This window comes from Mus musculus, chromosome 9 (assembly GCF_000001635.26).
Source record: "Mus musculus strain C57BL/6J chromosome 9, GRCm38.p6 C57BL/6J".
Taxonomy (NCBI): Eukaryota; Metazoa; Chordata; class Mammalia; order Rodentia; family Muridae; genus Mus; species Mus musculus.
In genome coordinates this window covers 80,958,170-81,030,258 of record NC_000075.6, presented here as the reverse complement: position 1 = coordinate 81,030,258, position 72,089 = coordinate 80,958,170, and the positions used below count along the sequence as shown (strand labels likewise).

Genomic DNA, 72,089 nt, shown 5'->3' with positions numbered 1-72,089 from the left:
ATAAAGATCTTTTCTCAATCTGTTGGTAGCCATTTGGTCTGATTGACAGTGTCCTTTGCCTTATAGAAGCTTTGCAATTTTATGAGGTTCCATTTGTCAATTCTTGATCTTAGAGCATAAGCCATTGGTATTCTGTTCAGGAAATGTTTCCTTTTGCCCAAGTGGTCAAGAAATTTCCCTACTTTCTCTTCTATTAGATTCAGCATGTCTGGTTTTATATAAAGGTCCTTGATCCACTTGGACTTAAGCTTTGTACAGGGAGATAAGAATGGATCAATTTGCATTCTTCTACATGTTGACATCCAGTTAAATCAGCACTATTTGTTGAAAATGTTGTCTTTTTTCCCAGATGGTTTTAGCTCCTTTGTCAAAGATCAAGTGAACATAAGCATGTAGGTTCATTTCTAGGTCTTCAATTCTGTTTCATTGATCTACCTGTCTGTCACTGTACAATACCATGCAGTTTTTATCACTATTGTACAGCTTGAGGTCCAAGATGCTGATTTCCCCAAAAGTTCTTTTATTGTTGAGAATAGTTTTTACTACCCTGGTTTTTTTTTTTTTTTTTTTTTTTGTTATTCCAGATGAATTTGAGAATTGCTCTATCTCTATGAAGAATTGAGTTGGAATTTTGATGGAAATTGCATTGAGACTGTATATTGCTCTTGGCAAGATGGCCATTTTTACTATGTTAATCCTGCCAAACCATGAGCATGGGAGATCTCTCCATCTTCTGAGGTCTTCTTTGATTTCTTTCTTCAGAGACTTAAAGTTCTTCTCATACAGATCTTTCAATTATTTCCTTATAGTCACACCAAGATACTTTATATAATTTGTAGCTATTGTGAAGGGTGTTGTTTCCCTAATTTCTTTCTCAGCCTGTTTATCCTTTGAGTAGAGGAAAGCTACTGATTTGTTTGAGTTAATTTTATATGCGACCACTTTGCTGAAGTTCTTTATCAGATATAGGAGTTATCTGGTGGAGTTTTGGGGGTCACTTAAATTATACTATCATATCACCTTAAATATACTATCATATCATCTGCAAACAGTAATGTTTTGACTTCTTCCTTTTCTAATTTGTATCCCTTTGACATCCTTTTCTTATCGAATTTCTCTAGCTAGAACTTCAAGTACTATATTGAATAGATAGGGAGAAAAAGGGCAGCCATGTCTAGTCCTTGATTTTTTGCCGGATTTTTCTAGTTTCTCTCCATTTAGTTGGATGTTGGCTACTGGTTTGCTGTATATTGCTTTCACTATGATTAGGTATGAGCCTTGAATTTCTTATTTTTCCAAGACATTTAACATGACAGAATGTTGAATTTTGTCAAATGCTTTTTCAGCATCTAATGAAATGATCATGTGGTGTTTTTTTCTTTGAGATTGTTTATATACGGGATTGAATTGATTTCTATATATTGAACCATTCCTGCATCCCTGGGATGCAGCCTACTTGATTATGATGACTGATTATTTTGATGTGTTCTTCAGTTGGCAAGAATTTTATTGAGTATTTTTGTATCCATAATCATAAGGGAAATTGGTCCGAAGTTCTCTTTCTTTGTTAGATCTTTATGTGGTTTTGGTATCAGCGAAATTGTGGCTTCATGGAATGAATTGGGTAGTGTTCCTTCTGCTTCTATTTTGTGGAATAGTTTGCAAAGTATTGGTGTTATGTCTTTTTTTTTTTTTTTAAGATCTGATAGAATTCTGCACTAAACCCCTCTGATCCTGGGATTTTTTTTTTTTTTTTTTTTTTTTTTTTTTTTAGTTTGGAGACTTTGGATGAATGCTTCTATTTCTTTAGGGGTTATGGTACAGTTTAGATGGTTTATCTGATCCTGATTTAACTTTGTTACTGGTATCTGTCTAGAAAATTGTACATTTCATCCAGATTTTCCAGTTGTGTTGAGTATAGGCTATTGTAGTAGGATCTGATGATCTTTTTAATTTCCTCAGTTTCTGTTGTTATGTCTCCCTTTTCATTTCTGATTTTGTTAATTTGGATACTGTCCCTGTGCCCTCTGGTTAATCTGGCTAAGGGTTTATCTCTCTTATTGATTTTCTAAAAGAATCAGCTCCTAGTTTTGTTGATTCTTTGTATAGTTCTTTTTGTTTCTATTTTGTTGATTTCAGCCCTGAGTTTGATTATTTCCTGCTGTCTATTCCTCTTGGGTATATTTGCTTCTTTTTGTTCTAGAGCTTTCAGGTGTGCTGCTAAGCTGCTAGTGTATGCTCTCTCCAGTTTCTTTTTTCATTTTTTCTTTTTTTTTTTTTTTTGAGGCACTCAGAACTATGAGTTTTCCTCTTAGCACTGCTTTCATTGTGTGCCAAACGTTTGGGTATGTTGTACCTTCATTTTCATTAAATGCCAAAAAGTCTTTAATTTCTTTCTTTCTTTTTTCCTTGACCAAGTTAACTTTGAGTAGTTCATCTTCAATGTGTATGTGGGCTTTCTGTTGTCTTTGTTGTTCTTGAAGATCAGCCTTAATCTGTAGAGACCTGATAGGAGGTATGGGATTATTTCAATCTTCTTTTGTCTGTTGAGGTCTGATTTGTGACCGATTATATGGTCAGTTTTGGAGAAGGTACTATGAGGTGCTGAGAAGAAGGTATATTCTTTTGATTTAGGATGAAATATTCTATAGATATCTGTTAAATCCATTTAGTCCATAACTTCTGTTAGTTTCACTGTGTCTCTGTTTGATTTGTGTTTCTGTCCATTGATGAGAGTTTTGTGTTAATGTCCCCCACTATTATTGTGTGAGCTTTAGTAAATTTTCTTTTATGAATATGGATGGCCTTGCATTTGGAGAATAGATGTTCAGAATTGAGAGTTCTTCTTGGTTGATTTTTCCTTTGTTGATAATGAAGCATCCTTCCATATCTTTTTTTAATGACTTTTGGTTGAAAGTCGATTTTATCCAATATTAGAGTGGCTACTCCAGCTTGTTTCTTGGGACCATTTCCTTGGAAAATTGTTTTCCAGCTCTTTACTCTGAGTGTTTGTCTTTGACACTGAGGTATGCATGTCATCTATGCAGCAAAATTCAGGGTCCTGTTTAAGTATCCCATCTGTTAGACTGTGTCTTTTTATTGGGGAATTGAGTCCATTGATGTTAAGAGATATTAAGGAAAAGTGATTGTTACTTTCTGTTATTTTTGATGTTATTTTTATGTTTGTGTGGCTATATTCTTTTGGGTGTTTTGAAAGATTACTTTCTTACTTACTTGCTTTTTCTAGGGTATAGTTTCCTTCCTTGTGTTGGCATTTCTCATCTATTATAATTTATAGGGCTGGATTTGTAGAAGATCTTATGCAAATTTGGGTTTTGTCATGGAATATCTTGTTTTTATCTTGTTTGTTCCATCTATGGTAATTGAGAGTGTTGCTGGGTATAGTAGTCAGGACTGGCATTTGTGTTCTCTTAGGGTCTATATGACATCTCCCCAGGATCTTCTAGTTTTCATTGTCTCTGATGGAAAGTCTGATGTAATTCTGATAGGTCTGCCTTTATATGTTACTTGAACTTTTTCCCTTACTACTTTTAATATTCTTTCTTAGTTTTGTGCACTTGGTGTTTTGATTATTATGTGATTGGAGGAATTTTTTTTTGGTCCAATCTATTTGGAGTTCTGTAGGCTTCTTGTATGTTCATGGGCATCTCTTTCTTTAGGTTAGGGAACTTTTATTCGATACTTTTGTTGAAGATATTTATTGGCCCTTTATGTTATGAATCTTTACTTTCTTCTATACCTATTATCCTTAGGTTTGATCTTCTCATTGTGTCCTGGATTTTCTGGATGTTTTGGGTTAGGGAGTTTTTGCTTTTGCATTTTCTTTAACGGTTGTGTCAATGTTTTCTCTGGTATCTACACCTGGGATTCTCTCTTCTATCCCTTGTATTCTGTTGGTGATGCTTGCATCTATGTCTCCTGGTCTCTTTCCTAGGTTTTCTATCTCCAGTGGTGTCTTCCTTTGTCATTTCTATAGTGTTCCTATTTCCATTTTTTTGATCCTGAATGGTTTTGTTCAGTTCCTTCACCTGGTTGGTTGTGTTTTCCTATAATTTTAAGGGACGTTTTGTGTTTCCTCTTTAATGTCTTCTACCTGTATATCTGTGTTCTCTTGTATTTCTTTAAGGGAGTTATTTATGTCCTTCTTAAAATCCTCTATCACCATCATGAGATGTGATTTTAAATCTGAGTCTTGCTTTTCTGGTGTTTTGATGTAACCAGGGCTTGCTGTTGTGGGAGTACTGGATTGTGAATGTGCTAAGTAACCTTGTTTTCTGTTGCTTGTGTTCTTGCCCTTACTTTTCTCCATCATGTTATCTCTGGTGTTATCTGTCCTTGCAGTTTCTGACTGCTAAGTCCCTCCTGCAATGTGTCAGTGTCTTTGGAGACCAGTTCTCTTCAGGAGGAATTTAGGTTTGGAGAGCCATGGCACAAGGTCAACTCTGGGGTGCAGACAGAAACCAGAATGCTCCTGTCCCAGGCTGCTCCTCAGTTCCTGTGTCCTGAGGGTTCCTCCAAACATCAGTGGTGGTCTTACCTGTGCTTACAGGCTTTTCTGCATTCTTAGGAAACTAGCTCTCTCCTGGAGGTATTTGTGTATGTAGATCTGTAGCACAGAATCAGCTCCAGGTATGTCTCATGGTATTCTTCATGGTCTTTTCTAGTCTTCCTATTCTCTGTGTCAAGCATTTTATTCATGACATTCAAATCTGGCAATTATACAGAAAGAGATAATTTTCAAATACTATTTCTGAAAAGACTTAATATTTTTCCTACTTGTGTTTATTTTATTCATTATTTCAATAAAGTTGGGAATATAAATAGAGTCAAAATTTATTAGTGTTTCATCTTTGTATTATTTGCTTTGTGTGGTACCGCAGACACATGACTTCAGCTGGTAGAGACTGATTCCTATGTTTAAACTAGGAGTGTCAACACCTCACTCATTACTTTTCAAGGAAGATCAGTTAAAACTCACTGTGATTGTAACCTACTGATAATAACAATAACTGGTACTTATTTATCCCAGCTTTCCCATAACTTAACATTTGGGCAGTTATAAATGCTGACATGTTTCCCTGGAAGGCTAATGTGAAGTGACTCAGCCATCTCAAGCCAGTGGTCTCATTTATGAACACCTGTGTGCTGGTACACAAGGCTTGTTATTCTCCCTCTGAAGGAAACTGTCGTTGTAAATTTACTCTCAATACTAAGAAGTGCTATTTCTCCCAAGCTGTAATTCCACAGTGCTCAGATAAGGAAAGCAAGCCCTTTAAAACTATCCTCCTAGTCCTGGAGCCCAATACCAAGGGTGTGCAGCTGCTTGTGGAAAGAGGTGCTCCTGAGGTAGTTTAACCTGAGGAGAAGGGTTAGAGACCTACAGGAAGATTAGAATATAGATCACAAGGAACAAGCTCACTCAAATGTTAAACTCTGCCTCTTTCCTTTGAAGCCACCAAGAATGCTTTCAGACAAAGTTCCAAGTGAGCAGAGCAGCATGGCAGAAGCTTTTTATGTACTGCTCCACCACGCAGAGAGATTTGCTTCAGATCACAGCCTGTGTGTTCGTATGCACTTCCTGAGTCCCGTTCCTGTGTCAGTAAGTCACTGGTGAAAATGCTGGCTGAGTTCATCTCTGACACAATACAGTCATGGCGGGGGGGGGCAGATTTTGCAGTAAGTGCACACATAGAAACAAGTGACACACACCTGCACCAACTCAGCAAAATCATTGGGCCCTGCCTATCCAAATCCAAATCCAAATCCAGACTGAACACTATCTGCACACGAGTGAGGCCACGGAATCATGGACACCAGGACTTCGTGATGATAGCTTGCAGAAAGCTCTGGCACAAAGTCCCCAGGCAGATAAAGAAGCAGGTTGCCTCAGGAAAATTTGGGCCAATATGCTATGTGCCTCCCAAAGTGTAAGAGGTGATTGTCTCCAGGCATCAACTGGGAAGCTTGCTATGTGCCTCCCAAAGTGTAAGAGGTGATTGTCCCCAGGCATCAACTGGGAAGCTTACAATAGTACAGCTGCAAAGAGCTATGCAAAGCAGCAAGGGGGTAAGGTGCAGCAGCAGCAGCCAATTGATGCACTCACCAGCTTCACAGCCCCATGAGAGCCTGATGTGATTGAGAGCACTTGGGGGTAATTTAGGAATGCTATGAGTGAGGAAACCATGCTTCAGGAATATGTCCGCGCGGTATGTCAGGTCCCATGGAACTAAAACATTCCTTGGGGTCCTGTCAGGAGGCAGGGCAGGGAGGAGGAGGCACACATGAGACTGTGGGAAAAAACAGATTTTCACATGCTAGAAAAACTGGAACTTGAAAGTTCTCTCCTCAGTTTATAGAATCAGGAAACAACTCTGACAGGTGTTGGGGCCTATACTATGGATTTTCAGGTCAGAATAGTTACTCTAACAGGACATCACTCATTCTAAGGTCTGGGTCCCTGATGCAGGATCTCTCTTAACACATTTTCAAGTTTACCTATACCATGAAAACTGTTGGTGTTTCACTATGTTTGAGTGATATTATATTGTATGAATACATATAAGAATAGAGCATATTTTCATTGGTGCATGGGCATGTACAAATTTCCCAGTGAATGATTGTTATGTATAATTAATTTATAAGTAAGCATTCATGAATAGTTGTATATAGACATATGTTCATCTCTCTACTGTTAACGTTATTCACGTCTTTCTTGGGTCCACTTAGTCTCACTACAGGTTGTTTTTTTGTTTGTTTGTTTGTTTGTTTTTTTTAGATCCATTCCAACACTTCTGACATCTTGAAACATTTGAAATAGTATCTCACTGTGGCTTTTGAGTTGAGTTGTGATTAATGGTACTGAACATCCTTTAAAGTTTGTATTTATTTCTTGGAGATGTATGTATAGAAATTCTTTCCCTACTCTTAACATGTTGTTTACATTCATAGTGTTGAATTCTGAAAATTCTTTATACTGTGGAAGCTAGACCTTTACTAGTTTGTATTTTTGTTGGATTCTGTGGCCAATCTGATCATTCTCTGCAGACTACACAGTGAAGTACAGAGGCTTTTAAGTTTCTAAAAACCAACTCAGCTTTGACAGTCCTGATGCTGTAGCTAAGAACTCATTGTCAATATTCTTGCTTGTATAATTTTAGTTGGGATGTTAAAGCCCCCTCTAATACATCTTGAATTAACTTTTAGGTGTGGAATGAGGTATGGCCACTGAAGTCTCTGCTCTGCTAGTATATTGATCAGCTAGTACTTGGCTATAGGTTTCCTCAAGTGTCTTCAAGGCCAGTAATATTACAGCTCTGCCTGAGTCTGCTTTTGGCTTTCTCACTTAAATAAATGTTCAACAGTAACCAAGTGAAAACATAGGACTGTCTCAATTCTTTTCAGAGCAACCACTCAACCGTGATCCTGCAGAGAGCTGTGTACCTATGTATGCCTTTCTAGAATTTAGGAAAAGTCTTATCTCTTTCAGTAACCATGTAAGCATCTTATGGTCAAGGTTTTATATTTTTATTTTATTTAAATTATTTATTTACATTTTAAATGTTAATCCCTTTCCCAATTTCCCCTCTGCAAACCCCCATCCCATCCCTCCTTACCCTGCTTCTATGAGGGTGCTTCATGACCCACCTACCCACTCCAGCCTCACCACCATAGCATTCCTCTACACTGAGGCATCAAGCCTTCACAGGACCAAGGGCTCCCTTACCGTTGATGCTAGGTAAGGCCCCTTCAGCTTCTTCAGTCCTTCCCCTAACTCCTCAATTGGGGTCCCTGTGCTCAGTTCAATGGTTGGCTGCAAACCTATACATATCTCTTGGCCAGGATCTGGCAGAGCCTCTCATGAGACAGCTGTATCAGGCTCCTCTCAGCAAGCACTTCTTGGCATTAGTAACAGTGTCTGGGTTTGGTAACTGTATATGGGATGAACCACAGGTGGGGCAGTTTCTGGATGACCTTTCCTTCAATCGCTGCTCCAGTCTTTGTACTTGTATTTCCTTTAGACAGGAGCAATTGCTCCTCCATTGGGGGTCCCGTGTTCGATCCAATAGCTGACTGTGAGCATCCCCTTCTGTGTTTGCCAGGCACTGGCATCGCCTCACAAGAGACAGCTATATCAGGGTCCTTTCAGCAAAATCTTGCTGGCATATGCGATGGTGTCTGCGATTAGAGGCTGATTATGGGATGGATCCCTGGGTGCGGCAGTCTCTAGATGGTCCATCCTTTCCTCTCAGCTCCAAACTTTGTCTCTGTAACTCCTTCCATGGGTGTTTTGTTCCTAATTCTAAGATGGGGTGACATGCCCACACTTCGGTCTTCGTTTTCCTTGAGTTTCATGTGTTTTGCAAATAGTATCTTGGGTATTCTAAGTTTCTGGGTTAATTACTGCTTATCAGTGAGTACATATCATGTGAGTTCTTTTGTGTGGTTACCTCACTCAGTATGATACCCTCCAGATCCATCCATTTGCCTAGGAATTTCATGAATTCATTCTTTTTAATAGCTGAGTAGTATTCCATTGTGTAAATGTACCACATATTTTGTATCCATTCCTCTGTTGAGGGACACTTGGGTTCTTTCCAGCTTCTGGCTATTATAAATAAGGCTTCTATGAACATACTGGCGCATGTGTCCTTATTACCGGTTGGAACATCTTCTGGATATATGCCCAGGAGAGGTATTGCAGGATCCTCTGGTTGTACTATGTCCAATTTTCTGAGGAACCACCAGACTGATTTCCAGAGTGGTTGTACAAGCTTGCAATCCCACCAACAATGGAGGAGTGTTCCTCTTTCTCCACATCCTCACCAGCATCTGCTGTCACCTGAATTTTTGATCTTAGGCATTCTGACTGGTGTGAGGTGGAATCTCAGGGTTGTTTTGATTTGCATTTCCCTGATGATTAAGGATGCTGAACATTTTTTCAGGTGCTGCTTCTCTTCTATTTCTTTAGGGAATATGAGACTGTGTAGATGGTTTATCTGTTAAATCCATTTGGTCCATAACTTCTGTTAGTTTCACTGTGTCCCTGTTTAGTTTCTGTTTCCATGATCTGTCCATTGTCAGACAAGACTATCTTGTTATCTTTGTAATGAATATTAACAAACTGGTACCTTTTCCACAGACTGTCTGATTTCTTAATTGAAATGGGATATTACTAGTAAACATTTTACATGCTTATTTATTTTTCTTTATCCTTCTAAAACTATTTTATACAGGAATTGTAACTGATTTATGTTGGTATCTACATGTGCCTAGAAATTGGACAGATATATAAAATTAATTCAATAGGATAGTAATCTAAATAAAAGTTTCAAGTAGAGTTGTGGAAATTATTATTGAATTTAAGCTTATAACAATTTCTATAGTTGGGAGATTTTAGATAAAAAAGTAATAGTTATATTTGCAAACTATTCATATTCTTTTTGAGATACTTTTTAAATTATTTTCGTGGAGATCTAGCTTAGGTCTTCACAATAATTTAAATATTTACAATGACCCACATCTCAATTGACAACCACCTTATAGTTACTATGTTTATGCTGCCATCAGTGTCATTATAGTATACTAAGCAGCAGACCAATGGTATATTTGTGAAATGCCTTTGTTTTAAAAACTGTTTGATTTTATTGACACATGCTAGACTTTGAAGAATTTACATTGATAAGAAAAACTACTTAATGTGAGAGGATATTTATCACTTATAAAAGATAGTTGCTATGAAGAGGAATGAAGAAATTACCCTAAGAATTAGTCTCTCATTAGGGAACCATAGAAGACAAACCATAGTACACTAGATGCATTTGTGAACACACACTCATATGCACACACAGGCATACACACATACACACACACACACACACACACACACACACACCTCACTGAAGCAATGGTTGAATTTTCTCCTCTACTCAGATATATCACTTATATTCCTAGGAAGGCTGCAGTTCCTGAGCCTCAATGAATTTTTAAAATATTCATGGCAGAACAGCTGTGTCTTTTCTAATGTAAACCTGAAGAATGGGAGTGACTATATTTAACTTAACAATACCTTTTCTTGTTTTTCTTCAAATACATGTTTGGATTTTGCTAAAAGGTAACAGAATAAACTAGATTCTCTTTTCTTTCTTCATTTCTTCTCTTCCTTATTTATGTTAGCAGGCACAAAAGACAATAAGCTCGGCCTATGTTTACTCAGAGACTAGAAGAGACTCTAAGTAGGCAACTCCTCAATTGTACTACTGCACCAAATTAAAAATACATGCTTCCTCTGCCTGCATTCCTCCTCTTAAGGACTACCATTTCCTCACACAAAGAACCAGTTTCCCCTCTCTTGTGATTGAAGAGATCTGAGTGATCAGGCAAGGCTGGAGAAACAGCTGAGCTGTTAAAGGCTAGGCTCACAACCAAAAATAGAAGTGATCAGACATAATATAACCCTGACACAATCAGGAGGCTTTTGTTTTTTTCCCCCCTCAGAAAACTCTCCACAGCAGGACAGGAAAAAAGAACTTTGGAAATAATAGGTTGAAATAAAGACCAGAAATGACTTCCGCAACAAAATGCTTGAGCACCTGTTAATTCCCAGACATAGTCAGATTTTAAGTCAACACTTAAAGATAAATGTCTTCTCAATGACTCCTTCAACTTTGTAGCAACTGGAATCAACACTTCTAATGCCTTGCAGAGGGAGTCAGTCACAAACAAGTCATCATTATGGGGTTAAAAAATGTTAGCTTTTACATTTGAAAACCAATGAAAGATCTTTATCAATGTCTAAAAATTTCTTGTGCATAAGAAAATTTTATTTTCTGTTTTCAAGCACTGAGATAAAAATCTGACTAAATATTGCTCTGATATAAAAAGAATCAACATTTACAACCAGTTCTCTGGGAGGCAGCTGATATATGCTTTCATGCTTTTCATAGTAGAGAACTTGCCAATTAATCTGAAGATCAATCTAAAGAGACAAAATCCACATTATACATTTTCCACTCCTTACACTTCGAAGTTTGAACAGCACCTTGAGGTCCTCAGTATTAGATTTGAGGCTACTCTAATTGTTTCTGTTATAGCTTTAGCTTTGCCATGTTTTTAATGTAGAAAATATTAAAACACTTCCAAATGAGAGATTTGGGGTGCTGCTGTCCTTTTGTTAACTCTCTCAGATTCTAGTCCATATTTAGTGTTGTGTGGTTTTTTAGTAACTCTGCATTTTCCATCTCTCTACTGTCTGGCCTCCTACTCCAAACTCCCTGGAAATTGAGTTTTTGTTGCAGTTTTCCTTCTGCAGAGATGACAGTATTCCTAGAGAAGGAAAGTTGCCAGTGGATGCTCAAGTACAAATGTGGTCATCTTATGTGAGAGGTACTTCTTCACTCTCCTTAGATTCAATGTAGCTTTCTCCAGTATGTGTCTTTCAGTCTCACAACATGTTCTAGAAATTCTTTCTTAGATGCTATGGTCTAGCGCACGTTTCTATCTTTCCTATAATATGAATGCCAATTTTAAATTAATTTCACTTTCATGTTAAAAGTGTACCATGAGCTAAGAACTGTGGCACATGCCTGTAATTCCAGTATTATAGGAGCTTGAGACAAGAGGGTTGCTGAGTCCCAGGCCAGCATGGGATATATAGGAACAAAGAAGGAAGAAAAGGAAGGCCAGGGAAAGAGGGGGTTGGAAGGAAGGAAGGAAGGAAGGAAGGAAGGAAGGAAGGAAGGAAGGAAGGAAGGAAGGAAGGAAGGAAGGGAGGGAGGGAGGGAGGGAGGGAGGAGAGAGAGAGAGAGAGAGAGAGGGAGAGGGAAAGAGAGAGAGAGAACAACCTCATAGCAGACATCTTGTTCTTTTGCTTTTAAAATGTTTCCATCCCCTCCTGGATTTTATTTTTAACATTGGGTATAGGTTTGAAATTATAGGGACATCAACAGGAGCTGAGTACCCATAGTCATCTGTGACCTGCATTTTGACCAGTTGTGATTTGTTCTAATGGTATCTTTTGAAAACCTAAGATTCTTTCATGAAGAGTGAGACCTACACTTACCTTAAATGTAAGGATAAGTACTTAAAGTAAAGTTACAAATTTCATGGGTTTAGGAAAATGGCAGTTAAAGTTTCTTCCTATTGAATGCTTCTTGGGTTCCACTAGAGAGTTTGTGGTTACCCCCAAGATATAAGTGTCACTGTTGCCCTTTTGTGATATATCTTGCTCTGCTGGTCATTGATTTGGTTCATAGGCATCATCAATGAGTATGGATATTGATTGTCTTTCTCTAAGTAACTTGCATAAGATATTCTAGTACTAGGAGAACTAGTCCTCATGGAGAAAGCTTCTTGGTTAAAGGCAGCTTGATTCCTTAAAGTTCTTTGTCTAAATTGAGTGCTGTCTTCACCAATATGAACTTGACTTAAAGTTCTGGGAAATAACCAAAAGAAATGGCAATAAGCCATACTGCTTTTGGGTTCTGTTAGAATCCCTTGATCAACAACTCAAAAAAGGTATTTCTTATTCCTAATACTGACTCTTCTAGGTAAGCATGAAATCTCAGAAACACAATAAAGGAAACAAAATCTGAACAATGAAAACACTAATTGTCATGCCAAAGTAGATGGGAGAAACCTCACAAGGCCTGCTTCTAGTAGATGAAAAGTCACAGGCAATTAATGAGAGCTGAGAGAGGGAGAATCAATATTCCCCAAATATTAGTCCCATAATTGGATATTAAAGATCACATGGACATCCCTAAAAATATACACATGTGTGCAATACTATACAGACTCATATGGTCACACTTACATATCTACATGTATGCATACATACAATAATAATAAAAATAAAGGGAATTATTGAGATAACAGATGAAAGCAGAAGAAGAGCTCATGAAGGAAAGGGAATCAAGGGGGTTGGGAGCAGAACATAACAGAGATTGAAGGTGATGAAAATGTATACATGTATGAAATGCTATGATGAACTCAGTTGTTTTATTCAATCAATAAGTTAATAAGTGATGATAAAAAGATTTACAGAAAGAAAGGAGGAGGGAAAAGATAGAAGGGGAGGGAAGGAAGGGAAAGAAAGAAAAGAGGGAAAAGAAACGGAGAAGAGGAGGGTGAAGGGACAGGAAGAGAGGGACAGAGGGAGAGACAGAAGGATGGAGGGTAAAAATTATATATGACAATTGAAAACTCAGTCAATTGGATGGGTCAGGCAGAGCCTCCTCTCTTCACCCTCCTGCCTGAGGATCTCCTATGCAGAGCTGCAACAATGCCCCCCAAAAAAGGCTGAGGGTGATGTAGCCAGGCGCCAAATAGAAGATCAGCCTGACTGTCTGCTATGCCTGTATCCTGTACACTGGACTTGAAACCTAAAAGAGCATCAACTTCAAGGAAAATGAAGACCATAAATGTTGTAGACGAAAACAAAGATGCAAGTACCACCGTAACAATTCCTGAAACTAACCCAGAAGACATTAAAGAATGCAGCATGGGAAACGCTGAAAATGGAGAAACCAAAATTATTGAGGCACCCATTCCTAAAATGGAAGCCGAGGAAGTAAAGGGACAGATAAAAGGGAAGTTGGAGGAGAAAAGAAAGAGGCAATGGCAGCAGAAGGCAAAGATGATGAGCTAGAATCAAACATTCAAGATGTAGAGAAAAATGAAGATGGAAAAGAACACAAAAATACAGGTGAGGAGGCAGAAGACGAAAGGGGAAGAAGAAAGCTTAAATGAGAAACCAGGTGCAGCCAAAAGTGAAAATGCAAAGAAGCCAAAGATGATGAAGAGAAAGGAGACAATGAAAAAAACAAAAGGATGGCAAAGAAGAAGGTGATGGAAAGAAGGAAGAAAAGAAAGATGACAAAGAGGGGGAGCTGAAACAGAGGAAGAAGTTAAAGAACAGAACAAGGAAATCAAGGAGGATGATGGGAAATGCAAAGAGGAGGAAAACAAGGAAGATGGAAAGGAAGGTTAGAGTGAGGAAGATGGAAAGGAGAAGAATGATGGAAAAGCGGAGGGTAGAAAGGAGGAAGAAGGGCAAGAGGATGCTGCAGGTGATGGGAATGATGAAAACACAGGGGAGGCAGAAGAAGAAGCTGAAAATAAAGAATTCAAACAAGATGGAGAGAAAGAGGAGCCTCTGAGTATTGTCTGAAACTACCCTCTATGAGATCATAATTTGGTAACATGTACCTTCCTGTTACAATGTTAATAGAAATAAATATTTTTGTAAGATATTTTTAAATATTTTTATTAGGTATTTTCCTCATTTACATTTCCAATGCTATCCCAAAAGTCCCCCATACCCTCCCCCCCCCCCCAATCCCCTACCCACCCACTCCCACTTTTTGGCCCTGGCATTCCCCTGTATTGGGGCATATAAAGTTTGCAAGTCCAATGGGCCTCTCTTTCCAGTGATGGCCGACTAGGCCATCTTTTGATACATATGCAGCTAGAGTCAAGAGCTCCGGGATACTGGTTAGTTCATAATGTTGTTCCACCTATAGGGTTGCAGATCCCTTTAGCTCCTTGGGTACTTTCTCTAGCTCCTCTATTGGGGACCCTGTGATCCATCCAATAGCTGACTGTGAACATCCACTTCTGTGTTTGCTAGGCCCCGGCATAGTCTCACAAGAGAGAGCTATATCTGGGTTCTTTCAGCAAAACCTTGCTAGTGTGTGCAATGGTGTCAGCATTTGGAAGCTGATTATGGGATGGATCGCTGGATATGGCAGTCTCTAGATGGTCCATCCTTTTGTCACAGCTCCAAACTTTGTCTCTGTAACTCCTTCCATGGGTGTTTTGTTCCCAATTCTAAGAAGGGGCAAAGTGTCCACACTTTGGTCTTCGTTCTTCTTGAGTTTCATGCGTTTAGCAAATTGTATCTTATATCTTGGGTATCCTAATTTTTTGGGCTAATATCCACTTATCAGTGAGTACATATTGTGTGAGTTCCTTTGTGAATGTGTTACCTCACTCAGGATGATGCCCTCCAGGTCCATCCATTTGGCTAGGAATTTCATAAATTCATTCTTTTTAATAGCTGAGTAGTACTCCGTTGTGTAAATGTACCACATTTTCTGTATCCATTCCTCTGTTGAGGGGCATCTGGGTTCTTTCCAGCTTCTGGCTATTATAAATAAGGCTGCTATGAACATACTGGCGCATCTGTCCTTCTTACCGGTTGGGACATCTTCTGGATATATGCCCAGGAGAGGTATTGCAGGATCCTCTGGTAGTACTATGTCCAATTTTCTGAGGAACCGCCAGACGGATTTCCAGAGTGGTTGATATTTTATAAGCAGTGCTTTTCTTTAGCATCATTCAATCTTGATTCATCATCACACAAGTTATTAGTTGCAAAATACGCATGACACTTTTATACATTTTGTGATTACAGTAGTGCAAAATGTAAGATGAATACTTGCAACTTTGTGAATTTCACTGTCTATAAGTTATGTATTAAATCTTTGAGTTTCAATTTTATTCTTATAAGTGGCAATTTTGTAGAGTAGGAGAATTCCAAAAGAAAGATTTGGCGCAGTGTTGTCGTAGTTCTCTTGATTGCTTTTATAAAGAAGGCCAACTATGTTCAGGTAATGCTAAGAGTTAGAATTGCCATCATCAAATATAAATGCATTAGTAACTTGAAAAGATTATAAAATTTTAATTTTATTTTTGAAGAAATTTGAATATTTATTTCAGGAAGGCAGTTTTGATTATATATGTATGGACAAACTTTTGCTAGATATATCATAATAAAAGAGTTTCACAAAAAATGATTCATGACACGGTGTGTAAAATATAAAGTTTGTTGAAAGCTTGGAGGACATTTACTTGACAAGGAGTGGTGCCATTCAAATTTACAATATCATTTTATCAACAGTGTTTTTGTTGGAAAAGTCAACAAATTAGTATTTGAATCAAAGCCTATATTGAACTGTTCTCCACACTGAAATAGAAGCAAGATTTTCATTCAAAGTTCTATTAAAATCTGTTGAGAGTAGGTGGGTAGAGGACTGGGGGGGTGCATGGGGGACTTTTGGGATAGCATTGGAAATGTAAATGAATAAAATACCTAATATAAATAAATGAATAAATAAATGAAAAAAAAAGAATGAGTTTTAACAATCTGTGTTGTATTTACTGAGAGAGAGGAATATTTCAGAGTGTGGAAGCCTCATTCAGTTCTGGAAACCATCTTTAAACACCATGACCCTCTGAGGCTTGCTTATACTGTCTATGGTATGAGATTTAAAACATCTCAAATCTCCCTACAGTGAATAGCCAATTGAAATTTCCATATTCTGTGATTAAGATTAACACTTCTGTTCAGACTACAGGAAGCAATGGCTTAAAGTCTGAAGAGTAAAAGCAAGAATAGGCACTGAAGCCAGCAAGAAAAGAGATCCATATTTTTTTAGCCCTTTCATCCCTGTCTTGGCTAATTGTTTGAGCTGTCTCCATTGAACCCTGGCTCTTCAATTCTAGTCTCACCAGCTCTTGTGGAAGGGTGGACACCTTTGCTCACCTTTTATATTCTTAATATCTATGAAGTATATTCACTAACTACCATCTGTCTAATTAATTACTTAATATACTTAGATCATGTGCAGGCATATTTAAATCACATTCCCACTTGTCCCTCCAACAATTCCCAAACCTCCTTTCATATCTACCTACCACATACATCTCTTCTTTTTCCATTTTTGTTTCTTAATGTAGACTTTCTTACTGTTTCAAGGTAATTGTTGGGTTTAAAAAGCTACTATGGTATAATTAGAAATAGAATCTTTAAATGTTTATGTTAATTAAGTGTATACAAATTTGTCTGTGTGGAGAAATAAATGCAGGTGCAGTTGAAAGCCAGACATGGCATGGGCTCCCCTGGAGCTGGAGTTACAGGCAGTTGTAAATCACCTCCCATGGTTCCTGAGAAACTAACTCAGATCATCTACAAGAGAAACAAGGGCTCTTAACCAGTGAACCATCTCTCCAGCCCCAGCAGATAGATAGAATTCTTGATAACATCTTTTGTTTTAAGAGCTGTTAATGGGGCTGGCATGGATAGTTACCACATTTGTAAAATGCTCCCTGCTCAAGCACAAGAAACTGAGTCCGATCTCCCAGACTACATTTTAAAAAGATGGGTGTGATGGCATGAATTTGTTCTCTGAAGGCAGTGATAGGTGGATTCTTAGAGCTTGCTTTCCAATCAGACGGTCCTAGATGCGGTTCTCCGAGTCAGTAAAAGTCACTGTCTTGAAAAAAAAAAAAAAAAAAAAAAAAAAAAAAAAAAAAAAAAAAAAAGGCAGATAGAAGCAAGGAACAGCACCCAGGTTAGTTCTCTGTCCTCCACTTACACAGGCACACAGGAATGTACACACACTTGCACACATCTAAACACATGTAGAGTGCACTCACACATTCACAGTTACAGCTTACATAACTCCTTAAGAACATTATTGGTATCAATGATGCTGAAGAAGTACATGGTTCCCATAATTTTGTCTTCACTTTCTCCTAATCTCAGTGGTCTGACATACATAGCTAGTACCAAACTTTCTATCATGTAACCAGTATACATTTCTGTTTTTTGTTTGTTTGTTTGTTTGTTTTAAAAATAAATGTCTCCGTGGAAAGGTCCTTAACCTTCATTGTTAGAGTATAAGTGTGCTGAAAGAATTTGGTCAGAGGTAGCTTTGTGAACACACACAAATTATCTTCAAGAAAGTTTTCCATTTGTTAAAATAATTAGAAGCAATTAAGTCTACATTCATTATATACTGTCTGGAGAATGTAGGTCAATATTGAGTTACAGACTTTTCAAATTCAATTTAATTTGATGTAGGAATCAATATACTTTGTAAATAAATTTAAATGTGAAATTTCATGAAACATGAAATATGATAAAATACATTTTCACATAAGCCAAATGAAATAATAAATTTAACTAACCTAATAATAGTCTGCAAAGGATAAGGGGCAGTTGTTGCATGTAGCACATTTTTCCCAGAAAACTTTATTCTTTCTGTGGTAACATTTTGTATCTGATATAATTTTTAAATTAAATAGGCAACATTTTTAAACCCCCAAACTTTATCTATGTCAAATTCTCTCTAGGGTCTGTGGCCACAAGGAAGACAAGTGTTCTTCAGTGCTGGCTGTTTGTAATGTGACTCTGCTATCTGAGTTGACACTGACATTAAAATGTATCCTTAAGCTACTTGCATCTCCAAAATTCACCTTCTGAAGAATATGTCACTCTAATTTATTAATTTTAACTTACATAAACAAAACAAAGGCAGGGACGGGTAATTTGGCAAGGTACAAGGAAAATTCTACTCAATGACTTTTTTATGCTACTGTTTTATTAAGGGAGAGTGCTTCAGTCACACGGGGTGCTACATATTTTAGTAGATAGCCCTCAGCTATCTACTGAATCTTGAGTCATGTTTTAACCCCTGGAGTTCTTTCTGCTTCATATAAGGAGTGGTGTCACTTCACTGACTAATAAAGCAAACTATCATCCACTATCCAAGAGAAATATAATAAGTGAATCTCCACCCTTCTTGGGCATGTGTACCACATCATAGGTGATGGTTCTCAGACAAACATCTTACATGTCACTGCAATAAAGGATGCCTCAGCAAGAGGGACCAAAGCTTCATCTCAGGTAAGCTGATCTTTTGTCTGTTCTTTAGCCCAGACTTGTCACATACTTGTCCAGCTCCCAAATGTTTTTCAGTTCATTGCCATCAAATTTATGTGACTTATAACAAGTCTCCTATGTCAGTTATCATCCTACCACACAGCAATGCATCATGGGAAACAGTCAGAGAATTGCTATCATGTATGAGAATTTTTCAAAGTACAGAACTAAAAGAGCAACTATTAGACAGCAATTCTTCTAATAGAAACTGCAGTGCTATTACAATCTTCCTCTGACTAACAGAGGGAAAAAAATGAAATAAAAAGCTACCTAACACTTCTAATGGTTCCAATGCAGTAGTACAGTCTTATATACTCAGGGAGTTATCCATTTCTTGATGTCCTTTATAACCTATAAAATCTGTCTTTTCCTTTTTCATGCAATATTCCTTTCTGTATTTATCTGAATAGTTAGTAGAGATTTTCCTGTACACCAAAATTTGAGATTATTATGGCCACAGCAAGTCAAAAATGGCGTTTGTGGACACAGGCTTGATGGCTATCTAGCATGTCTAGAGCCCCATTCTGTGAAAATGCTTGATCAAATAATTTTTTTAAAAAATTGAAATCTTAGTGATTAAAACTAAGTTTCTTATACTTAACATATGTTATAATAACACAAAATGATAGTTTATGATTATTCTGTAGAGTTTGATGAAAATGTAAACAAAGGATTATTATTTTTATTTTTCAGCAATTTTGTTCCCTCCCTCAAAAATGTTATCATTGCGAATGTGTGAACGCGTGCGTGCGTGCGTGTGTGTGTGTGTGTGTGTGTGTGTGTGTGTGTGTGAATCCTACAATTTCTGTATATAGTTTTTCTGGTTTACTATAAATTTATTCTTCCCATTTTTAAGTATTGAGAAATTTTTATTCAGTGTTTACTTTTAAATGGCCGTCAATTTTACGTTAGTATGGATATATTTTAAGTGATCGTGTTTATTATTACTTGTATAATTTTGGCTTTTATTTCTATTCTAACATTTATCGATTGTATAAATTAATATGACTCAGTGTGATCTTTCCAAGCTTGTGTACTGTATGCATCAATCACATGCATTCCCCCCTTTTCATTTGAGAAGCCCTCACTAGAGCATCCTTCACGGTCCCTAGTGGCTTGTGCTCATGTTAAGTTTTCTGCATCTTCCCCTTTTCCTTTCTCCTCATCTCTAGTTTCCACTATTCCATTCCTTCCAAGCTTGACTTATTGTTTACATATGTGGATGAGGCATGTATGACTTTCATGTGGATTGTTTCACTCCAAATGTTTCTGAGTTCTCTCCATTCTCTTGCAAATCACGGGATTGGTTATTCATACTTATTTATTTATTTATTTATTTATTTTCTGAGTAATATTCCATTTTGCAAAAGACATTGCATTTGCCTTATCTGTTGGTGGTTATCTGGCTCAGCTTTGTGTTTGGCTATTAGGAATAACTGTTAATAAATAGCTGGGCATAAATATCTATTGTATGTTAGTATATTTGCTAGATTTTATGCTATTTTCTGTTTTTATTTTTCTTTTAAAGAACTCCATTCAGTTTTCCATAATTCCTATATTACTTTAAATTTCCACAAGATTGTATGAGTCCCTATTTTGGTTTTCAAAATTTATTTATTTTTATTTTATGAGTATTTGTGTATGCCTATATTTGATATTTGCCACATGTATTCTGATGCCTGAGGAGACTCAAAGACAATGCTGGATCCCAGAAGTTGTCATGTATAAGCTGGAAACTGAACCAAAGAGCCATCTCTCTGGTCCAAAGCTCTCAGTTCTCTGCATCTTTCCAGTGGTGTGCATTTTTGATGGTTGCTGCTATTGTTACTCTGTCTGTTGTTTGTTTAGCTTTTGTTTTTTGGGTTATTTTATAATAGCAATTCTTTTTTTTTATTACATATTTCCTCAATTACATTTCCAATGCTATACCCAAAGTCCCCATACCCCCCCCCTACTTCCCTACCCACCCACTCCCTTTTTTTTTTTTTTTTTTTTTTTTTTTGGCCCTGGCTTTCCCCTGTACTGGGGCATATAAAGTTTGCAAGTCCAATGGGCCTCTCTTTCCAGTGATGGCCGACTAGGCCATCTTTTGATACATATGCAGCTAGAGTCAAGAGTTCCAGGGTACTGGTTAGTTCAGAATGTTGTTCCACCTATAGGGTTGCAGATCCCTTTAGCTCCTTGGGTACTGTCTCTAGCTCCTCCATTGGGAGCCCTGTGATCCATCCACTAGCTGACTGTGAGCATCCACTTCTGTGTTTGCTAGGCCCCGGCATAGTCTCACAAGAGACAGCTACATCTGGGTCCTTTCGATAAAATCTTGCTACTGTATGCAATGGTGTCAGCGTTTGGAAGCTGATTATGGGGTGGATCCCTGCATATGGCAGTCTCTAGATGGTCCATCCTTTCGTCACAGCTCCAAACTTTGTCTCTGTAACTCCTTCCATGGTCATAGCAGCCTTATTTATAATAGCCAGAAGCTGGAAAGAACCCAGATGCCCCTCAACAGAGCAATGGATACAGAAAATGTGGTACATTTACACAATGGAGTACTACTCAGCTATTAAAAAGAATGAATTTATGAAATTCCTCACTCAGTTGTGGTCTGATGCTCATGTATGTTGTCACAAGCTTGGTTTGTAATATATTTTCCTTTTATTTTTAATATTCCTGCTTTAAAAAAAACTAAATTCTGATGGTATAATCATTCATATATGCTTAGGTCATGGAGCGGCACTATTAAAAGGTGTGGCCCTTTTGGATTATGTGTAACCTTTATGAGTAGGTGTGTCACTGTAGGTTTAGGCCTTAAGACACTCATCCTAGCATCTAGGAAGCCAGTATTCTTCTAGCAGCCTTCAGATGAAGATGTAGAACTCTCAGCTCCTCCTGTACCATGCCTGCCTGGATGCTGTCATGCTCCCACCTTGATGATAATGGACTGAATCTCTGAACCTGTAAGTCAGTCCTAAATAGATGTTGTCCTTTATAATGCTTGCATTGGTCATGGTATCTGTTCAGCAGTAAAACCCTAACTAAGACAGATGGGATAATGGGGCAATTGTGAGTGAAGTCTAGCTTTTTTCCTAGGAGAGAATTTCAGCTCCCTACTCCTTACACATTTCACACAGCATATTCTGATTATATTCCTCTCCCTGCTTCTGCCCAGGGATCATGGCTCCTCTGTAGCAATAGTTCTATAAATAGCCATAGCCACATCGATGTTATATGTTTAAGTATCCAGAATGAGATACATTCATTGTGTCCCTAGCAAGAAATGTGAACTGTCCCATTAAGTGACTGTGTTCCAGATAACCATTAGCATATGCCCGCATCATACTCAAGGAAGGCATTATTTATATTCTTCCACAAGCACCACAAAAATCTGAGAGATGGCAAAATCAAGAGAATATTTGATGTGTTAATACTTTTTAAAGCACTTTCTCCTGAATTCTCAGTAAGCGAACCCCACTTTCCACTGAATCATGTCCCTCACAATGTGCATAGCCTTTCTTGCTCTGAAGCTGAATTTTTCTCACATGCCTCAAGGTATACATTATGGATTTATCAAACAGGACAGGCATTGGTCCTTTCATTCAAGTCATGCTCCTTAGACTGTAAACACTTTACTGCTAATTATTCCCACTATTTCCTACTCTCTATGTATTATTTACTTCCTGTTGCTGCAGTGAAGCACCAAAACAAAAGCAACCTGTAGAAAAAAGTTTATTTTGGCTTAAGGGTTCCTAGTGTTAGAGTCCATGATGGTGAGGCAGAAAGAGCAGGAAGGTATGATCTCATAACCTGAACCACAAGCACAGGTCTCAAGCCCTCCTCCAGTGACATCCTCCAGGAAGGCTGAAACCCCCACAAAGGCCTTCCCCCAAACAAAGCTGTTAAGTGGGCCCAAAGTATGCAGACATCTGAGTCTATGGGGATTGTTCTTATTCAAAACAGTATACTCCAACTTCTTTTAATTTTAATTTATTTATCTTCCTTCTTTGAGACACTCATTTATTCATTCATCCATTGGGCTTTTTCCTTTTGTTGGAATCAAATCCCTGCCTTGTACATGCTAAGCACACACTACCAAAGAGCTACACCCCTTGTTCTAGGGGTGTTGGTTTCTGTCTTTTCTGAGCAGGTTAAAGTTTCTCCTTTAGCTGCCTCCCAAGGTTAGACCTGAGCTAACGCGGAATCACGAACAAATATGAATGACTTCCTTGGATGCTGTTTCATTAGTGGTTCACAGAAATCAACACCTATATTATTCATTATAAATAGTCAGAAATCATAGCCTTCCACAACAGGATGTGCATGTGTCTGAAATGCTAACATCTGTATGATTTGTAAAAGCTTCCGCTATTGCAAACTTTAACTTAGCATGTTGTTCTCTCCTTCTTTTTTAAGACTGAGTCTTCATATTAATTGTCTTTTGGAATTTAGGTAAGATGTATGCAATAGTCAATTTTTATAAATCTGTCTTTACATTAGTCAGGGAGATAGAGCTTTCTACACAAAGCAAAAAGGCAGGAATGCGTTCAGATACCTCTTCACACACTTTCAGAATAGCCCTGTCCTCAGTTCCAAACACAAGTTTGACTTCTGTGGTGCCTGTTACTTCTCAGTGATTCTGCAATTTAAGCAAGTGTATTATTCAACAAAGGACCATCTGCAGATAGGAGCAGCTACAATAAAAGGGATGTCACACACTATATTCAGTCAATTATTAGTTTTCATCCGATTTTTGCTCCCCTATATTTCATCTCTGGTTCTCACTATAGCTGTATTTGTAAAATATATTTCTCTCACAACATTTTACACCACTGAAAAGATACATATGTTTAATATAACAACTTTAAATGGAGCCCAGAGTGATCATTTTAATGGCTAAATAGTACTTGTATTTTAGAATGAATTATGATTTACCTTCTAATTTCATCTAAACCCACTTGGGTTTATATGTAGCTGTATATCTTATAAACAAATGTCTATATATATGCATCCTGATATAGTGACTCACTAAGAAGAATGTTGATGGTGATATTGTTGAGTTGGGCTGTATGCATTATTAAAATGTTGATGCATACACATATACCTTATTTATGAGACAGCTTTTATTGGTATCAATCAAGTGCAGAATACTTTATTAACTTAAAAGCTATGTCCTTTGCAATTACTCTCAGATATCTGCTTAAACTAGGGAATAATGTAGAACTTTATTAAATATTGCTCTATTTTATTTTGAAAATGTGTTTTATTTTCTTCATATTATCAATAAGTTGAATTCCTTAGAATTTGTACTAATGTTGAGCTGTCTTTTATTTTAAAAGACTTGTTACTTGATTATAGCATAAAACAACTCATTTCCAGATCATTAGCTTTAAATTTGGAAAATTACTAGCCAAAATATTTAGTCTGAAACTCATATTTTTACTCCTTTTGTTCTTTCTTCTTTTTCTTGTTTTTAATTTGGTATATGAGACATTGTCTCACAGAGCCGCTGTTTACCTGGAGGTTGTTCTTTAATGGGAAGTAGTTGTAAACCTTTTATCCATTTTCTGCCATCTTTCAGTTCTGAGACTACAGGTGTACATTACTACATTTAGCTCTGAATGCCTTTTAAATATTTGGTACAATCATTAAACTCACTCAGTGGAAAGAATTGAAACTCCCTATCCAAGCCAAAGTTAATTATATTATCATAAGAGAAATCTATTTTAAATGTTACTAATTAAATTATTGATCCAACAATTATCATTAGCTTTTATTCACAACTTAAAATCTTTTAAACTTACATTGAAAATACATGTTATAACTTTTTAGAATGATACTGATAGAAACACCACAGGAGGCTTTGCTTAGAAGGATCATAATATAATGATGCTCCATCCGACCTTAGAATTATCCCATAGATGAGTTCTGTTTATGAAAATTAATGATTGTATAAAATTCTCTGAATTATATGCACATGGGTTAATATGACAGATTGTATGATACATGTAAAATGTGGCAGACTACTATAATAAATAAAAATCTTACATTTCCAGTAGCTGTTTAAAATCTCCTCTAGAATAATGCTGTCATATTTTAACAAAACAATAAAATTCAATAATATAGGGAAAATATTAGGGCATAAGAGACTCTACCAAGCATTAAGTAAGGATTTGTTTCTCAATTTAAACTCTGGAGATAGCTAGTAAATATATTGAGCATAAGAAATTCTTTTTAAATGCAAATTGTGTGGAAGGGGAGAATGTACTAAAATACATGCTTGAAGACCAAGAACCTTGATAAGAGTTCTCTAGGCTGAGAATCCCTGGTAGGACTCTCTGTGGGTTCATTTTGCACTCTCCTAGAATTGCTTCTCCTTCTAAATTATGCATAAGAATCCATCACAAACAACCTTGCCATAAAGTATAATGAATCTTTAAAGTGATGAATATGATAATTAACATTATTTGTATTATATAAAATATGTATGTAAAAGTAGCACCCATACATATATAAAATTTTCAAGTGTAACCTTATAAAAGGAAAACAGGAAGAAATGAAAAACCTTGGAAGACTCACTAATGCTCCATAAAATTTGTTGGTCATAAAGAGTTGGTCAAAGGCGCCCAAAACAATACAGGTTTTTAACTGTCGGCAGAACCAGCTGATATAATCCTATCTGCACAACATATTTTTGTTCCAAGATACAGTGAAACAAAACTGGAACTAGGCTGGATACATTTTCCTTGATGGGTAGCTTTGCCATCATTCATGGTGATGAAATCTACTATATGTAGCATAGACTACATATAAACCCCAACCTGTTAGGCAATATGTACCTACTGGGGCCCTATTGGCCTAACTATGATAGAAGTAACCAACCATTTTCTTATTTTAATTGTTATCTGTTCTTTAGGATAAATCCAGGTCTCATATTATAAAACAAACAAATCCAAGAAATTCTTAGGTCCTAGGTTTAAACTAAATTGGCATGGCACCAAATGAATAAATTTAAAAAAAGCTATTTATTAAAACAAACAAACGGAAGAGTGGGCTGACACCCACCAGCTACCCACAAGACCCACCACGGGATCTTAAGACCTCTGGTGAGTGGAACACAGCTGCTGCTCCAATCCAATCTCTCACGGAACCTGAGACTGCATTAATTAGGGAAGCAGAAAACCCGACCTGATCAGGGACACAAGTCCCTTCCAGTTCACGCCAGCACAGGGGTACCTTGGGCGTACAGTCTGCGGACACCCGTAAGGTATACACAGGACCCTCCATGGGATTTTAAGACCTCTGTGAGTGGATCACAACTTCTGCCAGGAGGCAGGTTCGAACACCAGATATCTGGGCACCTTTCCTGCAAGAGGAGAGCCTACCTGCAGAGAATACTCTGAACACTGAAACTCAGGAGAGATCTAGTCTCCCATGTCTGCTGATAGAGGCTAACATAAACACCTGAGGAACAAGATCTAACCAGAGACAACTACAACAAATAACTCCAGAGATGACCAGATGGCAAAAGGCAAACGTAAGAATCTTACTAACAGAAAACAAGACCACTCACCATCATCAGAATGCAGCACTCCCACCCCACCCAGTCCTGGGTACCCCAACACACCCGAAAAACTAGACCCAGATTTAAAAGCATATCTCATGATGATGGTAGAGGATATCAAGAAGGACTTTAATAATTCATGTAAAGAAATACAGGAGAACACAGCTAAACAGGTAGAAGACCTTAAAGAGGAATCACAAAAATACCTTAAAGTATTGCAAGAAAACATGACCAAACAGGTGATGAATTGAATAAAACCATTCAAGACCTAAAAAGGGAAGAAGACACTACAAAGAAAACCCAAAGTGAGGCAATACTGGAGATAGAAACCCTAGGAAAGAAATCTGGAACCATAGATGCGAGCATCAGCAACGGAATGCAGAGATGGAAGAGAGAATCTCAGGTGCAGAAGATTCCATAGAGAACATTGGCACAACAATCAAAGAAACTACAAAATGCAAAAGAATCCTAACTCAAAACATCCAGGAAATCCAGGACACAAAGAGAAGACCAAACCTATGGATAATAGGAGTAGAGGAGAATGAAGATTTTCAACTTAAAGGGCCAGCAAATATCTTCAACAAAATAATAGAAGAAAACTTCCCAAACCTAAAGAATGACATGCCCATAAACATACAAGAAGCCTACAGAATTCCAAATAGACTAGACCAGAAAAGAAATTCTTCCCGACACATAATAATCAGGACAACAAATGCACTAAATAAAGAGAGAATATTAAAAGCAGTAAGGGAGAAAGGTCAAGTAACATATAAAGGCAGGCCTATCAGAATTACACCAGACTTTTCACCAGAGACTATGAAAGTCAGAAGAGCCTGGACAGATGTTATACAGACACTAAGAGAACACAAATGCCAGCCCAGGCTACTATACCTGGCCAAACTCTCAATTACCATAGATGGAGAAACCAAAGTATTCCATGACAACACCAAATTCACACATTATCTTTCCAAAAATCCAGCCCTTCAAAGGATAATAACAGAAAAAAAAAAGCAATAAAAGGAAGGAAGCCACACCCTAGAAAAAGCAAGAAAATAATCCCTCAACAAACCAAAAAAGACAGCCACAAGAACAAAATGCCAACTCTAAAAAAAAAAAAATAGGAAGCAACAATTACTTTTCCTTAATATCTCTTAATATCAATGGATTCAATTCCCCCAATAAAAAGATATAGACTAACAGACTGGCTAAACAAACAGGACCCAACATTCTGCTGCTTACAGGAAACCCATCTCAGGGAAAGAGACAGACACTACCTCAGAGTGAAAGGCTGGAAAACAATTTTCCAAGCAAATGGTCTGAAGAAACAAGCTGGAGTAGCAATTCTAATATCGGATAAAATCGACTTCCAACCCAAAGTTATCAAAAAGACAAGGAGGGACACTTCATACTCATCAAAGGTAAAATCCTCCAAGAGGAACTCTCAATTCTGAATATCTATGCTCCAAATGCAAGGGCAGCCACATTAATTAAAGACACTTTAGTAAAGCTCAAAGCACATATTGCACCTCACACAATAATAGTGGAAGACTTCAACACACCACTTTCACCAATGGACAGATCATGGAAACAGAAACTAAACAGGGACACAGTGAAACTAACAGAAGTTGTGAAACAAATGGATCTGACAGATATCTACAGAACATTTTATCCTAAAACAAAAGGATATACCTTCTTCTCAGCACCTCACGGGACCTTCTCCAAAATTGACCATATAATTGGTCACAAAACAGGCCTCAACAGATACAAAAATATTGAAATTGTCCCGTGTATCCTATCAGACCACCATCGACTAAGGCTGATCTTCAATAACAACATAAATAATGGAAAGCCAACATTCACGTGGAAACTGAACAACACTCTTCTCAATGATACCTTGGTCAAGGAAGGAATAAAGAAAGAAATTAAAGACTTTTTAGAGTTTAATGAAAATGAAGCCACAACATACCCAAACTTAAGGGATAATATGAAAGCATTTCTAAGATGGAAACTCATAGCTCTGAATGCCTCCAAAAAGAAACTAGAGAGAGCACACACTAGCAGCTTGACAACACACCTAAAAACTCTAGTAAAAAAGGAAGCAAATTCACCCAAGAGGAGTAGAGGGCAGGAAATAATCAAACTCAGGGGTGAAATCAACCAAGAGGAAACAAGAAGAACTATTCAAAGAATCAACCAAAAGAGGAGCTGGTTCTTTGAGAAAATCAACAAGATAGATAAACCCTTAGCCAGACTCACTAGAGGGCACAGGGACAGCATGCTAATTAACAAAATCAGAAATGAAAAGGTAGACATAACAACAAATCCTGAAGAAATCCAAAACACCATCAGATCCTTCTACAAAAGGCTATATTCAACAAAACTGGGAAACCTGGATGAAATGGACAAATTTCTAGAGAGATACCAGAGACCAAAGTTAAACCAGGATCAAGTTAAGGATCTATTGATCCCTAAAGAAATAGAAGCAGTCATTAATGGACTCCCAACCAAAAAAATCCCAGGACCAGATGGGTGTAGCGCAGAGTTCTATCAGACCTTCAAAGAAGATCTAATTCCAGTTCTGCACAAACTATTCCACAAAATAGAAGTAGAAGGTACTCTACCCAACTCATTCTATGAAGCCACAGTTACTCTGATACCTAAACCACAGAAAGATCCAACAAATATAGAAAACTTCAGACCAATTTCCCTTATGAATATCGATGCAAAAATACTAAATAAAATTCTTGCTATCCGAATCCATTAAAACAGTCATCCATTCTGACCAAGTAGGTTTTATTCCAGGGATGCAGGGATGGTTTAATATATGGAAATCCATCAATGTAATCCATTATATAAACAAACTCAAAGCCAAAAACCACATGATCATCTCATTATATGTGGAAAAAGCATTCGAAAAGATCCAACACCCATTCATGATAAAAGTCTTGGAAAGATCAGAAATTCAAGGCCCATACCTAAGCATGATAAAAGCAATCTACAGGAAACCAGTAACCAACATCAAAGTAAATGGTGAGAAGCTGGAAGCAATCCCACTAAAATCAGGGGCTAGACAATGCTGCCTACTTTCTCCCCACCTATTAAACATTGTACTTGAAGTCCTATGCAGAGCAATTCAACAACAAAAGGAGATCAAGGGGATACAAATTGTTAAAGAGGAAGTCAAAATATCACTTTTTGCAGATGATATGATAGTATATATAAGTGACCCTAAAAATTCCACCAGAGAACTAAACCTGATAAACAGCTTTGGTGAAGTAGATGGATATAAAATTAACTCAAACAAGTCAATGGCCTTTCTCTACACAAAGAATAAACAGGCTGAGAAAGAAATTAGGGAAACAACACCCTTCTCAATAGTCACAAATAATATAAAATATCTTGGCGTGACTCTAACTAAGGAAGTGAAAGATCTGTATGATAAAAACTTCAAGTCTCTGAAGAAAGAAATTAAAGAAGATCTCAGAAGATTGAAAGACCTCCCATGCTCATGGATTGGCAGGATCAACATTGTAAAAATGGCTATCTTGCCAAAAGCAATCTACAGATTCAATGCAATCCCCATCAAAATTCCAACTCAATTCTTCAACAACTTAGAAAGAGCAATCTGCAAATTCATCTGGAATAACAAAAAACCTAGGATAGCAAAAACTCTTCTCAAGGATAAAAGAACCTTTGGTGGAATTACCATGCCTGACCTAAAGCTTTACTACAGAGCAATTGTGATAAAAACTGCATGGTACTTGTATAGTGACAGAGAAGTAGACCAATGGAATAGAATTGAAGATCCAGAAATGAACGCACACACCTATGATCACTTGATCTAGGACAAGGGAGCTAAAACCATCCAGTAGAAGAAAGATAGCCTTTTCAACAAATGGTGGTGGCACAACTGGTTGTTATCATGTAGAAGAATGCAAATTGATCCATACCTATCTCCTTGTACTAAGGTCAAATCTAAGTAGATCAAGGAACTTCACATAAAACCAGAGACACTGAAACTGGGGAAAAGCCTTGAAGATATGGGCACAGGGGAAAAATTCCTGAACAGAACAGCAATGGCTTGTGCTGTAAGATGGAGAATTGACAAATGGGACCTCATGAAACTGCAAAGCTTCTGTAAGGCAAAAGACACCGTCAATAAGACAAAAAGGCCACCAACAGATTGGGAAAGGATCTTTACCTATCCTAAATCAGATAGAGGACTAATATCCAATATATATAAAGAACTCAAGAAGGTGGACTCCAGAAAATCAAATAACCCCATTAAAAAATGGGGCTCAGAGCTAAACAAAGAATTCTCACCTGAGGAATACTGAATGGCTGAGAAACACCAGAAAAAATGTTCAACATCCTTAATCATCAGGGAAATGCAAATCAAAACAACCCTGAGATTCCACCTCACACCAGTCAGAATGGCTAAGATCAAAATTCAGGTGACAGCAGATGCTGGCGAGAATGTGCAGAAAGAGGAACACTCCTCCACTGTTGGTGGGATTGCAAGCTTGTACAACCACTCTGGAAATCAGTCTGGTGGTTTCTCAGAAAATTGGACATGGTACTACCGGAGGATCCCCCAATACCTCTGATGGGCATGTATCCAGAAGATGTTCCAAATAGTAAGTAAGAAACATGCTCCACTATGTTCATAGCAGCCTTATTTATAATAGCCAGAAGCTGGAAAGAACCCAGATGCCCCTCAACAGAGGAATGGATACAAAAAAATGTGGTACATTTACACAGTGGAGTGCTACTCAGCTATTAAAAAGAATGAATTTATGAAATTCCTAGGCAAGTGGTTGGACCTGGAGGGCATTATGCTGAATGAGGTAACCCAATTGCAAAAGAACTCAAACGATATGTACTCACTGATAAGTGGATATTAGCCGAGAAACTTAGAATACCCAAGATATAAGTTACAATTTGCAAAACACATAAATCTCAAGAAGAACGAAGACCAAAGTGTGGACACTTTGCCCCTTCTTAGAATTGGGAACAAAACACCCATGGATGGAGTTACAGAGACAAAGTTAGGAGTGAGACAAAAGGATGGACCATCTAGAGACTGCCATATCCAGGGACCCATTCCATAATCAGCTTCCAAATGCTGACACCATTGCATACACTAGCAAGATTGTGCTGATAGGACCCTGATATAGCTGTCTCTAGTGAGACTACGCCGCCGGGGCCTAGCAAACATATAAGTGGATGCTCACAGTCAGCTATTGGATGGATCACAGGGCCCCCAATGGAGGACCTAGAGAAAATACCCAAGGAGCTAAAGGGATCTGCAACCCTATAGGTGGAACAACATTATGATCTAACCAGTACCTCGGAGCTCTTGACTCTAGCTGCATATGTATCAAAAGATGGCCTAGTCAGCCATCACTGGAAAGAGAGGCCCATTGGACTTGCAAACTTTATATGCCCCAGTACAGAGGAATGCCAGGGCCAAAAGTTGGTTGTGGGTGGGTAGGGGAGTGGGGGGGAGGGTATGGGGGACTTTTGGGATAACATTGGAAACGTAAATGAGGAAAATACCTAATTAAAACAAACAAACAAACAAACAAACAAAAAACAGTCACGTTAGTTTATCTTGGGTTTGACCAAATAATTTATATTTATAAAATAATTTTTGCCAATGTAATGGTACCATGCTCACATTTAAACAATTATTATCATAGAGAAATTAATCTTTCTGCAAACAAGTAAAGTCACATGTATGAGGGGTTACCACAAGTAACCACAATTCCAGGCTAATAAAAGCGATTTCTTTTTTTTTCTCACCCAAAAGAATGAGAAATTTGTCCAAAATCCACAGATAGCGTCAGGAGAGCATTCTGCCTGCCACTGATCTATAGAATCACCTGGATACCTGAAATTCTTTCTTTTTTTTTCTTTCTTTCTTGTTTTCAAATATTTTAAAAAACATTTTACTTTTTATTGGTTCTTTTATTTATTTACATTTTAAATTGTATCCTCCTTCCCAGTTTCCCCTCTGCAAACCTCATATCCTATGCCCCCTACCCTCTGCTTCTATGAGGATGCTCCTATACCCACCCACCTACTCCTGCCTCACCGCCCTAGCATTCCCCTATGCTGGGGCATCGAGACTCCACAGGACCAAGGACCCCCTTCCACTGATGCCAGATAAGACCAGCATCTGCTGAATATGCAGCTGGAGCCATGGGTCCCTCCTTGTGTATTCTTTGGTTGGTGGTTTAGTCCCTGGGAACTCAGGGGTGGGGGCTCTGGTTGGTTAATATTATTGTTCTTCCTATGAGGGGTTACAAACCCTTTCAATTTCTTCAGTCCCTTCTCTAATTCTTCCACTGGGGACCCAGTGCTCAGTCCAATGATTGGCTATAAGCATCCTGAAATTCTTAAGGAAATTATATATATATATATATATATATATATATATATATATAGTGAGAGAGAGAGAGAGAGAGAGAGAGAGAGAGAGAGAGAGTAGTGCAGGTATGGTAGTAATATCAACGTGCTGAAAGCATGCCAGTTTTCAGGAAAGCCACAAGCTTTCTCTTTCAAGGAAGAACCTACTTGCATGTGTAGTTTAACAAAGACATCTATTTGTTAGTAAATGGGATGAGTATTTACTTCTTGTAGAGCTACTTTAAAATTATACCCCTTTATTCCTTTTTGTTTGTGTGTGTAGCTATATGTATATAGAGGACATGTGTGTGCGCACCACAGCATACATGTGGAAATCAGTAGACAACTTATAAAATTTGGTCCTCTCACTTCACCATGTGTGTCCCAGATACAGAATTCTGGTCTATGTATATTAGTGGCAAGTGTGTTAACCCACTGATCCTTTGGGCCCAAGGATCAACATTTACTTCTTTTGAACTATAAATGTTCACTTTAGTTTTGATTTATCAGTGGTTCTAAAATGATACACTCCAAAGTGGGGTATATTAGACTGTCAGAGTGAAAGCTCAATTAGAATTGTGTATCAAGGAACTAGGTAACAGCTAAAAAAGTGCCTTTTAATAATATAACAAAGGTAAATTGTAGATGCATGTGCATAACACAGATAGACATAAAGACTGAAGAAGAAGGATCACAAATTCAAGGCCAACTTGAGGAACTACCTGAGATCATGACTAAAGATAAAAATTTTATACCTAACCCTCAGGGTATAGTTCAGTGATGGAGCACTTGCCTGGTGTTTGCAAATCTCTAGGTTCAACCCCCAGCACAGCAAAAAGAAAAAAGATCATTTTGCTTCATGGACTATGTATGTTATAGTTAATTCTACTGCTGTGATAAGTTCCTCATGATCTAAGCAATTTGGGAAGATAGATACACGTCCAGGTAACCATATATAATGGTATGTCAGGTCAGGAACTCAAGGCAGTAGCCTGGAGGCAGGAACTGAAGCTGAGACCATATGAACTGTGCTTACTGACTTAATCCTTATGGCTTACTGAGCATTGGTGCCCTCCAACCACAGTGTTTATGTGCTGACCCTACAGAAACATTTCCCAAAATCACATCAGGGACATTGGTTTCTTCTTAATCACCTCTAGTTTCTCAGTTCCAGATAAAAAGCATCAGTTGTCCCAGAAAGTTTCCACACCTTAGTGGATCTGGTCTCTTAAAAGGCATTAAGAAATTCTAAAACATTAAAAATGATTTATTTATCAGAACATGTTTCTTCCTACAATGATGTAGCTTATTATAAATTATTTCATCATTTGAAATGTATTCTATGGTATTATTTTTAAAATATATATTGCCATTATAAAATGTTATTGTCAGGAAATGAATAAAGATCAAGGTTATTAGTAAAAAATATAATATTCTATATATTCACTGAGAATTCCATTCAATTTTTTGATATACACACCCTACCTCTCAACTCCATCTCTCTTTTTTTAATAACCCCAGTTTAATCTGTGTTGCCTATATACACAGGAGTATGGAGTCAATCAACACAGAATGGTAGGACTACTGGGAGCAATACCCTTAAAGAAAAGTGGCTTTCAATTTCCCAGGAGCCATCACCTGTGAAAAGTTCCTAAATAAGTAAATGATGGAGATTCAGAGATCATTCTACAATGCTTATTGCCTTGATATATGCATATATTGTGAGGTAACAACAGCTACTGTGGGTCTATGAGTACATGATTACAGCAGTGATGACATGTTCAGAACATACTGTTTTACTCCAGATCTTCCCAAGCTCAGACTCCTATGATATGTTCATCCTCCTCTTCAAAGACAGACCCTGAAGCTTAGGGAGGTGGGTACATTCATAGTTGGACATTTCACAGACACTTTGCACAGTATGAGTTTCTGCCTTAACCATGGTATACACAAAGAGACTTCTATAAAGTGGTCTGAGTCTGCACTAGTGTATGGGTATAGAGACAACAATTTAGAGGGTAGTTTGATGCTATATTCATTTAGCAGAATAATAGTAGTTTTGATATGGAAAGAGAGATGGCTCAGCCATTAAGAGTATGGGTCTCGTGCCTGGCATGGTGGCGCACGCCTTTATTAACAGCACTCGGGAGGCAGAGGCAGGTGGATTTCTGAGTTCGAGGCCAGCCTGGTCTACAGAGTGAGTTCCAGGACAGCCAGGGCTACAGAGAGAAACCCTGTCTCAAAAAAAAAAAAAAAAAAAAACACACACACACAAACAAAAAAAACCAAAAAACAAACAAAAAAAAGAGTATGGGTTTCTCTTCCAGAGAACTCAATTTCAATTCTAGGCACTGATATAGTGGGTGACTCACAATTATCTGTATCTAGTTCAGGGGAACTGAGGCTCTCTTCTGACCTCAATGCACAACAAGCATGCATGTGGTACATTTACATGGCGATCAAACACACAGAAACATAAATTTAATAGTTTTTCATATTTAAAATAGTAATACCTTCACTATTGGAACCTGTAATCTTTCTACCCAAAGGTTTTTGACAGATTAACAATACAATGCACGTGTTTTCTCCTATGGAATGTATCTTAAATCCAACCAAAAAGTGATCAGTTAACCCCATAAAATATCTTCTACTATTGCCATGGCCATAACTTGCTTTCCTAGTCAATATTTATCATTTATTAATTACACTTATATTGTTTATAATATTTTTATTTAATTATACATCTAGTTAATCTTCAACTCTTTTTTGACAAGTGTAATTAGCTGCTTATTGTTTCTATAACAGGCTACTGCAAATTTTGTAGGTTTTAATAACTTAAAGTTTATTTTCCTACAGTCCTGGAATTGAAAATAGCTCAGCAGGCTCTCTGCATCCTCCTGGACTGATCAAACAAGCAATGGAGGAATAGAAGGAAAAGGATAAGGATGAGGATGCCAAGTACCACAATGTATTTTAATTTGATTGAAAGTTAGTGGGTCCCAGCTCACACTCTCAGGCTTGGTTACATACATGAATCTTTATCACTTTAAATGTCTTTCTGGTTGCATTAGTTTCTCATCTGCAAAATGAGAGCAATAATTAAAGCTATATCATTGTATATATGAAGATCACATAGTTAATTTAAATGCATTATATTAGCATAGGCCTCCAAGTTATCTGTTGTTACAGCAGTTTTCCCAAGAGAAACATGGAAATGAAGAACAGTAGGACAGGATCCCAGACTTCTCTGTGAACGTGTCTTCTGACTAAATCCTCTGACAATCACTGGACAAATACCTGCTGACCCACCCCTGAAACAATGATATGTAGGAATGAGTCATCCTTCTTTGATAACAGGAACTGATAATGTAAAATCAGTAAGCAAGCCTCATTTGTTAGCTGAATCCAGATGTGCCTAATAAAGGAAATTTATTGTCAGTTTCTTCTTTTGGAATTATTTTAGGATTAAAAGTTTATACAACCCAAGCATTAGTTTACTTGTGTGGGGATACAACTACTGCCTTGACATCTGTCTATTGTTCTTAGCAATTCTATAATATAGCAGAATCTGAGATCCAATGCCTTTGCTTAATCAAATGGGGAGACAGAAATGCCAGAGTTACCAGGAGATGAGGTATTTCATTTTTCACTCACAGCTTTGCATTCATGTTGCTGTAAATATAGAATACTGAGCCATGTTAAATTTAAATTACTGGACACAACTCTTTTGACATATAAAAGTGACAATTCTGTATGCCATATTTATAAGTAGATTTCTTTTTTTTTTTTTTTTTGCAGACCCAAACAACACAAATGGATAAAGGAAATGTGGCCCATACCAAGAGTGAAATGGCACTCAGTCATAAGACAGGAAATGATATCACGTGAAACATATCTCTCCCTTGTGGACATGGCCCTAAATATGGTAAGATGTTCCAGAAACAGGCACAGCGTGACTACACTCACAAATGTTACTGAAAGGGTAAAAAGCATGGAAACACCAGAGAATAGTGGTTTTATGGGATGAGGAAGGTGGAAATAGGAGATTCCTATTCAAAGAGTACAGAATATCTGTTAAGCAAGATGCAAAGTTTCTATCTCTATAATGTGAAAAAAAATATGTTTCTACTCTAATACCATTCTGCACACATTCACTTCCATTTTCATGGTTCACTCTCCATCACTGGTGTAAGTTAAAGGATGCACACAACCTTGTCAATGAGACAGTATCAAGATGGCAAGAGAAAGAAGAGAGAGAGCAGTCTTTCTCTAAAGACTCATTAGAGGTTTGTAAAATTAACTTTTATTTTCCTGTTGTAATTGTACACTGGGATGCTTGCTGACTGCCTCCATTCTGATAGCCTCATCCTAGTCATGGAAGCTTCTAGCCTCCATATAATCTTAACTATGCCTAGAAGGTTTTCAGCTTCCGAAATTTGCTGCTGACTAAACTTGCCCCTTCTTGTTCTTTCTTAACTCTTGCTGGTTGGTTCAATTCAGCTGCTCTGGCTGAAAATCCTCTCTTCGCTGATTTATTCAATCTGACTTTTCTCTTAGTCACTGAATCTCTGCTTGACCCTTCGTATTACATTGGTAATATATTCTAATCTTCAGGCTTCTTCTTCTCCAGCTCATTCTGTTTTTACCCATGTCTAGCTTGTTCTCTCTTCAATCTGTCTCTGTAAATCTAGACCAGTAAAACTGCCTCCCTCTATGCTACTCTACTCTGACTCAACTCTACTGAACTGCTCTCCAAGAAGTCTACTGTATTCCTGTACTGTAGTCTCTTCTTCCTGTACTGTCTGTCTCTCCCTTATGTAATTTCCCTTTCCTCTCTCTTCTTGAAAGTGTTGGGTATATCCTACCCCATCAAATCTCCCTCTGATTCATCACTTTTCCTGCCACTCAAATAGGCATCACTTTCAAACATGGGTGCTTCCTTCTATAAACTAATTTTACCTTCATTGTCTGGGATTAAAGATGAATACTAAGGACACACCTGTATTCCACCCAGAGAAACTAAAAGTGTGTGCTAAGGACTGAGCCACATCCTAACTAGGAGCAGGTTCAAATATTCTGTACCAGAGGTTAAATTAAAATATCAGTTTGGAAAACAAAGTGAGAAAGTTTGGAAATGATTTACATTTGAGTCAGATTCATGGTAAAGATGAAGGACAGTCCATCATTCACAAGTCAAACTGGTGTGCAACATCTACAGAAAGAGGGTTAAAAACAAGGTTATACAGGTATAGAAAACGTATCTGATAGATTTGAACATTCAGTCATGAAAAGGAAAAGAAAAAACTAAGCAAGTTTGGTATGGGGGAAGAGTACTTCAATATAATATGTCACATTTACTAAGGAAGAGCTAACCTTACACTAGGGTAAAGTTAGAACTGCCTGAGCTCTAAAACAGAAAAGGAATGTGCTTTCACTAATTTTTTAAGGAATTTCAGATATAAGTGTAAAGAATTTTAGTTATGCCTATTTCTTTATCCCATCCTCTATCTCCTTTCATGACCCCCAGCCCCTCTTCCTGTCCAGATTGATCAATCAATAAATAGATCATAAGAATGTGTGTAAGACTGACAGTTTGGGCATGGGTAAGCTAACAAGGAACTATTCCTTAAAGAAAACCGGCTCACATTTCTTAGTGTCCTGTGGTTCCTCAGCCAGAAATAGGCCATGAAATCCCTTCATTTGTTCAGGACAGAGTGTTGACTGCCATGATCTTGTGCAGAACTTGCAAATACAGTCATAGATGTTGAGATTCCATGGATGCAATCTTCACGGTATTTAGTTCAGCATATTGTTTGAAGTTCAATCCAGAGCAACAGGGAAGAAACATAATAAATGGTTACAAAGGTGGAGAGAAGAAATAACAATGTCATAGTTGGCAGGTAATATATTATGTGTAGAAACCTACCCACAAAGAATTCAGCAAGGAACCTATGAGAAATAATAAGTGGATTAATCAAAATTTCTGAATGTAAAATCAATTATAAAAATTAGTAGCACTTTACCTATTAATAGTCATTTACTGAAACAGAAATAAAAAATAGGAATATCATTTACAATAGTTTACCAAAATTGAAATTTCTAGAAGTAACTTTAACTAAAGAAGTATAGGACCTTCTGCAAATTATAGGGCATTGATGAAATAAATCAAAGAATAAAAATATACACACGTATTTCACAAGTAGATACATAAGCAAATACATATACAATGCATACATAGATGGATACAAATAGACACACTCACACATAATATATGCTTATACATACAAATTTATATACACACATATACAAGTACGAACTCAAATACATGCAAACATGTTTATAAGGAAAAACATCTGGTTTTCATGGTTCGGAGGATTCAATGTTGGTAAAATGTCTGTACCTGCCAAAGAGATCTAAAATTTTGATACAATTCCTACTAAAATATTATTAACATTATTCTCTGGAAAGAAAGAAATCATAGTGTTTTTGTGGACAGAAAGAAAAAAGCAAGAGAGATTTCACTGGCTAACTTCAAAATATAAAATGACAGTTTAGGAATCGCACTAGCTTCTGACTGTTTTGTCATAAAAACAAAGGCACCAGTAAAAGAACTAAAGCCTAAAAATAAACCTATACAACCAACTGAATATCAGCAAAGGAAGGAAAATGTTTATTAGAGAAAAGACTGTCTTTTCCTCAAACAGTGCTGAAAAACTCACTATTCACATATAGAACAATGCAATTAGCCGTCTGTCTCAGCAGTGACAAAGCCAGCAAACAACAGACTGATGACCTGAAACTAATAAATTTGTTGAAAGTCGGAAGCTGGAGAAACACTCCAGATAGTTGAAGTGAATTAGTATGTTTTGAAGTAAATTGAAAAACACAGGAGAGATAGTGAGAATAGAAAAACAGCTGATAGAAAACTAAATCTGACTTATAATGCAAGAAATTATCAAAAGAGCAAAGGGGAGGTTTATAGCACAATAGAAATTATTACAAGTTCATGCCTGTCAAGGCACAAAGAGTCAGAAGATATAGTAGACTTAAGAATGAGAAGATAGGAATGAAAGAGAGACTAAAGGTGAATAGTAAAACTAAACATCTCTCAAGGGACTTAAATAAAATGACTAGCAAGTAGGTAGTTATACTTAACCATCAAGAAAACAAAAATCAAAACCACAACCATGAAGAGAGCATCACAGGGTAGTAGTAAAAGATGAAATACTTGCATACTGTTATTAGTGTAGCCAGTATGGAATGCAGCATGCAGGTTCCTCAAGGAATTAAAATCAGAACTGCTGTATGTTCCAGAATTCTCACTACACACACATAACATAAAATAATAAAATCTGCAAAATGTTTCTGCACACCTATGTTTATTTCAGCATTACTCATAGTAGGTGAGAAATGTGAGCAAATTAATTCTTCATCCACAGATTAATAAATAAAATGTAATTTATGCAATAATGTAATACTATTAAGTCATGCAAAGGCTAATATCCAATCAACAACTGTAACAACACAGATGGAATTAGAAATCATTGAGTTTAATAAATTAAAGCAGACAAAGGAAAACTAGTAGCACATAGTATCTCTCTTAAAGAAAAGATAATAAAGTTAACCTCATAAAATTGAGGGTAGAATGTGTGTTACAAAAGTCTGTGAATAGTAGTGGAAAAGAAGAGATGGTGAGAGGACTAAAAAATGATGGTAAGTTTTAGTTAAATAGAACCAGTGTGATCTGGAATGCTATTATACAGAAGGGCAAACACAGACAATGATATTGTACTGGGTGTTTCAATAGTTATAGAAAAGTATTTTAAACATTTGCACCATTAAGAAAGAATGTTTAACTAGTAGAAAGGGCTCCCCGGTTACAATCAAGTAATGCTTCTATGTGAGATGGTTCCCAACGGCCAGTAACTCCAGGTTCAGGAACTCCAATGGCTTCCTCTGACCTTGGGAGGCAACTGCACTTATGTGCACATACCCACACAGAAATAAATATACATATTAATAAACTTTTTAAAAACTTAAAGAAATAGTGTCTAATGAGTTATGTTTAGCCTGACTTCATTCTACATATTTATATATGCATCAAAACATTACATTGTAGCACCTAAACTTGTAATATTGTATATTTTATGTGTGAATTTACATTTATTAATTTTGAAAGGATGAATATCAAATTTTAACATTATACATATACTAACCTCTCTCATCTTCACTTTTTTCTCTGCCCCCATTCTCTGTGACCATTGTTTTCCTCTCAACTTATATAGGAAAAGTTTGATAAGTATTACAAGTGGGTGACAATAAAATTATATTTAATTATAAAACAAGATTTAAAAAAGTTAAACTTATGAGGATAATAGTAAAGAATGGTAGTGATGGCATTGACTGCCACAAATCACATAGCAAAGTGAAAACAGAGATAGGTACAGTGTAAGTGACATGTGGGTAACATGACACCAAGCAACAATGGAAAACATGAACATCTAATTAATGACACTGAGATGAACAGAAAATAGAAAGATGGTGGGCATCATTTGGCAAAATACACAATAGCTTCAAGCAATTAGATGTTGGAATGAAATTATGCTCAGTGTTGTTATAATTGTATCCATTTCAAATTGCATATAATTAAGAAAACTAGATTAAAAGATTGACAAGAGCTGTTTTCTTGGTTTTCTTCTGGGCAAACTCAATTTACTCAAATAAGCAGATGGTGAACTAGCACCACAAGGCATCATCTCTTACTTGTGCCTGTTCCCTGGAGGTCCTTATGTATTAATAGTAGCAAAAGTGCAGGGTTCTAGAATGTGCTAAAGGAGAGTAATATCTCACTTGGGATCCACAGGAATAGTTTTCACAGATACCTATCACCACAGAATTTTAACCCTACCTCCCAAGACCCAAGGCTTTCATTATCCTGAGTCAGAAAACCATGAGAAAGATCATTTCTCATGCCAACAGAGCTCTAAGACAATGACGTTTTCATTAACAACTTTTCTCAGCTTTTAACTGCCCTTTACTTAGACACTTTTGTGCTTGTGCTATGATGCTTACTGCCACTTCAGCAGAAACGTCCTGGAATTTCAAGGAAGAAGCGAGTCAAGACTGAGTAAAAGAAAATGAAGGCAGTATTGCTGTTGATGCCAACAGATCAGGGATCCATTGTATCATGTAATTATCAAATAGTAACAGCAATGTAGACTTAAGCTCATTAGCAGTAGATCACCCAGGAAAGTATGGATGTGTACAGGGAAAGGCATGAATGCATCAGGGTGAGAGATATCAGTGGCAGTTAATAGGACATTAGAGTATGAAAAGTAGCTATTGGGCCAGTTGTTCCAACAATGTAAAAACAAAACAAAACAAAACAAAACAAAACAAAACAAAACATCCAACAGCAGTATACTCCTGGATCAACAGTGCTAAAAAGAGCAATTCTAGGTTTCCAGCTAAATACACTAGATTTAGGATTGCATGCATAAGGCATACTCCAACCAACGTGAGATCAGCAGGAAAAGTTGATAGCTACTCAAAAATTAATCAATTGCTAGATACTGAATCCTGTAATTTTGCTTGAAGATATGTATAAAAACATCTATTCACCCCAGATAGGAAATTGATGACAGACTACAGTAACAATCCCTCTTAAGTTCAACTTGGTCAATCTATTAGTTTATTTGGTTTGTTCATAGGGATATGAGCACTTATTTACAGGAGCATGAGCTATGTGAAGATGAATAGCTTCATTACAGAAAAGCCTAACCCAGCATGGATGACAATCCGGGAAAGCAACATGCCTGTAGATGACTATAACTCCACAGGTCTGTAGCGCCTGGTCTCTGTATATGTCTTTACTATTTATACATACTTGAGGAGGTGGTCCTATGAATTATGTAAATTTCATGAGCTTCTGCCTGAGATAGCAGTTGTTTAATTACTGAGACAGGCAATTCGGTTTTCTTTCTGATTCTTAAGAGACCTCCATCCTAGATAGAATGTCTGAACAAAATAAATGAAAACATAATCAACTTTAAATAGCAATGATCAGATGTGTACAACATATTCCTTACATTAGTGTGAACATGCTGAAGATATGGACAGTGATTAATTCATATTGAATTCTTAAAATTTGTGCATATAGGCTGGGAATAACACTGTACAGAAAACTATGGAAGTTCCTGTTTGATAATATCCAGTGCTTCTTGGTGACTGCACTGAGTTCTTCATAGATAGACTTGTTTTAAATTATAATCAGTACATCACTTTCATCTGACACTTTATGGCTAAACCTAGAGCTTTCTCTGAATTGTGAAAGCAGGAGCTGTGTCACCTATAATAAATAGCAGCTTATTGACTCTAATCTACTGCCACCAAAACACCAGGAGCAGAAAAGGAATAAAACATGGGGACCATATATCACCAGTTGAGAAGTACCATGGAAACAAAAGGACAGTGAAGGCGATTGGGTTTCACCACTCAGAGGAATGAGTACTCAAGCTTTGCTGGTGGTTAAATTATGTTTCTATTAAATGCATCCCAAACCTAATCTACATGAGATTTTTGTGCAGCTTCTTGCTGCCTTGAGTCCATTTTATGAACATTAGTGTGAAAATGCTGCCATTTCTTTAGGCCTGGACTTAAAGGCATGCCCTACATGAAGCTTTCTTTGCTGCCAGATTCAAGAATGACATTGATTTCTATCTTTAATGCATTTTCTATTCCAGACATTCATGTTTCAGTAGCTTAGTGCTACTACTCTTGGTGGCTTGTTTCTCTTCTCGTCTCCACCAATAGGTAAGTGATCTTATCCATTCTCAAGGACTTCAATGTCATCTATAATTAACATCTATGTTTTCCCAACACCAACTTCTCTGATTTAAGCCATCTATATTTTATTTACACTTGGATGTTAGCCGAAGTCTCATATTTAACATAGGCAAAGCAGAATTTTCATTGCTATCTTATCAAATTATTCTGGGTTGTTCTAAGAAAGGAGAAAAATTCTGTGCATTTACCAAGCTTAGGAAGTAAGGCTGAGTAATGTCTCCTAATCCCCAAACATACCCTACCAACAGTTGGCAGTTAAGACTGGTAAGCCCTGCTTGCAATTTTCCAAACTGCAATGTTTGGGTTGGGTGGCATATCCTATCCATCAGCACACATAACCATATGACACATCATCAATAAAAAAAGGCCACCTACCTAGGTCTCATTTCCAAAACAAAATGAAAGATCTGGACAGTGTATCTATTCCCTAAAAGATTCACTCTTCTACAGAAAGGGTCTCTAAAGAAGAACAAACAGACAAAAAAAAACTATTTAAACTTCAGGACACAGATTTTAATAAGACAAAGTATAATTGTCATCAACGGACATATGGAGTTCAAAGAAGACACACACACAAACACACAGACACACAGACACACAGACACACAGCTCAGTGAACTTAAAGAGGATGACCTTAAAGAAAACAATGACCAAGTAAGTAATGCCCAAGAAAACACAAAAACAAGGCTGAATGAAACAAGGAAAATAATCCAGGATTTGGAAACTCAAGTTAATAAACAGAAATACTAAAAAAAACTCAAGCTCCATACAATGGATTAGGTAGTGTTCCTTCTGTTTCTATTTTATGGAATCATTTAAGAAGTGTTGGTATTAGCTTTTCTTTTAAGGTGTGGTAGAATTCTGCATTAAAGCCATCTGTCCTTTGGCTTTTTATACTTGGGAGGTTCTTAATGACTTCTTCTATTTTTTTTAGGGGGTATGGCCCTGTTTAGATAGTTTACCTGCTCTTGATTTAACTTTGGTATGTAGTATCTGTGTAGAAAACCATCCATTTCATCTAGATTTTCCAGTTTTGTTGAGTATAGGCATTTGTAGTAGGATCTGATGAATTTTTTGAATATCCTCAGTTTCAGTTGTTATTTTTCCCCTCTCATATCTGATTTTGTTAATTTGGATACTTCCTGTGTGCCCTTTAGTTAGTTTGGCTTGGGGATTATCTATGTTCTTGATTTTCTCAAAGAGCCAGGTTTTGTTTTTCTTAATTCTTTGTATAATTCTTTGTTTCTAGTTGGTTGATTTTGGCCCTGAATTTGCAGTCTAGTCCTCTTGGGTGTGTTTGCTTCTTTTTGTTCTAGAGCTCTCAGGTGTGCTGTTAACTGGCTAGTGTAAGATCTGAAAATGTAGCTGAAAAACTCAATAACCCAATTAAAAAACTCAAGAGGAAACTTTACAAGTAAACTTCCAGCTGAAACTTGTAAGGCCCAGTCACAGTTTTCCCAAACCCCAAGCTTGGGATGCATGGCACATTCAAGTAGAAGACACATTTCAGGACTCAAGAGTAAACAATTATACCACACAAAGAATATGAAAAAACTTTAAATACTCTAAAAGAACATTTAGGAATTTGGGGGCACAGGAGAAGGACAAAATAATGTAATTATAGGAATAGATGAAGGAGAAGATCCCTTGCCAATAATCTTCTACAAATAAAATAAAAGCAACTTTAAAGTTTTGATGATCATGTCCAAACCAAATAAAAATGTAAGAGATGCACAGGTAAGGGGGACAAAAGTTCAGTTATTTAGATGAGAAAAATAAAATAAAAGAGTAAGTAAGAGTGGAGAAGAAATACATTATGTTCTTTAAACATCAGAGGTAGGGGAGGTGGCACTTTGAGTAATATTTAGGAAGCTGAGATAAAGGGAATCCCGTGTTTCGAGGAATTCTATGCAATGTTGGAGGAATCAGTCTTAAAAATAAAAAAACAAGGAAAACAAATATAGGTGATCAGTGTATAAAATGCTAAAAGGGGAGATGGTGGATGAATGTTGGCCTTGAGTTCTCAAAGCGTGGAAGATGCAAATGTGTGTTCTGAGATAGACTGAATGTTCTGTGATTGCTGTGTTGTGTCTTAGGTAAAGCAGATCAGCAATATTGCCTTAACAGAAGAAGGGCTCCACCATAATGAAGCCCATGTCTATTGGCCTTTAGTACAACTGAACATTTAAGATTGGCTTTCTGAAGTTTTTATTGAGAAGTTGATTACCTGCAGACTATTAAATTCTGAAATTCTCAAACAACAGCAACACAGCAACTTTGTTTTACAGTGTGGAGGGAGAAACAAAGAGAATAAAATTACCTTAAGAGTTTTTTTTTTTTCCATTTTTTATTAGGTATTTAACTCATTTACATTTCCAATGCTATACCAAAAGTCCCCCATATCCACCCACCCCCACTCCCCTGCCCACCCACTCCCCCTTTTTGGCCCTGGTATTCCCCTGTACTGGGGCATATAAAGTTTGCAAGTCCAATGGGCCTCTCTTTCCAGTGATGGCCGACTAGGCCATCTTTTGATATATATGCAGCTAGAGTCAAGAGCTCCGGGGTACTGGTTAGCTCATAATGTTGTTCCACCTATAGGGTTGCAGATCCCTTTAGCTCCTTGGCTACTTTCTCTAGCTCCTCCATTGGGAGCCCTATGATCCATCCATTAGCTGACTGTGAGCATCCACTTCTGTGTTTGCTGGGCCCCGGCATAGTCTCACAAGAGACAGCTACATCTGCGTCCTTTCAATAAAATCTTGCTAGTGTATGCAATGGTGTCAGCGTTTGGATGCTGATTATGGGGTGGATCCCTGGCTATGGCAGTCTCTACATGGTCCATCCTTTCATCTCAGCTCCAAACTCCGTCTCTGTAACTCCTTCCATGGGTGTTTTGTTCCCAAATCTAAGGAGGGGCATAGTGTCCACACTTCAGTCTTCATTCTCCTTGAGTTTCATGTGTTTAGCAAATTATATCTTATATCTTGGGTATCCTAGGTTTGGGGCTAATATCCACTTATCAGTGAATACATATTGTGTGAGTTTCTTTGTGAATGTGTTACCTCACTCAGGATGATGCCCTCCAGGTCCATCCATTTGGCTAGGAATTTCATAAATTCATTCTTTTTAATAGCTGAGTAGTACTCCATTGTGTAGATGTACCACATTTTCTGTATCCATTCCTCTGTTGAGGGGCATCTAGGTTCTTTCCAGCTTCTGGCTATTATAAATAAGGCTGCTATGAACATAGTGGAGCATGTGTCCTTCTTACCTGTTGGGGCATCTTCTGGATATATGCCCAGAAGAGGTATTGCTGGATCCTCCGGTAGTACTATGTCCAGTTTTCTGAGGAACCGCCAGACTGATTTCCAGAGTGGTTTTAAAGTGAACTCCAGAATATTTGAGTTGCATCATTTATATTATTAACATAGAAACATATCTAGAATCAAATACCATTGAACTCTTCTGAATGTTATATAATAGGTCAAAACAGCTCCAAAATGAGTTGTTTGCCTAGAAATACTAATTTATTTAAATCCACATTATCAAAAGAAATTTACTTGTGAGGCAGGTTATCAAACTCCAAGCTGTCTAGAGTTTTGATATAAGCTACATGATGCAGAGATACACATTTTTACTTATTTTCATATAGCTTCTCCCATATGACTGAGTCCTAACCAGATGAAGTTACTACAAGAAGAAATGGACTACATGAATATTACTTTTGTTAAATCTAATATGTTTTAATGTGACAGTTAATGAATTTGTTTTTAATATATAATCTTGTTAGACATATATAGTGTTATGGATTTCAATTTGGTTGCCTCTGATTGTACTATCCATCTATTTTTCCAAACCTGTCTTAAACTATTGAAAGCAACCCCCCCCAAATGTGTATTCTTTGACACAGGCTCATATTTAAACACAGTTTCTTAAGTTTATCTCTACCCTACATTCAATGAGTACACAGAGTGTAAGAAAATCTCATGGTTTACAACTTCATATAGCTATGCACACCACCTTAGATAAGACAACATACCTACTCTTAGAGTGAAGTTCTAGTAACCTAAAACTAATCCTTTCATATAATTTATAAATGGTGAGTGCTAAGGAATGGTGCATAAAATTTCTGCAAGTTACATGTTAAATCTTTTAACCATGTTGAGCCAAGTCTTCTGAAGGCATCTTCAAATACCAGTAAGATGGTATGCATTACCAGAATAAATAGAAATTTTAAAAATGAAAAGATATAGATTGAAAATGTTATTTATTTAGTCATTTATTTACATCAAATGCTGCCCCAAATAAATTTTAAAAGAAAAATAAAATAATTATTCAATATTTCTAGAAGAGCAAACATTATTTTCACAACTGTCTCCTTCCACTTTATAAAGCTTAAAGTATAAGAGCTAGCAAGTCACTAATATTTGCACTGGATGCCCTTTAATGTAATTACAGGCTGCACTGCAACCCCAAACCTTATACCGCCCTTTCTGGTAGGTGAATTTGCAAAGTTCTCAACTGTTTACACAGAATTTGGGGTTGTTTATGTGTAAAGAGTCATGAGAAAAGCTACCAAAAATGATTTTTCTTCAAATTCATCATGCAGAAAATGTTCAGATTTAAACTGAATTTTAAAAGTTCTCAAGGAGGTCATAGTTTCTCAATATGGTTTGCGCACTGGAATGAAGCAATGTAATGAAGGTGATCTTTCAACCTCACCACCTTATGCTAACTCCCTTGAACACAATAATAAGTGACATAAGTTTACAGAGTTGGGGATAAATATCTCCACTCTACAAGCCAAACAAAACCCTCCCTCTGACCTAAATGCAGTCTTGCCTGCCCGCATTAAATGACCAGGAACATGCTGAGAGCAGCAACATTTAACACATTCTCTTGCACCTGGTAAATCAACACAGACAAACTTGCTCCTAGGCATTCCTGCTGCCCCCAGCAGCACAGTACAGCAGGATCATCTACTCTGTGTGCCAGGACCTTTCATAAATAGTACCAGGGAGATGTAGGCATCTTTGGGAACAAGGTGGTAAAACAATCCCTAAAATATTCCACTTGCTTCTTCCATGGCACATATCCATCTGTACTCAACTGACAGCAGGAAGTAAGATAGAGAGCATCCCAAAAACAGGATGCCAAGTATACAGCTTGATGAAAAGATTTTAGAATTTTTTTCACACACACAAAATAATAAGTACCTTACAATATGATCCCCAGATAAAAGAACAAACATCTTTAAAAGTTTAATCATAGCTGCGGTCCTGAAATTAAACACAGCAGGAAGTGAAATTTATGGACTTCAAAAGACTTGCCTCTATCTTTTTAAAGCTTCACATGGTATATTTCTAGGTAACTTCCAACATTTCTGTATAACTGCAAAGACAGCATGAAAGTCATAAGAAGACTCTACAGGCAACCAGTAAAACCAGTGGGTAGAGTAAATATCTTTAAAAATATCTTATTCAGGGCTTATAGGGCATGTCTGTGGACAAAGATGCTTGATGCCAAGCTTCATGACCTCAGTTTGATGCAGGGTAGAAAGAGAGGTCACACTCCCACAAGCTGTCCTCTGACTACCATATACCTGCTCTGGCATGTGTATATGTGTGCACACATATACACACGCACACACACAATTCACACACCAAATAAATAACTAAATATATTGTCTTAGTCAGGGATTCTACTCCTGTACAAACATCATGACCAAGAAGCAAGTAGGAGAGGAAAGGATTTATTCACCTTAGAGTTCCACATCACTGTTCATCACCAAAGGAAATCACTGCTGGAATTCAAGCAGGTCAGGAAGCAGGAGCTGATGCAGAGGCCATGGAGGGATGTTAGTGGCTTGCTTCCCCTGGCTTGCTCATCTTACTTTCTTATACAACCCAGGACTACCAACCCAGGGATGGCACCACCCACAATGGGCCCTATCATCCTTGATCACTAATTGAGAAAATGCCTTACAGCTGGATCTCAGGGAGACATTTCCTCAAGGGAGGCTCCTTTCTCTGTGATAACTCCAGCTTATGTCAAGTTGACACACAAAACCAGCTAGTACAATATAAAAATAACAATGTAAAATACCTTCTCAATAAGTCTAATAGGGTGAAAATGTAGAAATACTAATCAATTAAGTAAATGTGGAATATTAAGTTAAATATTTGGCAATGGTGCTATATAGTATATATTGAAGATATGATACTAATGCCCCAAAATGAATTTTCTGTGCAACTCTCATTCCACTTCAGGATAAACATGATAATCACTGGCAAAAAAGAAAGAAAAGAAAGGAAGAGAGAGCGGGGAGAGAAGGGAGGGAGGGAATGAGAGAGAGAGAAGGGAGGGAGAGAGAAAAAGAGGAAAGAAAGAAAGAAAGAAAGAAAGAAAGAAAGAAAGAAAGAAAGAAAGAAAGGAGGGAGGGAGGGAGGGAGGGAGGGAGGGAGGGAGGGAGGGAGGGAGGGAGGGAGGGAGGGAGGGAGGAAGGAAGGAAGGAAGGAAGGAAGGAAGGAAGGAAGGAAGGAAGGAAGGAAGGAAGAAGTTGAGGAAATTAGAGAATTAGAGCAACTAAAGGAGAATAGTGAGGAAGCTCTCAGGTATTAGTTATTAGCAGTTGATACTAGGGCTTCTGTGGAGATTTTGTTGGAATGCAGAGGTTCATATGGATTGAACACACCTTAATGGTCTTTGTAAGAGTGGTCCAAGTGAGCAATAAGTGAGCAGAAAGCTTGGAGGTGGGGCCAAGGCTAGTATGATGAGAAAGAGCCCATGGTAATATATGCGTGAGAAGGAGGGGCAAATCAGAGGTGAGGATCTTGCAAGTTGTGTATATGATGTTTCCTTTCATTGTATGGGCATGATAAGGAGAAATGTGTATAGATCAAAGTTTTCAGGGAGAAAATTTGGTTACTAACATGAATAAAATCAGAAGCAGAAAAAATGCCTTGGAAGCTTTGGAGACAAAAATGTAAAAATGACCTCAAATGATGTCTTCAATATCTACTAAAAATTTGTTAACCCAGAAAATGTAAATATAAAATACAGAATCTGGGTGCCATGGAACATGGCACACCAGGCAATGGAGTGGCCATGGAAAAAAACCAAGTACTCTGAAGTCAGTCATGTTTAGAAGCAGAAGGGAGAATAGAAGTTTGGACTGGCAGACATCACACTACAGTAGGTTTCACACAATTGATTGCTGGTATTGAAGGAGGAGGAAGTCTAAGAAACATAGACTTTATATTTGCCAGAATGAAGAGAGTTTGTAAAGCCAGACACTGAATGCAGTCCCTAAGGCATGCCAATAAAGAACTAAAAGGAGAGCTCCTACGACTGATTTCTGGGACACAACAACATTCAAAAGCAGAAAAGGAAAAAGAGACATGCTAAGAATCAAAAGGGAAGGTGATGATGTAAGAGGAGAGTAACAACATGGAATGGGCCTTGAAAGCCAGTGAAGAAAATATTTCAAGGGAATACCGCTGTTATGAGTGTTGATACATCAGTAAGATCATTGGATATAATAACACTGCCCATCAATGGTGACCTGCAAAAACAGTTTCAGTGAAGTTGTGATTGTTGTGCCGATTCAGGAGAAAATAAAGAGAAAGAGGAGTTTGAGAGAATAGTTTTAAAGTAAATTTGATAGAAAGAGTGTTAGAGAAGTGTGAGAATGTGGGAAATAGCAGGAGCAGTGAGCCCAACACAAACAGTGTGCTATTACCACAGAGGAAAAATGATGACATGGTCTACACTGCCAGTGGTATCTAGGGGCTAGAAAGAGAGACTCCACATGTTTGAGGAGTAGTGTACTTATTTAAAAGAGTAGCCTGGGCCACTATCTTACCAATGAGAGAAATCTTAAACACATTTATAATGCCAAACTGAGCATACAAATAGCTTGAGGCCACCTCATCATTTTTTTTTATCGTGTCTATTCAAATATTCATCATTGTGAAGCACGATTTTGGACAAAAAAAAGTCAAAATTTTATTTGTCATCATTAGTAACTTGCCTGAAAAACATATCCAAGTCCTCCCCACATGTCTGATACATCCACATAGGTCCATTTGCTAGGAGCCATTTCTGGGATCTTCTCTAAACTTTAGTTTGTGGATAGAGGGATTGTGAACTAGAGAATTTTGGCAAAAGATACCTTGCAAATTCGAGTTACAACTGTGGGTAAACAAGAGAGCAGCCTGATGTTCTGTGAACTGCTGGTTGTGGATTTAGCCTCAAAAGCCCTCATGTTTCTGTAGCTTTAACTAAACCCAGTTTTCTGTGTTGTTAGTGATCCTTGTGGGATGACAATAAATAGTGTTGCTATTCTTGGTACAGAACTTAGACTTAAATAGTCACTCACAGTCTGAGTGTTTGGTGACAGGGTGAAGGCAGAGGCTCCCTCTGGAAGCAGCAGTGTGGCCAACGTCTCTGAATCTATAGCAATATTTATCTAGTCAAGGACTTATAATTTCACTTTAAACCTGTTTGTGATATAGATGGTTTTGATTTGTTTTTCATTATCTGTGCCTAAATCTCCCAAGTCTAACGGAAAGGTTTTAGTCAAGGGCTCAGTCATAAACCGGAATTCCTATGGAGACTGTGTGCAGCCTATGTGTAGAAGGCGATTCTTGGTTATATCATCCAGGTCTGGAGAGTCCAGAACACAGATGCAAATTATCTGTAGGAAATGTGGTCTTTGGTACATATCTTATGTTGTCCTTTCCGTTTCTGCAGTTTTCTCTATTTCTCTGTTTTACTGAACTCTTCTACATTGTAGATCTACACTTGTATGTAGTGTGTTCTATTTGTGCATTTATTTTTATCCTCAGTCATTCTTTCCTCCCCACCCAAAATAAATCAATAAGTAGAAAATCATACACCACACATTCATACGCTTTTCTTTACTTTACTTTACTTTACTTTACTTTACTTTACTTTACTTTACTTTACTTTACTTTACTTTACTTTACTTTATGGAGACTCTTACCTTAGGTTCCTATTGAAGAAGCACGGAGTTGGCGTGTCCTACTATAATTCATGAAGAAGCAGCATCCTTCGGAAAGAACATTCAAGCAAACTTACAAGATATTTAACATAAGGAGGATTAAGTCTAGGACCTGTATGAATATTATTCAGTAAAAGAAAGTATTTGAAAGTCAAAAGAACAATCTATGTATTGACATGCACAGTACCTAGCACAGTCCAATGCCCTTATTAATTTAGTAGTTATTAAATATTGGGAAATAAATGAAGGTGTGTAATAATTCTTAAGGACTACAGATCAAAACATTTTGAAAATCATTATTAACTCTAATAAATTACATCTCTATTATGTTAGACTTTTCTCAAAACCAATTTGTAAAGGGAAAAGAAAGCTAGAAATCCACAATATGATTTTTCGCTAGTAGAACATTTCATTGAACAGATTGGCTACACGAAGAAGTAATGGTTGCCAGCTCTCTTCTGTTGTATCCAAACAATATAAAAACTATTTTTTTAGTACAGAAAAATTCTAATTGAGTTCCACAGACAATATTGACTTCCTAATTCTAATTGAAGTAATCATTTCACTTTTTGCCAAATGTTTGAAATTTGCTCTAGAAATATAAAATCCTCATCAATTGAGGGTTTGAATGTTAGCCAACCATGTTTTCATCTATAACATCATTTTCATTATTTTAATGGCTAGTAAGCTCTCCAAATTTAAATATCTCCAAGGTAAAAATTCATGGCCATAAGAATATAAACCTTAAATGGGATGGTTAACCATATCATTTTACCTGTATACGTATCAGTTTACCTGTTACTTTTCTGTTAAATTCAAAGTGCTTTACTCTCTAATGAAGAGATCATACAACAAGAAGGAACCTTGATTCATTTGGTTGCATGAGCACTGTATTGTTAATTTGTTAAATATTAATCTGCTTAAATGTGCCTCCCCAGATACATTGTGAGTTTCTAGGGACTAGAACCTATTCAAATCATAATTCCACTAACTAGAGCAATGACAATACCCAGGGCACATTTAATAAATATTTATATGTTAGATTTTTAGTTTCTTAACAGAAAAATCTACCATTTTGTAACTTTATTTCAAAGCATTGGAATATTAAAATCCCTTTGTAAGGGAACCCTGGAGAAACCTCTAGAGGTAACTTAATTTCTAATAACTGTTTCTAGTAGCCAGAGTAGGAAGGATGCATCTGTTGTCTAACTTGAGGACCCTCACACCCCCCAAACACAATGTAAACTGCTATGTGTTGAGTTTGTTAGACCTGAGCCTGAAACCAGAGATTTAGAATTGAAAGAGGCTTCAAGATTTTTCTACTCCATCCTGGTTCTAAAGATACTTCTCGTTGTCCCTGCATTTCCGATTAGACAGAAACAATTCTGGATTAATACTTTTGAGATGTCTGGGTGGCCCCATCCTTCAACCGGGGCCATGCCTAACCTCTGGAAATGGTCTCTACAAGTTATCTCTCCCCTTTTTTGGGTATTTCAGTTAATGCAGTTCCCAATGGGTCCTCAGAGACTCTTGCCATCATAGCATCTGGGACTTTCTAGTGGCTATCTCCAGTTCCCCATCCCCCACTGCTACACGCCTCCATTCAATTTCCTGACTTCTCCCAATCTCCTTCCACTCCTGATCATGCTCCTCTTTTTCCCTCCTCCACCTTTCTCCTTCCCAGGTCCCTCCCTCCCTCTACTTCCTGTATTATTTTGCCCCCCCCTTCTAAGTGGGCCTGAAGCATCTACACTTTGGTCTTCCTTCTTTTTGTGCTTCATATGGTTTGTGAGTTGTATCATGGGTATTCTGAGCTATTGTTTTGGCTAATAACCACTTATCAGTGAGTACATACCATGTGTTTTCTTTTGTGACTGGGTTACCTTACTCAGGATGATATTTTCTAGTTCTATTCATTTCATAAAGTCATAGTTTTTAATATCTGAGTAGTGGAGCAGAGACTGAAGGAAAAGCCATCCAGAGATTGCCCACCTAAGGATCCATCCCATGTACCTACACCAAACTGGAATTTCTAGGGAGACTTATGTGAAGCTTATGTGTAGAAGGCGATTCTTGGTTATATCATCCAGGTCTGGAGAGCCCAGAGCACAGTTGCAAATGATCTGTAGGAAATGTGGTCTCTGGTACATATCTTATGTTGTCCTTTCCGTTTCCGCTGTCTTCTATATTTCTATAGTTCTCTGTTTTCCTGAACTCTTCTACATTGTTGATCTACCCTTGTATGTAGTGTGTTCTATTTGTGCATTTATTTTTCTCCTCAGTCATTCTTTTACCCCCACAAAAAACAAATCAATAAGTAGAAAATCATACACCACACATTCATACGCTTTCCTTTACTTTATGGAGACTCTTACTTTAGGTTCCTATTGAAGAAGCACGGGGATGGCGTGTCCTACTATAATTCATCACTATTGCTGATGCCAAGAAGTGCATGGGATAGGAGGTTTGAGGAGGTAAAACTGGGAAGGGGATAACATTTGAAATGTAATTAAATAAAATAACTAATAAAAAATGAATAGACTAAAAGGAAACTTAAATTGGTATGTATCAGAGAACTGCCTTTTCTGGCCTAAGTGAGAGGATGTGCTTAATCCTGTAGAGACTTGGTGCCCCAGGGTAGGGGGATACTAGGGGAGGTGGAAGGGTTGGGGGAGGGTGGTGGGTGGGTGGGCAGGTGGGGGTTGTGGGAAAGAGAACACCTTCTGAGAGGCAAAGGGAAGGGGGATGGGGTGAAGAACTCTGGGCGAGAGGACCAGGAAGGGTGGCAACATTTGGAATGTAAATAAATAAAATAATTTAATTTAAAATAAAGAATAATATAATTTTCCTACAAAGGAAAATTTGTATTGTTTAAATAGGTCTACTATTAGGATTAATGACTGTAAATATGTTTAAAATAAAAATATACTTAAAATAACCTATATTTCAAAAGAATCCCTAATTAAAGCATTAGTAATGTCATTTACTGGGCATGTTTGAGAGACCAGGGAGGGAAAGACATCCCTTATGCCAGCAATACTTTCAATCTCAGATCTAAGTGTATGTGCCCCAAAAGACCAGATAATGAGCAGCTAGTTCCATTTATGGAAACTAAAATGATCCAAAATAATTTCACACATTTGGGCTTTGGGAATATTATTGACTTCCCCAGTGTTTAGATTATTAGTCTATATACAGTATGGACCTTATGATATACTGTGAAGAATAAATTGTATGGAGAGCTTTTCCACAGAAATATGTTTATTTATTTCTGTAACTCATGTACATGATAAGGAAGATGATCTAAAATATTTTCTTTACCTTAAAATACTATTCAAGAAAATATTTTGTTATCAAAAAGGAATCCATCTGTTGTTGACATTTTACACAACATATCCTTTAGAAGACCCTGATAGTGACTGTAGTAGCTATCTGATAATCCAGGAGTTGACATGCTAGCTATTATCTGGGCATCAAGGAGTGTAAGAGAAATTTTGAATCTTTATGTTTTGGCTTGAGCCAAAGTACTTTCTGTGTCACAGTGGTTGCATTGTTAACTAAAGGCATGTCAGCATCAGCTTTCATGTAAATATTGACTTGAAACAAAGCTAGCATCAAAGACTAGGCAGGGATTTTGCTGTGCTACAATGAGCTTTTTATAAAATCAAAACTCAGACCAAGCTATATCTGCCATTATTAATAATTGTAAGTGAGCACGGAAACATTTGCAGAGCACTTTGAGACAAGCCAATCTCTAAACCAACAATATTTTAGAAGCAGAATTGGTATTAACCTAATAGTTGACACAACCATACCAAATATTGTGGCACCTAACAGTTTTGGGATCACAGCCTTAATGGTGTACTGAAAAGTGAAGAATAAAACACTTTCTGAATTCACTGTGCTGCACAACCAGGGTGTGAGCCTCACATAGAATACCAAGGTTATGTATATCAATGCAAGTAAGTTTCCCCATACTTTGCAAATATATTCACTGCACACATTAGCAAGTCTATGAATGTAGCACAGATAAACCTCTTCTCAGATCTGTTTGCAATGTCTCTAGAGTTGATCAGAGATATTGATAGCTAAAATTCTTTTGTAGCATAAAGTAACGTTTATTGGGAAAACTAACTTCCCCATGAGTGACACTGCTAATACCTGGTAATATACTGTGGTTTATGTTTTAGGACATGGTTCAGTTTTCCGATATTCAGTTGTAATTATCCAATACTGACGTCCCAGCTTAAAAGTGAGTTTCCCAGCTGCTGCTAATCAGTAACTTCCTATTTGGTTTCCTTTTAGTGCCCTTAGTCCCCTAAAGTTTATCCTCAGTACCACAGGTAAAAGATTCTGACTTCTGTTAGTAAAAATATAGAGTTTCTTGGAGCCAGGAACAGATAAGATTATTCCCATATCTGAAACCTTCTGGAACTTAATCACATTGTACAAGATGAGGGAACATCATTACTAAGTCTCAGAACCTTCTAACCCACTGGATTTTAGTGTCTAAAATTATCTTGCCACAGCATTCATGTTTCTGGGACTTCCTTAAGCTACCCTAGACAGGTTGAACATTCTTCCACCCCAGTTATTTGAAGCCTAAATCTTCCAAGGCCTGCCATTCCTGTTTCCAGAAGGCTTTCCTTCTTCCTTTAAGAATCTATGCTCATCATTGGAAAGGGAGGCCCATTGGTTTTTCAAACTTTATATGCCTCAGTACAGGGGAACACCAGGGCCAAGAAGTGGGAGTGGGTGGGTAGGGGGAGTGGGGGGGGAGGATATGGGGGACTTTTGGGATAGCATTGGAAATGTAAATGAAGAAAATACCTAATAAAAAATTTAAAAAAAAAGAATCTGTGCTCGAAAGAAGGAAGACCAAAGTGTGGATACTTCGTCCATCCTTAGAATGGGGAACAAAATACCCATGGAAGGAGTTACAGAGACAAAGTTTGGAGCTGAGACGAAAGAATGGACCATCCAGTGACTGCCCCACCCGGAGATCCATCCCATAATCAGCCATCAAACTCAGACACTATTGCATATGCCAGCAAGATTTCGCTGAAAGGACCCTGATATAGCTGTCCCTTTTAAGGCTATGCCAGTGCCTGGGAAATACAGAAGTGGATGTTCACCTATTGAATGGAACACAGGGCACCCAATGGAGGAGCTAGAGAAAGTACCCAAGGAGCTGAAGGGGTCTGCAACCCTATAGGTGGAGCAACAATAAGAACTAACCAGTACCCCCCCCCACCCCCCAGAGCTTGTGTCTCTAGCTGCATATGTAGCAGAAGATAGCCTAGTCGGCCATCATTGGGAAGAGAATCCCCTTGGTCTTGCAAACTTTATATGCCTCAGTACAGGGGAACACCAGGGCCAAGAACTGTTAGTGGGTGGGAAGGGGAGCAGAGCAGGGGGGAGGGTATAGGGGACTTTCAGGATAGCATTTGAAATGTAAATGAAGAAAATATCTAATAAAAATTGGAAAAAATAAAAATCATAGAATCCATGGTACTGGCATTCTATTCTCTTCTGTAGCAAGTTGCCATTAATTGGTTGACTTAGCACAACAAAATTCCATGCTTTCCTTCTGGAGAAGTGTGTTTTTTACTGAGCCCAAATCAAGGTGTCAGCGAAGCCAAAATTCCTCTTTGAGATTACAGGGGGATCCATTACATTCCATCCCTTTTCTACTTTTTAGTTGGAACTGGACTAGCTGCTGTATCACAGTAGCCTTTGTGTCTGTGGTCACATTGTCCTTCTTCTCTCTATATGAAGCCCCCTGTCTTTTCTATGCCATTTAGCACCCATGTAGATTCTACAGGACATGCTCTTCAGGGATAGAGATAGAAAAAGCTACACTTTTGAATAATATTTCCATGACCCCGATGCCCCTTTTTTGTAGTAGTAGTAGAGTAGTTTGTCAACCATCTCTCAGAGAAACCTCCCCTCCTCTACAGAGTCCCTCTTCTCCCCCTTCTTTTTTGTTCCTCTCCAGGACACCCCATGCCAGGTGGCCTTCTATTTTATTTCTTAATTCAAACCCTGAACACCATGAAGCTAGAGTTGTCATCTATTTCTTTCCTTTTGTTTCTCCTTTGCATTGTCAGGACCATGCAGGCCTTTACTAATTATTTTTGAATAAATGCATAAATGAAGTGACTGTTTTTCAGTTCAATGGATAATGTGCATAGTAGGTCAGATGTTGCCCCCCCAAAATGTTTGCCTGATATTAATTCTCACAATCCATGGCTATGACTTTATACAGAGAGGATGACTCGTCCCTTCTACTGTAAAAGACATCATATTAAGGATTAAAACAAATGCATCTTAACATGGAGGATACCTGTAGGCCTTACCTTTAACATGTGAAAAGAAAGCAGAGTGAGACAAACAAGTAAAAGATGAGAAAAGGAAGTGGTGTGACCATGGAGCCTGAAGGTCAATGAGTGCCACTGGCAAAGGCAGCAGCCACCAGAAGCTGGAAGGTGACAAGGAACTTACCCAGCCCTAGAGCTGAAAGAAATGGTTTGGCTCTGCCAAGGACACCCTGGGCAAATATTTCTTCCCGCTGAATTATCAGGTAATGTATTTCTATTATTTTAAGGAACCTCATTGGCAGACTTTTGTAATGATAGTCCTAAGAAATTAATAAAATAAGAGTATTGATATATCTAATAATACATTTGATGACAAAGAAAGACAATATAGCTGATGAAATTAATTTTGTTATTATTTATTGTATTTTAATTATATCATTATAAATAGAATAATTAAAATAATTATTTATTTTTAATTATTTATTAAACTTAATTATTTTTATCTTATAGAAACTATTATTAGCTTCAAATTTTGCCTAGAATTGTTGTTTGGGTTCTTGTTAGTCAGGAGTCAAGAGGAGGGGACCTTAAGGAGTCCTGAGAAAGGGAGGGTAGTGGGATACATATGAGAGAAAAGCTGAAGGTGCTATTGTCTAGTGCAGTAAAGAAATGAACCAGATGTGGACAGGGACATAGGCGAAGACACTTGGAGAGGGAACCAATGAGAACAAAGTATAGAAAAGACATATATGTATGAAGAGGCCACAATAACAGCCATAACTTTTTATGCTAACTTTAAATTTCTATTTAGATTTTCTTTTCTAAAATAGCGAGAGAGTAAAGCCTGCTTGAAGATGAGCTTGAAACTTAGAGAAAATAAATAACAATGTCCTTAGAAATGTGCTCAACATGTACTAAATTCTGGGCAATTTGGGACATTCTTTATTATTAAATTAGAAACAAAAAGCTTACTAGCAATATTGGTTCACAGTGTTTTAACAGTCAGACTGACAATGCTTAAACAGGATGAGAATATGCTGTTTTCAAGGAAGAAGTCAGTGCACTGTTGCCTGTTGGTGAGCAAAATTATGTCAGCTAGTGGAAGGCAACCTATGCCATTTTTCAAAGGTACGATTTCAACTAGATTTGTTTTTTGTTTTTTATTTGTTTGTTTGGTTGGTTGGTTTGGTTGGTTGGTTGGTTGGTTGGTTTTGGGAGGGTTTTTTTTTTGTTTTTGTTTTTTTTGTTGTTGTTGTTGTTGTTGTTTGGTTTTTCGAGACAGGGTTTCCCTGTATAGCCCTGGCTGTCCTGAGGTACAACTTTCTTGAATATTGAAATGTGGTGACATAGCAAAGCATCTAGGATTTGAAGGAGCAAGAAACTAGATAGCAGAATGTTCCCGGAATCAGGACACCCCTCAGAACTCTTCTCAAGGACCGCCAATTTACAACTGGTGTAAGACTAAAACATAGCAGCAAAAGATTGAGTGAAAGGTTTGGTAGTCTGATGGGACTAAAGAGACAACGTTTGGCTGTGGTGAATACGATAATAACTCCTAGTGTCATAATCCAGGAGCAACAGAAAGACAAAAAGGCTAGCCCACAAAACTGCCACACTATCCGCAAAGAGACTGCTCAAATTCCTAGCTCTGTTTTTGGTAAAAAATTTTTCATCTAAGACATATTTTAAGGATGAAAAAAGGAAGAAACACAGAAGAAAGAAGAAAGTATCTTGCAATCTAACAGACAATGCAAACCACAATTTAAAAAATTGGTACATTGCTTGTCTAGACACTACTAGTACAAAAAAAGATCCAGAAATGATCAGTCAGTTAGACATTTCTGACTGGTAACCAAGGGAATGGTTTGATGTCCAACCATGGACAGAAGAAGATGATGTGGTATAAGAAGTAATGGTATTGATCTGAGGAAGGCTGACCATTCTTTGTTAGCTATAACCACTTATAATGGTGTAGCTGGTGTAGAAAACTGTTTGCTGATTCCTCATAAGAATTAACCAATAAATCCTATACAGCTCAACATAGGCATACAGGCAGAAATACACAAATGTTTGCTGAAGTGTTAATCAGGATAGCCAAAATTTGGCAACAGCTCAACTGTCCATCAATGATTAAACAAATAAATAAAATGGGACATACATCCCATGAAAACTTATTCAGCCACAAAAAGAAATGAAATTATATTTATATGATAAAGAAAATCTAGAATGCATCATTCTAGTTGAAAGAAACATAAGAAGCAGAAATGTTGCTTTTTTCACTTGTATGAAATATGTAAGGGCAGGCAATTTCACAGAATAATACAGACTATCAATTATCTGCTGTTAAGGGAAAAGACAATTGAAAGTTTCACTCAAAGTTTCACATAGAGTTATGAATAAATTTTTAAAATAGAGAATGGCATAGATGTACATCATTTTATATGTAAATTAGCATCTTTAAATTGTGTAATATATAGTGTGGAATTGAAGTAAGTACCATGATTTTTTTCATCCATCCTACACTATCATAAGTTAAGTACACTGGACTTTTAACAAAATACATTAATTAATTGTTTTAGACCTTACCCCTTCCCAATACACTTCCTGCCTTTGTTCATCATGAATAAACAAAAATAATTCTAAGGAAATTTCTAACTTCATAGAAATGGTTCATAATAGAGCATGCATGAGTGAAATAGATATATTATTGGATAGTTTGTAAATCATTAACAATCCAGAGATCTGCTCCATGATGGTAAGACATCCTAACATTGAATAAGCACTGAATAAAAACATGTGCATTGCAGTATAACTGCTGAGTGATTACACACCTAGTTAAACCCACCTTTTCATAGACCCCAGAGAGGTCCTCAAGAGATCCCAGTCAGATGAGTTCACAGTACCATTTGTTACAAGTGATTCATCCCTATCCTGCCAGGTAACATGTGTTGATGACCATCTGTTAGCTAATTAGATTTATTTAGAAAGAAAATACATTCCTCATCTATGCATGACAGGATCTGGCTTTGCAAGTAAGACCAAGATGCCCAGGAACCACAGAACTGAGAGGAAGAAACTAACTCTCCTGCTGTTAGCATCAAACTGATGTCTCCCTAGGCTTTTGAGAAAGATCTTAATGGGTCATAAAACTGACAAAAGGCCTAGTGGTCAAAAGGATTTATATACATTACAAAGAAATGGGAAAGTACTTATAATTGCACATTTTCTAAGGTAAAAATCTCTAGGCAAAAGATGAGGGGAAGGGCTTTTAGACCCCTTTTATGCTACTTATGGATTGTCTTTGTAGTATGCCATATTTATCTCTGATCTCATGATGAAGTTTTAGTATATTTTTCTCAATGATTGATAATATGAGCATATGAGTGTAACATTTTAAACTCTTTATTTTTATTACTTGTTGCTTATTATTTAATTTTTACATTCTCTTTCAACTAATGTTCTAGATTTCTTTGATTTTGTAAAATAGTAAAAGTAAAAATAACTGACAAATCACTGAAGGTTTTGCATGCCTTAATATATTTTTTTCCTGCTGGTAGAAGCATTAATGTAGAAGATTTTATTGCAGCTTTGGGTATGAATCGTATTTAGGAGAGGGAGAATGGCTTGATTTTGTTTTTTTTTGTTTGTTTGTTTGTTTGTTTGTTTTTTTAATTGATTCTTTTCAGGAATGCTTGTCCCCTAGGTAGCTAAAATTCCAAACAGGAAAATGATGGGCGCCTGGATTGTTTCACATTCCTTGGCATTTGTTTTGAAAAACAAATGCACATACTGTGCTACTAAGAAGGGCATAGATGAGAATATTTGAAATAGCCTGGATATTTCTACAAAAGCTACACAAAATAGGATGAAGAACACACATAGAGAACAAACTAAACTGAGGAGATGCTATGCAAAATAGCAGTAGGCTTGAAGGCTCCATTCCTCATAACTAGCAGCTTGAAAATCACAAACTGAAACACTAGAACTTTTGACTACTGGTCAAAAAATGGGAGTCGTTTCTTCTCTCTGGTCCTGGATGGAGATATGACATTCTGAACTGCACTGAATATCTTATTGTTTTTATTTAGCCAAAGATTTTGGGGTGGTAAAGATCCTGAGATATCATTATCCTTGTCCTTAAGGGCCTGTTAGGTAGAAAAGAGAGGATGCCTTTTAGAAGACACCCTCTCTTCCATAAACCTACTAAAAAATATAGGGTGACACAATGTTCTCTCTGACAATTGTCCACTCTTACCTAGTGAAATTGTCTCCTTTGCAGTAGTCTCCCTGCCCATTGCTGATTCTTACTCCTGGAAGTATTTCATACCATTCATTCTGTGTTAAACTTACCCTGTCTTCTACCCTATACTATGAATGTCTTGTCCAATCCCTTCAGTGGAGATCACAAAGACTAAGGAACTGAGGGGAGTATGGGATGGATTATATTACACTAATATAGAAGGCATAGAAGAAAGTCTGCCATTTTAGAGCCATATGTCACAGATTCTAGTGGGGTTGAACCATTACCAAGAGAGTGCATTTAAAATGTATGAAATACCTTTATACAAGAGCCAGAATATCTGAGGCATTGTCTCAGGAGTGCTTACATTAACCCCTACACATTTTACTTCAAAGTTCACCTACATTTGGAATGGCTGCTTTAAAATTGAGATTGGTGCCCAGAGGAGACCAGCACAAGCAGAGGCTAGATCACGGAATACATTAGCAATTTTATCCTAAGAGCTTCTGACTTTGAATTGTTATTAATTTCCACCCAATCTGAACAGTAAGAAGTTTAGATGATGAAGAGAAAAACAGACATGAGAGGGGGCCAAAGAGAATTAAGAATAAGCACTAACTTAGGCCTGCCTTCTTTCCTACCAGGCAGAGAGGAACTCTCTCTTCTATATGAACTATTTCCTGCCACTGAGAGGTCTTCGCATAATTTCTTAGCAAAAACTTCTCCATGGAAATCGTCACACTTCCAGATGTAAATATGACTAATCTACCTTTGAGTTGCAAAGAAAACTCTACTAGTAAAGAAAAAATAAAGTATGTTTTGGAAATTAAGAATTATGACTTTATTTTCTCAGTCTTTAGAATCGATTATGGAAACAGGAAATATGTTGTAAAAGTGGGATGCTTAGGAGAGGGGAAATTCTATCCTTGTGAATGCCAGTAATGAATTCATTGCAAGTGAGGTTTACTATTTATTGAACAATTTACAAAACACATTTAGAAAGGCAGTGTCATTGTAATACCTACCTTTAAAGTACTTATGAAGAATTGTTAAAATATTTTAAAAATAAGTTATGAACTAAACATTAGAAACTACTACCTCATCAGCTGACTCACTGTATATTTCTCGCTTTCTAGGTTGCAGTGATGTTGGCATTGGGGGCTGGACAATTTGTGGTTGTGGAGGTTGTTTTGTGTTATTCGACATCCTATCTTCAGCACAGGAAATGGCAATCATGACAATAGCACCTCCCACTAGTTGTGTAAGTGAAATCTTGTGTAAGTGAAATCTTTTCTTAAATTTCAATACACTAAGTCCATATATATATATATAAGCAAAGTCTAAACCAGACACAATCTATACAGTTTACATTCACCAAATGAGCAAATGTTCACATACAGTAAAATAACTCAGTCTGGAACACAGGGCTCCCAATGGAGGAGCTAGAGAAAGCACCCAAGGAGCTGAAGGGGTCTGCAACCCTATAGGAGGAACAACAATATGAACTAACCAGTAACCCCAGAGCTCGTGTCTCTAGCTGCATATGCAGCAGAAGATGGCCTCGTTGGTCATCATTGGAAAGAGAGGCCTCTTGGTATTGCAAACTTTATATGCCCAGTACAGGGGAACGCCAGGGCCAAGAAGTGGGAGTGGGTGGGTAGGGGAGCATGCAGGGGGAGGGTATAGGGAACTTTCGGAATAGCATTTGAAATGTAAATAAAGAAAATATCTAATAAAAAAAAGAATGAAAAAAAAAAACAAAAGAAAAAGAAAAAGAAAATCTGGAATAAGGATTAATGAGATTAAGGCTTAAAGATAAACTTTCATGGATAGTGTAATGCCAGACAAGGTCTACATACCTTTCCAAGCAGGAAAAATGTGTCGTAGTGTTCTCCAGACTCGACATAAGTAAAAAACAAAAACCAAAAACAAAACAAAACAACAACTCTACCATAGATGGCTTCTAATCAATAGCAAAGCCCTTATAGAATACAGAATGAATTCATTCAGGCTGTGTGTGTGTGTGTGTGTGTGTGTGTGTGTGTGTGTGTGTGTGTGTGTGTGTGTGTGTTTGTGTGTGTAGAGAGAGAGAGACAGAAAGACAGAGAGACAGAGAGAGATGGGGTGGTAATAACAAAAAGAGCGTCTTTGACATGAAATTTTAATACTTTTCACAGACCCTCACTAAGCTTCTAAAGTCTGGCTCCTTTGGGTATCAGTGCTGCTAACTCCGAGCCTCTGCATTCACTTGTGACCCTGGCTGATCCTTGAAGAATCGGGGATTCATTTTCTCGGTAATGATCATTCTGGAAGTAAACATATGTTAGGCTTCAAAGAGTCAGAGAGTAGACTCATCTCTGGCCACTGTGTGTTTGGTTTCTATAGATCTCATTTCAATATTTTGCCTCTGAACAGTCTTCAATCTCATGCACTTACTTAAACTGACAGTAAATGCTGGCATCTTCACCAGCATTCATAACTCCATTTTTGAAGCATTTAAGTGACATACTGCTTTGGTAAATTCTACAGGCTCTAAATTTATGGAAACAACTCTCTAACAATGCAGGCTCTTCAAATAAATTATTCTGTATCCATATATAGGCTTTTAATATCCATAGCTGAAAAGGGTAATAAATGGCAAGAAAATCATATACAGTACAATAAAGATTTCATAAACATATGAGTCTAACACATTATATTCTAGTGACAAATTATTTCAGTTTATATATTTCCTTTAGGTAATTCTGTTTCAACTCCTGAATGTGAGAGATAAAGGAGCAACCTGCCCACTCATAGCAGGACAGACTCAGCCTTTGCCCTCTGGACTACTCTTTTAGACTCAGGATGAGTCTCTGCATCTGCATTCCTGATATATCAATACCAAGAAGACTGGTCATGCATAACTTCCAGCAGACTCCATGTGGTGCTTCTATACTTCCTAAAACTTTTTCATGTTCATCCAAGAAGTTAAGGTCAATGGCCAATAAAAGTCCCTTCTCTTTTTTGTGTCTTTGGGAGTCAGTGTTTTTACTTTTCTGCTGACAGAATTCTGGATGTCTCCTGTAGACACTATTCCCTGCAATTCACTCAAGTGGAAATTGAGTTGTTTCTTTTATCTCTTTGTACCTCTCAGCTTGGCAATGGCCTGAGTGTCCTTTTTGTCCCTCACCGTCATTCACAAACCACTTGCCATCATCCTAAGCATGTATTGTTATCTTAAATGGCATGCCTTCCAAGTACATAGCCCCCTCCCCTACAGGGTGGTAGTTCCTTTCAAGTCCCAGCAGCATATCATGCATCAATTCTTTGATTTTATTTTGTGTTTCATTTTAATCATCCTGTGCATTTGTCCTTTGCCATCTATCATTTCCTAGACTTTTTTCACAAAATTACATATATCTTAATCTCACATATATAATTGAATTAGTGAATAGACCAATATGAGTTTTATATTGGAGGAAAACAAACGAATGTTTTTTTTTTTTCTTTCAGTACTGGGAATAGAACCCAAAACATTGTGCATTCTAAAGAAGTACTCTACTATTGAGATATACTGAGGCTAGAGAATACCTTTTTATAAACTGCAGACTGAAAAGAACTTTAAAGTTAGCATTATATGTAATTGCTAAAAAATAGAAATCTCAAGATTCCCAAAAATAGTGTAAGAGAAACACAGCAATAAGGAAGCAAAGCAGACTTTACATTCCTTTGACCCTAAATGGAAGTTATCCTAGACTAGAGCACATTCAAAGAAAGTGACAGTGCATGTGAGTGTCCATGTCTAAAGGATGAGGTTGCTCAGGGTTATCTAGGTCTGAGTTGAGAGTCTGAACTGGGGTTGGAGAATGGTTTGAACACAGAAACCAATGATGCTTAGAGGATGCTCTGAAGCGTCAAACAGAAACAGACCATCCTGATGATTTGAGTGCAAATATTTACTGATCCCTGTTAACCTATTGACTCATCCATTGATATGGTCATACTCAGTATAGTCATACTAATTGCTTATCAATCTTCTGTCACCTCTTTCTACCTCATAACAATGACTTCTATTGAAAGTACACTATATCCCTGAAATCTTGTTTAGCTTATTCCTCCTGTAACCTACATTTAACTAATTCTGATTTATTAATAATTGCATTGTATTTCCTGGTCTATCCTTCTTCTAAGGGGAAAAATACTAATAAGCAGAGACTGGAAATGAAGTTCAACTGGAAGAGTGCTTGGCTATCTCAAAGAAGCCTTAGACCCAGAGCCGTGCAAACCGTACATGGTAGCCTATAATATAGATGGAGAATTTAGAAGGTGGACACATTAGAATCTAAGGTTCAATGTCAGAGATGGAGAGATGTTTCAATAGCTAAGAGCACTGACTCCTTTTTCTGAGGACCCATGTTCAACTCCCTTTGCCACATAGCAGGTCACAACTGTCTGTAACTCCAGTTCCAGCAGTGCACAGGAGGACATATATGCCGGAAAACATGCATACACATAAAATAAAATTATATATTCAGAATAGGCCAATGTCATTCTCAGCTACACAGTACATTCAAGGGAAGGCCTGGTATATGTGAAACTCTGTGTCTTGGACACATTCAAAAGACAACCACACTTATTTAATATTTTCAAAATTCAGGCGCTATTACCTTCAGTCCATAGGCTTCAACTCAGTTAATTCTCACTACTCAGATAGAAACTTCTACTATTCCCTGTAAAAGTAATGTTTGATCCCAGAATGAGCTATAAAGTTCATAAGTTTACTCTCTTGGTGAAAATCTCTCAAAACTGCACAACAGAGTGACTGAAAATAGAAACCAATCACATCAGGTAACACTGCCTATCATATTTAATTTTTTCATCATCATACATTACATATATACTCAGAAAAAAACATTTTTATAATTTTATCTTCAGTCAGTAGATATTTTCCTCCAGTCAACAAATGGACTTTGAGTTTCAAAACTATTGAGCCATAATGTAAAGTTCAGGAACAAACACAAGCTAAGATTTAGAAGGAGACACAATGGCTCACGAGATTGAAAACAGCCCTGTGTAAAAAAGAGAAGCAGAAACAGTGTGTGGGTTGCTGCTCTCTGGAGGTATTAGTCATCCTAGATAACTAAAGACACACACAAAGTGGGAAACCCCTAGTATTGAGTAACTGTTCCATCTAACACTAAAGTCCTTCCCGTGATCTTAGTACTGTAGGACTTCATGAGAACCAGGGAGTCCCCTTCTGTCCAAGATACTTGCCACTTATGGAAACAGAAATAATCTTAAAAGGCTTTTGATTATCTCCAGTGAATTTTCACCATCCGGATACTCTTTCTCAGAAGCACAAGGAAGCAGTCATAGCAGAAGATGTGTCTAACCTTTCTCTCTATCTCATTCACAATCTTCAGTCCCAAACCACTCAATTAGACATTTGGTTATGGATTCTAACTATCTAAAAGAGTCTCATATTTTTTTCTGCTACACATTGTATAAATTCTTTTGCTAAATGAAATAAAACACTAAGAAGCTATTATATCCTCCATTCACTTTAAACCTACCTCCCAAATCATCAGAGTATCCAATGATAACTGGTGAAAATGTACGTATGCATTTTCTGGATTATGCTGCTGAATGCTCAGCTCCCATGGTATATTGACCAGGGAGTACAACATTGGGTGCTATTGACACGTTGTGCCCCAAAAAGTTGAATGATTTTGTACCATTTCCTCAATTTCTACCTTTCTCTGTCTATCCACATGAATGAGCTGCGCAAATTATGAAAATATTACTTATCAAGGTAAGTCATACTCAATGAGTAATTACAGATTACGTTGTTTGTGCCAAGAACTGTGTTAAACATAGTGTGTCCTCTCTGGTAAGTCATTGTCCACATACTGGGAAGACAAAACCTTATCGTTTCTTAGGCTTCTCTTCATTGAATCTTTAAAAACTAGAGTTGTGATATGACTTTTAGATACATTCCACCATATGCTAACTTTTTATAAGAGATCTGAAATACTATTTTCTCTAAGGTCCTAACTGGTTTGAAATATCATTGCCTATATGAAGGGTAGCATTCCCAGGAAAATATTCTAGAAACGGGTGTCAGTTATTGGCCTGATTTGGGAAGGAATGTTGGCAGCTTTGGGGGGGGCATGCTCCTTTTGTTAAGATCTACATATCTCTCTTCCGGTTTAGTCATTTTAAAATTGTGTTTACAACTTGGAAAATGAGTGTGAAATTAATATTCCTGAAGTCAAAATGGCATTGCTTGCAGACATGCAGCTCTCCGTTCACTTGATCTTATATAGTGGTCAAGTGTGGCTGTATTATCCTACTGCACCTCTGTAGAAGTCCAATAGCTTATGATCATTTCATAGCATATACAACACTGGAGACATTTGCTAGGCATCTACTGTTGCTGAGAACAAACTCTCCATGGCTCAGTTCAAATTAGCCTTTTTTTTCTGTTGACTTCTCTCTCTCTCTCTCTTTCTCTCTCTCTCTCTTTCTCTCTCTCTCTCTCTCTTTTTAACTGATTTACCAGACTTTGCTGCATGTTGTAAAAACTCCCACAACAGCATTCTTGTTGCAGAGGTTCTGCTTGGAGTTAAGAGTTTATAAATGTTTGGGAGGAAACCAGAAATGCAATAACTGCTTTATTAAGTACAAGAGATCACTCTACACTCAGTTTAATTAAAACTTTGGGAGCTGCTGAGATGAAGAAGCAGATAATCCAGACCATGCCAGTTTCTACAAATTCCTCTTCTAGTAGATTACACCGGGAAAATAGTATAGTGTCCCTTAAAATCAAAGAGAATGACCAGCTCTTATGAATTAACCCTTGCAGATCCACTGAAAAGGCTGAGACAGAAAGTGTCTCCACTGCCACCGTTGGGAACATAAATTAATCAGGTTATTTCACTCCAAATAATTTTTGAAATTAATATTGATGCTGACATATATCCTTTCTGTAACGTACTATTTTCTAATATTTGATTATACTGTGTACCATTGCAGAGAGTTATATGCTGGGATTTCCTCATGGGTGATGAACCCTTATTTGCAATAGAAATATGTGGAGACTTTATGTTAAATAGACTAGAAAATGTCTACTTTTTCACTTGTGGGTGAAAGAACAAATACAGATATGAGATCTGGTTGATTGTGGTAGAAATTAAACTGATTACATAGAGGGGATAAGAGAATATCTTTTGTGTACGTCATTGTCAGCTGTCTTAATTTCTCTCCATCTTACCTTTGAGAAGTCTTTAGTTTAACCTGTGCCTTGGTAACTTAGCTGGACTAACTGTCTAGGGAGCCCTTGCCAACACTGAGATTATAGATGCCACCCATCATTTGGGCTTCTACATGGGTGCTGAGGATGCATATTGAGACCCATAAAAGCAGGTTGCCCACTGAGCCATCTTCCCAGCTTTTAGTCCAAAATTTCAAACCAGGCATCCTGATCCCAGAGTCTAGATCAATTTATCTACTTAGCACTGCCATGGTATTGTATGTTACTTTCTATTCCTAATATATCAGCTCCATCTCTTGATTCTATTGCTTCCTTTCTTCCCTCTTATTAGAAAACAGAGATTGATACTACCATGTGTCCAGGGAAGTTTTGTAAAATGTATTACATTTGAATGTCACCAGCTTCCAAATGTCCAGTAATTAACATCAAATTTATTTTTTAAATAATCAAGATATTATATTATTTTATAAGAAAGAGAGGATCAATAAAAAAGAGAGAAACAAAGAAAAAACCTAACCAATAAGCTAACATACATGTAAAAACTAGTCAGAGGCTAAAGTGGTGACTCAGCTACCTAGGTAAAATGCTTGCTCCTCTAGCTTGAGGAGCAGAGTTCTGATTCCCAGAATGCACATAAAGCCAAATGGATGTGGTAGCCACCTGTAGTCACAGTCTACAGAGCACAGAGGCACAAGGTCCTAGAGCAAGCTTATTAGCCAGAATAGCTGATTAGCTGGAATGGTAAGCTCTGGATTCAGTGAAGAATTGTACTTCAATACAAAAAGTGAAGAGTGACTAAGGAAGACACCCACCATCAACCCCAGGTCTCCACATACATGCACACACATGTAAATATTCACCAGCATACACTCATGTGCCTACATATACAAGCATATATATGTATATATATATATGTATATATATATATAAACGTACCACATATAATTAAAGCGTTTTTCTTTCATCTTGATTTACATATTTGTGAAAGAAATGTCCAATAAAGGATTCAGCATAGTTGAAGAGGTATGTTGTAATATTATAAAGATCTGTATCTAGATTTGCACTCCTGACAAAAAAGAAATTTTATAAAAATATAAATAAGATCAAAGTTTCCCCATTGGTATGTTTTGGTAGAATTTCTACATACCAACTTTCAGAATATGGATTTACTGAGAAGAAATTTAGGGATATAGTTTTTGTCCTATTCTTTCCTGCTGAACAACATAGCTAATATCTTAAATCTGTAGCACTTTTTGGCAAAACATTTTAAAGAAAACAGAAATATCTGAAGTCAAACTCAACTCAAAGCTGAGAATCACAGCAGCAGCGGTCGCCATCTTGGTCCGGGACCCGCCGAACTTAGGAAATTAGTCTGAACAGGTGAGAGGGTGCGCCAGAGAACCTGACAGCTTCTGGAACAGGCAGAAGCACAGAGGCGCTGAGGCAGCACCCTTTGTGGGCCGGGGACAGCCAGCCACCGTCCGGACCGGAGGACAGGTGCCCGCCCGCCTGGGGAGGCGGCCTAAGCCACAGCAGCAGTGGTAGCCATCTTGGTCCGAGACCCGCCGAACTTAGGAAATTAGTCTGAACAGGTGAGAGGGTGCGCCAGAGAACCTGACAGCTTCTGGAACAGGCAGAAGCACAGAGGCGCTGAGGCAGCACCCTGTGTGGGCCGGGGACAGCCGGCCAC

The 72,089-nt window shown here is 37.4% G+C and overlaps 2 long non-coding RNA genes and 1 pseudogene across 3 annotated transcripts; all 3 read left to right on the top strand.

Annotated features, from left to right (window-relative positions):
* On the top strand, positions 13,313 to 14,161 carry Gm8151 (predicted gene 8151; annotated as a pseudogene).
* Positions 36,545 to 59,931, top strand: Gm39381. Its single transcript, XR_870945.1, has 4 exons — positions 36,545 to 36,639; positions 43,457 to 43,526; positions 58,856 to 59,170; positions 59,899 to 59,931. It is a non-coding gene; the product is annotated as a predicted gene, 39381 (long non-coding RNA).
* A 3,863-nt stretch (positions 59,932 to 63,794) lies between these two features.
* On the top strand, positions 63,795 to 66,044 carry Gm35397. 2 transcript variants are annotated; one of them, XR_379654.3, is made up of 4 exons: positions 63,795 to 63,959; positions 64,284 to 64,408; positions 65,325 to 65,441; positions 65,886 to 66,044. It is a non-coding gene; the product is annotated as a predicted gene, 35397 (long non-coding RNA). The 2 variants fall into 2 exon arrangements; XR_379655.1 differs by having other exon boundaries at positions 63,846 to 63,897; positions 65,886 to 66,013.
* Positions 66,045 to 72,089: the final 6,045 nt, after the last annotated feature.